This window comes from Coenobita brevimanus, chromosome 41 (genome assembly GCF_032717465.1).
Source record: "Coenobita brevimanus isolate Jiangsu-jjx chromosome 41, ASM3271746v2, whole genome shotgun sequence".
Lineage (NCBI taxonomy): Eukaryota > Metazoa > Arthropoda > Malacostraca > Decapoda > Coenobitidae > Coenobita > Coenobita brevimanus.
In genome coordinates this window covers 6,701,228-6,766,227 of record NC_136994.1, presented here as the reverse complement: position 1 = coordinate 6,766,227, position 65,000 = coordinate 6,701,228, and the positions used below count along the sequence as shown (strand labels likewise).

At 42.2% G+C, this 65,000-nt stretch overlaps 1 protein-coding gene across 1 annotated transcript; it reads right to left on the bottom strand.

Annotated features, from left to right (window-relative positions):
• Positions 1 to 22,241: 22,241 nt before the first annotated feature.
• Positions 22,242 to 53,109, bottom strand: LOC145397473 (cytochrome P450 2L1-like). The gene is made up of 6 exons (XM_080270527.1): positions 53,106 to 53,109; positions 52,065 to 52,283; positions 51,164 to 51,363; positions 44,769 to 44,976; positions 43,839 to 43,964; positions 22,242 to 22,348 (listed from the first exon to the last, which is right to left on the bottom strand). Exons 1-6 carry the CDS (start codon positions 53,107 to 53,109, stop codon positions 22,242 to 22,244), a joined length of 864 nt encoding a protein of 287 aa, XP_080126653.1.
• Between the last annotated feature and the right edge of the window lie 11,891 nt (positions 53,110 to 65,000).

The following is a 65,000-nucleotide window of genomic DNA, read 5'->3' as shown; positions in this document are numbered from 1 at the left end:
TTCTTCTGAAAACAGCTTGAATTTAAGTAATGTTTTCTTGCGGCTGGGCAGCTTCCACTTGTTAATGTCATTTATGGGCTCCATTGGGTACATCATGGCAGGTAGTGGATTATGCTCCTAAATCCACTGAAAAAATGATGACAGGACATAGCTTTGCCAGAACTGTTCGAGCACACCAGACAACACATGTTTAACTGGACCAACTCCTTTTAGATGACGTGACAACAATCTCCAGTGAGGATAAAAGAGAAGTACAAACCATGCTGCAGCAGTACGAAAATCATACTTTGGCAGCAGCATCAATAAAAGAATTACCTGCAGTATGACTGCAAAGGAATTTAACATTCGTCTGCAAGAAGTTGCCACAAGAGGCAAAACGGCGATGCTTTGGATACAGTATTTTGAGGTGGTAACTGTGATGCTACACTACATCAAGGCTGAAAGACTAGGAAACTGGGGTCTACACCTAATGTGTGTTCAGAAGTTCATACCTTACTTGCATGCAGCCGGTCATTTAGTTTATTCAAAATCATGTCACCTTTACCTGCAAGACATGCATAATTTACATCAACGTATGCCTGAGGAAGAGTTTGTCAAGTTCACAGAGAAAGGATTTTTTACAATTAGACGCTCAAACAAGAAATGGGCTGGTCTATGGACAGATCTGACAGTGGAACAAACACTAATGAGGACCATGAAGACCTCAGGTTGCTTGACACATGGGCGAGGGATAACTGACAGTGTGTTGAGTCGGTGGATACTTGGAATGCCAGCTTCACGTGAAACATGCACTAAAGTTGAAGAGATTTGTGGATTAAGAATTTCATACAGTGAGCAGCACATTGAACTTCGACCTTCGAGAATTGTGAAAGACATTGAAGATACAGAAAAGTTTCGGGAATGGTTTCTATCTCATCCACCTTTCTCAGAAATCATGCAGATTATGTCAGCTGCAACAGGAATGATTGGTGATGGTAATGTAAACTGCTACAAAAGTTATGAAATTGGATTGAATTCTATTAATCCAATTATTAAAAGATTATATCCTTTTCCTTCATGCTGCAAGTGGCTGTGACACAGTTTCCACTTGCTTCGGACAAGGAAAGCATAAGTTTTTCAGACTTTTACAGAATCGAGAAGAATTAAGAAAACATGCAGCAGTATTTAATAGCAGGTCATCAACACATCAAGCAATAGCTGAAGCAGGAGAAAGTTACTCATTGCCCTTTACGGAGGTACCAAAGGGGAAAAAGGTCTGAATTCTTTTCGATTGAAGTGTTTTCGGAAAGTAACAGTTCGCTATAAAAAAACAAATAAAACTTGAAAGACTTCCCCTGACAGCAGCACCTTCAAAACAATATTTTCTTCGAGTACATCACCGGGTTCAACTTTGGCAAAGCATTCCATTACCCCCTGAGCAGTGGGGATGAACACTAGAAACCGATGGTTTGGTTCCTGTTGCCACAACTTTACCACCAGCGCCTGACAAGTTACTTCAATTAACATTTTGCACATGAACAAAGAATTGTGTTCGGATGTGCAGCTGTGTGAAAGGTGGTCTTAAATGGTCTATTCTATGTGTATCTTGTCAAGGAATTTCCTGTTCAAACTTTGGAACACAGTCTGATGAAGAAGAAATAGTGAATGATTCAGAATTTCCAGCTATCGGTACGGATGACAGAGACACTGAAGATCCTGATGAACATATCGAGGGTAACCAGCACATAATTGGCTATGAATTAGAGGAAAGTCGTCATGAGAAACCACAGGTCATTAGCTATGACAACCGCAGTGATTCAGATGCAAATGAAGTAAGTATTTTGCCACCTACCTCTACTGTAATGGAGCGTCCAAGGAAAGCAGCAAGAATATTAAATTTTTAGTGAAAGAACTACACATGTGACTGAGAAGCAAGCAGAAATATTGTGGATTAAGCCTCAAGGGGATACCACATAAAAAAAAATAAATAAATAAAGCGCCTATGTACCCTACCTCGTCGGTGTTGTGGAAAGAAGCACTCTGAGAAATATAATGTACCGACGAAACAATCACTCATAGAGAAAAAAAAAAATGCTTAGAACCCTTTTTGTAGAGAATTTAATGCTCTTTAATTATGTATTCACAGTTTTTTTCAACAGACCAACCCTTTTCACGAAAATAGCGAAAAACGAAAAATATGAAGGCAATTTTCCAAGATGGCGGACGAAACTCAAGGAGGATTAATGGGGACTTCTGATATGCTATTTCTAGAGGTCTAAAAAAGTTATATACCAATTTTCAGCTTCTTATAAATTTTTGGATTTATTTCGCTAAAATACGCCTAATTTGACAGGACAATTAATTTATTTACATAGAGCTAACACCATACTCTAGATATCCTCTACACCTTTCTCACTCTAACTTGGCCCAGATTTTCGTCCTTTTGCAGGTTGCTTCAGGTAGCTCTGTGGCGGAGACAATAATACCGCTCTACAAGCTTTCCACAGCACATCTTCGTGACTAGCATCTTAATCTAGCGTCAATCTACGAGATGAAGATGGGCAGATGGGAATTTTAAGCCAAGTTTGAGTAAAAAGAATATAGGAGTCCCGTTCCCCGAGGCTCGCCAGTGACCTTCCTACGTCGCAATTTGCTCACAATACTCTCCACCATGTTGTTGTTTTTCTAGGGGAAGAATGTGGCCTTGAAGAAGCCAGCTCTCCACACCGTGCAGTGACGCCATCCTTCCTGCATTTATCTGATGGTCGGAATCGGTAATTTTTATTCTAGTTAAATTTTTAGAAGTGATGGAGCGTTGCTGTGTGAATATGAATGTAATAGAAAACTTTAGGAAAAATACATTGAGGTGATTTGGCCACGTGGAGAGGATGGAGAGCGAGAAACTGACGAGGAGAGTGTATGTGAATGCGGTGGAGGGGGGGAGAGGGAAGGGGAGACCAAGGATGAGGTGGAGAGGGGAAGAGGGAGTGGGAGATCGAGGATGAGAGGCAGGGATGGAGTGATGGGGTATATGAGAAGGGTGTGTGAGTTGGGGGGAAAATAGTGTAGTGGAAGGGAACAGGGTGATATGAAGGCGATTTGTTTGTTGCCACCCCTCACCTGATTGATGCGTCTGGCTATAGATAGATGAATAGATAGTTAGATTATTGTCTTCTGCTACGTGAGTCATAGAAGCCTGTAGTGGGTTGGGATCGTGTTATTGTAAGGAAGCACCCTAACACCTTTCTTTAAGTGATTTATTTTGTTTATAACACTTTACAGTCCATCTAATATCGCCAAACTCTACATTAAAAACGTATAAAAGGATACTAACCAGACATATTCAGAAATAAATCGCTAAGGAAGAGGTGTTAGGGAACCTCCTTACCCGACGAGAATACATGCCTTGGTTATCAGCTGAGGGAAGTTTGATAGGTCTTAGTTATGGGGTAAGAATCAGCCTCCTTGGTTTCTAGTCAAATTAACCCTCCAGTCTGACACATTTGGTTATTAATGGGAATGAAAGAGGTTATGAGGTGGGAATGAGTCTCCTTGGTTATTAGTCAAATTTACCTTCCTTTCTGACAACATTTGGCCATTAACGTAGCTGGCTAATATTCCTACACTGAGAGAGGCTTGGTATGTTTCTCTGTCCTAATATTTCACCTCTTCCACTTGTCTCTTTCCTCTGCTGGGTAATGTTTCTGAGGTGAGAGAGGCTTTGTATGTTTCTCCGCCCTAATATTTCACCTCTTCTACTTGTCACTTTCTTCTGCTGGCTAATATTCCTAAGCTGAGAGAGGCTTGGTAGGTTTCTCTGCTCACTGATACAAAAGTTAGCCTAATATTTCACCTTCTCTACTTCTCACTTTCCTCTGCTGCCCTAATATTGCACCTCTCCTACTTGTCACCTTCCTCTGCTGGCTAATATTCCTGAACTGAGAGAGGCTTGGTATGTTTCTTTGGCCATAGATGAAAGTGATTGACAATCCCTAAGTGTTAAGTATATGTAGTGAGATAATAAGCAGTTTTATCTCTGACTTACTGTACGTATGTATGTATACAGTATATGTAAAATGGTTGGGCATTATAGTGAAGGCAGAGAAATACAATGACAGTTGGAAAGTAAAGTGAAAGTTGCGAAGCACAGTGAAGATAGGGAAAGACAATAGTATAGTGAAGATAGGGAAAGACAATAGTATAGTGATGATAGGGAAACAACGAAGAAAGGAAAGCAGAATGATGATAGAGAAAACAAATGAGAAGGATAGCTGAAGGAAGGTATAGAAGCGCGATGGAGATCTATCAAGATTATAAACAAGTGTAGGGAAATTAGAATCGCAAAGGAAGGAACACATTGAAATTAAAGTTACAAAACAAACCACAGAACACGTAAGGCAGCATCAAAGACTTCGAGATGCAGGGAACTCTGAGAAATTTGAGTCCTATGCTGATGTAAAGAGAGTCAGGCCTTGAATATAAACATGACTAATACTCCGTTAATGGATACGATATGATACTGCCGGTATTACCATTCTGTACACGGAAATTTGTAGATTAAGTGATGGTAGGGAGATAAATGGTCATCGTGTGTCAACCATAATTTTGCCTGCGTCCTGTGCCCGATTTCTCACCACATAAAACCAAAATGGCTAGGCAAAAAACAAAACAAAAAACGCAACCAAAATAGGACAGCAAATTTAAAAAAAAAAAAAACAAGCAAAATTATCTAAATAACACCAAGTTAAAAAAACACACACACAACAAATCAGCTCCGCAAGACAAAAAACGCAACCATAACAGCTCAGTTAATCTAAAAGACAGAATAAACAGTTCAGCAAGAAAAAAAAAAACGCCTCAGCAAGTAAAAAAACACAACCAAAGCAGCTCATTATATATATATAAAAAAAAAAAAAAGGGTCAGCAAAAAAAGAACACAAGAAAACAGCTCAGTAAATTAAAGAAAAACAAAACAGCAAGGAAAAAAACACGCAACAAAACAGCTCAACAAATAAAAACAGAACAAATCAGTTCAGCAAATGAAAAAAACAACCAAAACAGCACAAGTCAAAAAACACAAAGAAAACAGCAGAGCAAGTAAAAAAACTTGCACGAAAAGCACCTCGGCAAACATGGAAGTGGGCAGGAAACATATCCGTTCCTGGATCTTTTCCTAATGAAAGAGAACTGGGGAAATTTTTTATCCCTTCCTCCCCCCCCCCCCGCTCAGAAAAAATGAAAAAATAAACATCCTAGAATGGCCACTGCTTACCTGGGGGCAGGCTCGATGGTTTCTTAAAGGCAAGGTGAAGGAAAACGAAAACTAACACGAACAGGATGAACTCGGTCACCATCTTGCCTCTTCTGTCTCCGTCTCCCTCTATGTGTGCCTCGCCTCTGTGCCTCTCTCTCTCTCTCTCTCTCTCTCTCGTGCAGTGTGTCTCCTCGCGGCTGTACTTAAGAGTGCTGTATGCTGTGCATGGGACGCAGGACCATCCCTTCCACGCATGCGCAATCATTCTTTCAGGCCAGAGGGAAGCATGGGAGGGGGCAGCTGGGGATAACCCCGGGCCGGACCTGAGCGGGAGGGGAGGGTTCCGCACCTTCCAAGATGGTGTTAAGAAGATGGAAAATACAACATAGCGTAGTTGACTGTATAATAAATCACTGGATTTCTAATTATAATATGTAAAAGGAATTGGGAATAATTATATTAAAACACATTAAAGCAAGGCAGTGTATAACATTTACAGTATAGAAATAACAGTATAGAAATAATTTTAAAATCTTAACAAACCTAACTTAAAACATCTCTCCTTTCACAACCTGCTTCCTGATCGTCAGTATGGATTCCGTCAGGGACGCTCCACTGGCGATCTTCTCCCTACCTTTCAGACTCCTGGTCATCCTCCTCTCGGAATTTCGGCGAAAGCTTTGCCATTGCACTTCACATATCTCGATCGAGTCCGGCATAAATCTTTAATTTCCAAACTGCCCTCTTACGATTTCTATCCCTCTGTCTGTGCCTTCATCTATAGCTTCCTTTCTGGTCCTTGTTAAAATTCTTTTTAGATTATTGGGTTGCCGCTTTGCTTTAATTAAGGAGACATCTTTATATATTTCTTGTGTTTCAGGTGCTTTTTGAAGAACATTAATTGTACATGAGACTTCTTTAAAGTGATCATCATAATTTGGGTTATAGGTTGTTATATATGGTATTGTGTGTGTAGCACTGGCTGTTTCTTCATTACTGGAGCTCCGAAGGTTGCCTATAGGTATTTGTTTTGCTCTTTCTATGCCATTTTTTATTATACTTTTGGGATATCCACGTTGTTGAAGAAAATCTTTCAGTTCACTTAATCTTATTTCTTTTAACTTAGGTTCTGAAACAATTGTGCATATCCTCCGTGCTAAATTAAATGGTATGTTATTTTTTATGTGTCTGGGGTGATTAGAACTATATATTAGATACTGTTTTGTATCAGTTGCCTTGTAATGAATGTCAGTAATTATTTTCTTATCTTGCTTAATGAGTTTTATGTCTAGGAAAGTGACTGTGTCTCCACTTGTGTCACATGGAAATGTTAGTTTGGGGTCCAGGTTATAAGTGTTGAGAAATGTCCATCTCTCTCGTCCCAAATCATAAAGATATCGTCTAGGTACCGCATATAGTTCTTTTTTCATTTTATCTGCTATTGTTTTACCAAAATGTGCTGACACCTGAGAATATTAGGTATTCTCTAAGTAACCCAATACAAGATTGGCATAATTTGGCACAAATTTTGTCCCCATTGCTGTTCCTGACACTTGTAAGTAATTTTGCCCATTAAATTCGAATGAGTTATTTTCCAAAATTAAACTGCATCCTTCTTTTATTAGATCTGCAGGTATACGATTTGTATTATCATATTGTTCATCAATCCAATAAGTGATAGCTTCATATCCAAATTCATGGCGAATATTGCTATATAGGTTTACCACATCAAGAGTTACGAAAATTTCATTATCATCTAATTTAGTAGGAATCTTGTTTAAAAAGTCTAGATTGTTTTTGATATATGAAGGTATGTATTTCAGAAAAGGTTGCAGTACTATATCTAAGAAGTGACTGAGACGGTGGGTAGGGCAAGCTGGTCCCGCAATAATTGGTCTCATTTTAAGGTCTACAGGGTTTGTTACGGAAATCACTTCTGTACTACAAACATTAATTTGATCAATTATCATTTTGGACTTATGAACTTTTGGTAAACCGTAAAATAGGCTTGTCTTATATTCAAAGTTGGTTAAGTAATTAACTTCATCTTTAGTTAGTCTATCCTTATAATTTTTAATTACCCTTTTTATTTTATTCATAGTTTTTTGGTCTATATTTTTTGGTATCTTTTCATATGTATCCTGATATTTTAACATATCCATCACCTATTGTTCATAGAATGATGTATCCATTAGTACAACAGCTGACCCTTTATCAGCTTCTTTAATAACAACATCAGTGCAGTTCTTAAGGACTTTTATAGCTTTTTGTTCACCAGGTGTTAAATTATACTTAGGTTTACTGTTTTGTCTGGTGATAGTAGATCGACTCAGTCTTAGGAAATCAATTGCGGCATCGAGGGTGGAATTTCTACCAGTATTTGGTTCCCATGTAGATTTAGATTTTACCAATGATTCATCATATAACACACTGTTGTGGAAAAATTCCTTTAATCTTAATTTTCGACATAATTCATCAATATCACTATTAAGTTCCTCGTGATTGAGTTGATATGGTGTGGGACAATATTTTAGTCCCTTTTCCCAGTGTCAACTACACATTCCAAATTAACGAAAACATGGGATGCTCGACACAAAACTGCATTTACGTAATTCGCTGAGGTGGATGCAAAGAGATTTATATAGGCGAGACCTCAAATCTCAGGCTTCGTACTAACCTACATAGGGATCATGTTAATCACGGTAAAGGTTTATATGTTAATACCCACATAGCTAAATGTGCAAAACAATGTTCTCCAAACTTCAATATTATGCCCTTCTATAAAGTAAAAAAGGATTATCCAATATTAAGAAAATCAAAGGAAAAATATTTCATAAGCAAATTTAAACCATTACTGAACAGAGATCTATGAGACACCGACCCAATTACAGCTTCAAAAAACAAACCTTTTTCCGAATTACGAAAATGGGGCAACTGAAGCTTCACACAACTCGAAATGAAACAAACAACAGTGGACAACTCATACCAAATATCAGTGGCTATCAATCACTTGTAGGAAGCACACCTCTTCCTGGGCCACTATTTTTAACTGAGGATCTATGAAAATAGAGAAATGCATTTTAATTAAACTTTGATTTTAGTTTACAATATACAATTTTAGTACATGTCTCCTGTTTGTGTGCATGCTGTCGATATTCTAATAAAAGGCATCAGTGTATATACATATTTATACAGATATTTCCCCACAAGAAGATTTTCATACCTTTTAAGCCTCTCTCTCTCTCTCTCTCTCTCTCTCTCTCTCTCTCTCTCTCTCTCTCTATATATATATATATATATATATATATATATATATATATATATATACAGTATATATATATATAATTTTAGTATTCTCACTTGAAGTGTTCATTATCTCTCTCTGTTTACATATATATATATATATATATATATATATATATATATATATATATATATATATATATATATATATTAATATTAATGTTACGGAACAGAGAGAGATAATGAACACTTCACGTGAGAATACTAAAATCCCTACTGTCCCGCAAAGTTCCAGGTTCAAAACAAAAGAGTTAGGTAAAATTACAAGTTAAAGTTTAATGCTCAAACTAACAACTAAACATTCAGGACTCATAAGGATAATGTAATGGCAAAACAGGTTACATATATGGTTAACTGCAATAGCCTCTATTAACACGAATTTAGCAAGAACAAATTTATCTAAGTCAGCCCTGATAAATGAGAGAACCGAATAATGCTCAGTTAAAGTGAGATATAATATTATTACAGATACAAAACATTCATACACACCACAAAGCCAGTCAGGAGACAGGACGTGTGTGCTGGGCAATCCCCAGGTCCTGTTCTCCCCACTTACTGTTTTTTAATCAGCCCATACACCACTGACCGGGCTAATGTATGGCCCGGCCTGCACTATATGTGCAGGGAATCTTTCAACAACAACAAAACATTATTATTACTGACTGACATTATAAACTCTACATGAATCACAAAAACCTTACCAGACCTACGAATTAACGCCTTAGCCCATACAGTACAAGAAAAATGGTAACAACACTTATACTCAAATTATACAGCAGCTAGATGGTTGGAGACTTCCTGAGCACTCACAAAGATAATAATATACTATACAGGGGAGGACAGAGATGTGAACAAAATGAGGAGTAGATCGAAGTGGCAATTAATGCACAGACTGAGCTCATTATATAGGGCCCGGGAGAGCTTGATTCAACTTGTAAGAAGGACGCGCAGATGAAGCCATAGGGGACAAAGAGTTGACAATCCTGCTCTGAACAACAGAAAGAACGACTCACTCTACTATAAGGGGGAGAAGGGGGGAGTGAGGTAGAACACGCAAACCTGGTCACTATGGAAGCCACGAGGCGAATCGTGATCAAATATGAAGCATACTGTACGTTAGAATTATACAAAGGATGATGAAATCATAGGCTATGTAACACCTCCCCACAAAGAAAAAGAAATTTACAAAGGAAATTTCTTATTACTCTAAAACAATCTGTCTAAAGTCTAGATAAGCAATCTGCAATAACATTTTCTTTCCCCTTGACATGTTGCATGTATAATGAATACTCCTGAAGAAGTAGACTCCATCTTTTCAATCTCTGATTTTTATCTTTAAACTTACTAAGGAATTTCAGTGAGTTATGATCGGTATAAATGACTATGGGGTCAAAACCAGAACACAAATAAAATGAAAAATGCTGTAAACTCAAAATCAAGGCCAAAAGCTCTTTCTCAATAGTTGAGTAGTTCTTTTGAGGTGGAGTGAACTTCTTACTGTAATAAGATACAGGGTGTTCAATACCCTGATCATCCTCTTGCAGCAAAACAGCCCCAGCTCCTGTATCACTTGCGTCAACAGCCATCTTAAAAGGCTTAGCAAAATTTGGAGTAACGAACACTGGCTGACTTACTAGGATAGCTTTAAGTTTACTGAAAGAGGATTCACAGTTATCGGTCCAGACAAATTTAACTCCCTTTTTCAGTAGGTCTGTAAGTGGTGATACAAGAATTGAAAAGTTAAGAACAAATCTCCTGTAATAACCTACCATTCCCAAAAATCTTTGTAGCTCTTTCCTACTTTCAGGTCTGGGAAGATCACTTATAACCTGAACCTTAGCTCCTGGTGGTGCAACGTGTCCATCACCAATTACGTACCCAAGGTACTGAAATTTAGCTTGACCAAACTCACACTTTGATAAATTAGCTACAAGATTAGCCTGAACCAAACGCTCAAGAACTTTACTGACATGGCATAGGTGATCTTTCCAGTTGTCACTGAAGATTAATACATCATCAATACAAACAACACACCCTGCCAAACCCTCTGTTACAACATTCATGAGCTTCTGAAAAGTGGCTGGTGCATTCTTCATACCATACGGCATTACAGAACATGCAAAAGTCTTTCCTAGTGTTACAAAACATGAGATCTCCCTAGCACGTTCACTCATAGGTACTTGCCAGTATCCCTTTAACAAATCAAATTTACTTATATACCTAGCCTTTCCGATCTTGTCTATGCAATCTTCCACGCGAGGGAGAGGGTAAGTGTCTGTTGTTCTGATTAACACGTCTGTAGTCGATGCAAAGCCGCTGTGACCCACCTGGCTTAGGGACTAGAGTGACAGGAGAGCTCCACTCGCTCTGACAGGGCTCAATCATCTTGTGGTCCAACAGGTAGCCAAGCTCCTTCTGGATGAGAAGAACTTTCACTGGGTTCACACGGTAAGGAGGCAGTTTAATTGGCTCTGCGTCTCCGACATCGACATCATGCATCAACACAGTGCTTCTTCCTGGAGTGGCACGGAACACTTCCGGGTATTCCTGCAGTAATGCCGAAAACTCCTGCCTTTCCTCGGGAGCTAGATGAGAAAGCTTAGTCTGGAGATCATTCATGATATCAGGATTCTTCCCCAAACTATCACTCAGGCTCATACTGCATGGGAGAACTTCACTTGCAGACTCGGGTGGAACAGCTGCAGTGCAGACTGGGTTATTTTCGTCCCGCCTGTGATATAACTTTAGCATGTTGATGTGACAAAGTTGCTTGTTCTTTCTACGATCTGGTGTGGCGGTGACATAGTTGACATCACTGAGTTTCTTCTCCACGAAATAAGGACCACTAAACTTGGCTTGAAGAGGTTGCCCATGCACCGGTAGCAGAATCAAAACCTGATCTCCTGGCTGAAAGTGGCGTAACCTGGACTTCTTATCATACCAAGTCTTCATCTTCTCCTGAGCAGCTCCTAAATTCTCTCTCGCCAGCTGTAAAGCAGTGGACAGCCGTTCTTTGAACTTCATCACATACTTCAGCGGGTTGACGTCATCTTCCTCCGACAGCCAGCATTCCTTGAGTAGCTTAAGGGGTCCTCTTACTTCATGGCCAAACAGTAGTTCAAAGGGTGAGAAGCCCAGTGATTCATTTGGAGATTCTCTTGCGGCAAATACAACGAATGGAAGACCTTTATCCCAGTCTTTCTGATGTTCCAAACAGTATTTCCTGAGCATCGATTTGAGTGTTTGATGATATCTCTCCAACGCTCCTTGGGTCTGGGGATGGTAAGCTGAAAACGTGATCTGGGTGATGCCCAACTCTTTCAGAGACTGCTTGAAAACATTTGACATGAAATTACTTGCCCGATCTGACTGTACCTCCTTGGGCCGACCAAACTTGGTGAAGAACCCTATCATTTCCTTAACCACGTTCTTTGCTGAGATATTTCTAAGTGGAATGGCTTCAGGATAACGAGTAGCCATATCAATCAGGGTCAACACATAAGAAAATCCTGAAGAAGTCTTAGGAAGAGGGCCCACAATATCCACCAACACACAGGTGAATGGCGCCTCAAATGGAAGAATGGGAACTAGAGGTGCAACCTTTTCGGTCTGATTACACTTCCCCACAACTTGACAGGTGTGACAAGACTTACAATACCAGGAAACATCTCTGAAGATACCTGGCCAGTAGAAGTGTTTCAAAATGCGTGCCACAGTCTTCCTCACTCCAAGGTGTCCTGCCAAACCGGAATCATGAGCCACTCTAATGATATCCTGCCTACAAACACGAGGGATAACAACTTGATGTACAACCTCCCATTCACAGTCGGCTGATGCTGTTGGGGGTCTCCACTTCCTCATAAGTACTCCTGACTTTATATAATAACAAGTAGAAGCACCAGCTGACTCTTCCTCACTGCAAGCAGAGTTAGCTAGACCTTTCAACTCAGGGTCAGCAACCTGCAACTCAACCAACTCTTGACTAGACAAATTATCAACACTATGGGGTACTGCCTCATCTGGTGAGTGGTCCAAATTAGAAAGAAAATTGTCAGCTAGGATAACATCATCATCATCATTATCCTCTAAGTCATTAGTAACTTTAGACTTAGCCCTAGTGACAGCACATGCAGAGAACACATCAGGGATATCACAATCCTGGGTCGCAGTCACTGGTTCACTAGACAAATGAGGAGCTGGACACACTTGACTTCCACCAATATCATTTCCAAGTAAGAAAGTTACACCTGACATTGGGAGTGTCTCAACCAACCCAACCATAACGGAACCATTAACAAAACCAGACTCTAAATTCACTCTGCACAGAGGGACAGAGAAGTAATTATTCCCTACACCTTGTAAGATTACAGTTTCATCAGAGGAATTAACATTAGAGCCTAGAACACTGGTCAGCATAAGGGATTGGCAAGCACCTGTATCACGATATATTTTAACTGATTTCCTGTCATTATTGTACAGAGGACTGACAAAACCATCAGACTGGAAATTAGCACATGAACTCTTGAGAGTGTCACCCACGTTACTGCTCAAAAGAGGAGCTTCATCATGAGAATTTAATTTACCCCTCAAAGCAGGTTCAGTTAACTCGGTTAAAGAATTCTGGGAACTCTCAAGGGTGGACACTAGACCAATTGACTGAATATTTAAAGACTCCTTTTTGTTCACATCACGCTGTCTCCTGAAACATTTCTCCGTAGTATGACCAAGCTTACTACAATAAGTACATTTATTTTTCTGAAATCTAGAGGTGGAGCTGGCATTTACTTCCTGAGAAACATCATCTTTATTCTCTTTCCTGTTACCTGTACTCTGAGTAGAGGCAACGTACTTACTCTCAGCTTTCCTTTTTTCTCTAGAATATCTCTTGTGAGTGAGAACATATTCATCAGCTAAAACTGTGCATCAGTCAAATTATCTATTCTTTTCTCATCAAGATATAGGCTTACATCTTTATTAATACACCTTTTGAAGTCCTCCAGCAAAATCTGCTTAAATTTATCAAAATCAGAATTTACATTCTTAGAATTTAACCACTGCTCTAACAGATCTTCTTTGATTTTTGCATACTCAACATGGGATTGCTTATCTTGCTTAAAAGTTGTCCTAAATTTTACTCTACAGGCTTCAGGAACAAGCTCATAGGCCTTAAGAATCAAGCTCTTAACTACATCATAATTATCAGATTGATCCTGAGGCAAAGATGCATAAGTTAGTGTTACTTTTTACCGGTGAGAACACTCTGTAGGAGTACTGGCCAATACTTTTTGGGCCAATTAAAACCTGTAGCTACCCTCTCAAACAACTGAAAATACTTTGTTAAATCAGATTCATTAAAAGGAGGGACAAGTTTAACATTTTTAGCCACATCAGAATCATCAGAGCTAGATGATTCAGTTCCACCTTGTTTCATGCGATACTCATGGTCTGCCTGAATCCTAGCAAGTTCAATTTGTGCCTGAGCCTGTGCCTGTGCCTCCTGAATACGAGCCTGAGACTCAGCCTCCTTAGCACAAGCCTGAAACTCAGCCTCCTTAGCACGAGCCTGAAACTCAGCCTCCTTAGCACGAGCCTCCTGCAGGGCTAGCTGTAACTTAGCTATTTCAATCTGCGTTTGCTCATCTGGAGGAGTTACATTAAACAAGCTTTTATTAATCATGTCAACAATTTGATCTTTAGAATGATGAGAGCGAACAGCAATTCCCAATTGTTGAGCAACAAGCTTAAGTTCATTCTTTGTTCTGTTTTCTACATTACACACTGTTTGCACATTTGACAAAAAATCTTTGGCTTCATCAAGAGTAGTAATAGTAGACATCATGAATAAATCACGGTCACAAAATATCGAGCAATATCCTTATGATAATATCCTGAATATCCTGAGAAGAGGTCGCCAAATTTATGTTACGGAACAGAGAGAGATAATGAACACTTCAAGTGAGAATACTAAAATCACTACTGTCCCGCAAAGTTCCAGGTTTAAAACAAAAGAGTTAGGTAAAATTACAAGTTAAAGTTTAATGCTCAAACTAACAATTAAACATTCAGGACTCATAAGAATAATGTAATGGCAAAACAGGTTACATATATGGTTAACTGCAATAGCCTCTATTAACACGAATTTAGCAAGAACAAATTTATCTAAGTCAGCCCTGATAAATGAGAGAACCGAATAATGCTCACTTAAAGTAAGATATAACATTATTACAGATACAAAATATTACTAATACTGGCTGACATTAAAAACTCTACATGAATCACAAAAACCATACCAGGCCTACGAATTAATGCCTTAGGCCATACAGTACAAGAAAAATGGTAACAACACTTATACTCAAATTATACAGCAGCTAGATAGTTGGAGACTTCCTGAGCACTCACAAAGATAATAATATACTATACAGGGGAGGACAGAGATGTGAACAAAATGAGGAGATCTAAGTGGCAATTAATGCACAGACTGAGCTCATTATATAGGGGCCGGCAGAGCTTGATTCAGCTTGTAAGAAGGACGCGCAAATGAAGCCGTAGGGGACAAAGAGTTGACAATCCTGCTCTGAACAACAGAAAGAACGACTTACTCTACTATAAGGGGGAGAAGGGGGGAGTGAGGTAGAACACGCAAGCCTGGTCACTATGGAAGCCACGAGGCGAATCGTGATCAAACATTCAGCATATTGTACGTTCTCCCCTTTGGGGCTAAGATGCAAATGAATGTGTTTGAATGGATGAGTAAATGGAGAGTGAGTCGTCCTGTCTCGGCTACCTCCCTTTCCTTGGGGGAAGCAGCCTAGGTATATAGATAGATAGATAGAATTATACAAAGGATGATGAAATCATAGGCTATGTAACAATATATATATATATATATATATATATATATATATATATATATATATATATATATATATATATATATATATATATATAATATTTGCATGAGTAAATTCCTTTTTCTAGTTACATAGATCGCAATAAAATCCACATGAAACCAAATCCACTGTACAAAATGGTGCTAAATTGAGCAGATTTTTAAATGCTTCTTCCCTCATTGGATGTAGTGCTGACTTTAGGTGACTCTACACTATGTGTAGATGAAAAAAAAAAAGTTCAGAGAATAAAAAAGTACAGGGAATAAAAAAAGTACAGAGGGGTACAAAGGACACCAAGCAGCAACAGACATACTGGTCCTTTTGAGGCTATTTATTACAGGGTTGACAATAAGTAACGTAACGATCTTTGAGTCAGAGACAAGATTTTTTAAATAACGAGAAACTGATCATTGACAGTCGAAAGCCAATAGTACGGTCATCAGAGCCCAACAAACTTCAAGAAATGTTGCTTAATATATTGCATAATTTACTGCTTTGCCAAAAACTAATCATTGTTACTGACCACTGTTTAAAAGTCACGGACATAATTATCTCATTATCGACTCAGAATTCTTTTATTCCCCGAACTTCATCTCCCTGGAACTCGCTTCCCGAGAGTTGTTTCCCCCCAGACTTCAACCTACAGCCGTTCAAGACAACTGTTACAGATTTTTTTTTATGAACGGAGGAGACCAGTAATCTGGTGTATGGATTATTTTTTAAATCATTTGTTATTCCTTCCTCTGTTTTGTTCTAAAAAAAAAAAAATCATTACCATACACAGCGAGAGAGTGAACGTCTTTCAAAACTGGGTGATTTGATTTCGAGAGTCCTGCAGATTTCCTGGAACTCTGAGAGAGTTCCATAATTTCTCGATTACAGTATAGATCGATAATTCTGACCACAGTTATTGTAACTCAGACTAAGGGACTTAAAACAGATGCAGTAATCGGAACACAGCCATAACGGCTTTACTGATCTACCAGAAGACCCGCCGACATGTCGTAAAAATACCCCCGCTAATACCAATACACCAGTCCTGTATGAGACAGCCCTAGCATGTATTCAATATGGACGGTGGGTGTTAGCGCCGAAGTGGTGACATGTAGAGGTGTATGGTATGTAGGAGGACTGCTGGGCCTTGATAGCAGGCTGTGAAGCCTATGCCCAGAGTCGGACACATAAAAAAAAAAAATAATAAAAATAAAAAAAAAAAACTGAAATGATCAGTCATAATTTTTCTTTTTTGACAAGTTTGTGTAAAGTGTGAAACTAGGCGTCATGATCTACGGTAATTTCATAGTAACTTTTTTTTTTTTTTTTATGCGAGGAAGAAGAAATCAAAGGCCATGAGCCCGCAGTAACAATTCCCTCCAAGAGAAAAACAAAATACAATAGAGAGCCAAATTCAAGATCCGATCATTTTCAGATGCCTGGACACACTGCGTTTGAAAGACTGGAGATCATAGGCAGCAGGAAATACAGACAGAGGGAGACAGTTCCAGAGCTGACCTGTTGCATAAATGAAAGACTGGGAGTAACGGTTAACTCTTGCATTAGAGAGTTGGACAGAAAAGGGATGAGAGTTTGCTGCCAGACGGGTGCTACGCACCCGTCTTAGAGGTGGAGGAATGCAAGCAGACAGTTCAGAGGAGCAGTGACCATTAAAGTAACGACAGAAAAGAGATAAAGATGCAACAGTGTGGCGAAGAGACAGAGGTTGAAGGGAGTCAGTAAGAGGAGGAGACTTAATGAGACGAAAAGCCTTTGACTCCACCCTATTGAGAAGAGCTGTATGTGGGGAGCCTCCCAACACATGAGAGTTGTACTCCACACAGGGGTGGATAAAACCCCTGTATAGAGTCAACAATTGTGCAGGGGTAAAGAAAGAGCAGAGTCAGCTTAGCACACCCAATCTCTTGGAAGCAGATTTTACAAGAGATGTAATATGATCTTTCCAAGATAAGTCCCAAGTAAATGAAACCCCAAGCATGTTCAAGGATGATGCAGGATTAAGCTGAATATTATTAAACATTAGAGGGTATACCTGTGGAAGATTTTGACGGGTTGATAGGTGTAAGAACTAAGTTTTAGGTGCATTAAAAACAACCATATTATTTTTACCCCAGTCAGAGATACGAGCCAAGTCAGACTTTAGGTGTACCATAGCCTCATCCCTTGTTTGTTGAAGTAACTGTTGAGATGGGCGTTGCGGGAACCAAATGGAAAGGTGAAGGGTGGAGTCATCAGCGTATGAGTGGATAGGGTTAGATGTACAGCTTAGAAGATCATTGATGAATAAAAGGAAGAGAGTTGGTGATAGGACAGAGCCCTGAGGAACACCACTGTTGATAGATCTAGGAGAAGAACGATGGCCGTCTACAACAGCGGCTATAGAACGACCAGAAAGGAAGCTAGCGATGAAGGCACAGATAGAAGGATAGAAACCGTAGGAGGGCAGTTTGGAAATTAAAGATTTATGCCAGACTCGATCGAAAGCCTTTGAGATGTCAAGTGCAATGGCAAAGCTTTCGCCAAAGTCCTGAAAGAAGGATGACCAGGAGTCTGAAAGGTAAGTGAGAAGATCGCCAGTGGAGCGTCCCTGATGGAACCCGTACTGACAATCAGAAAGAAGGTTGTGATAGGAAAGATGCCTTAAAATTTTTCTATTGAGAATTGACTCGAAAACTTTTGAAATACAGGACGTTAAAGCAATTGGACGATAGTTAAAGGGTTGGGAGTGGTCTCCCTTCTTTGGGACTGGCTGAATGAGAGCAAACTTCCAGCAAGAAGGAAAGGTACAAGTTGACAGACAAAGGCGAAAGAGTTTGCCTAGGCAGGGTGTAAGCACAGAAGCACAGTTCTTGAGAACAACAGGAGGGACCCCATCAGGCCCATATGCCTTGTTAGTACTGAGGCCAGTGGTGGCAGAAAATACATCAACAGAAGAAATTTTAATGTCAGCCATGAGAAAGTCAGAGGGGGGAAGTGATGGAGGAACAGCACCGGAATCGTCTAAGGTGGAATTGGAGAAAGTCTGTGCGAAGAGATCTGCTTTATCAGTAGAAGAAATAGCTACAGAACCATCAGAGTAGAAAAGAGGAGGGAAGGATGATGAGGTAAAGTTGTTAGAAAGATTTTTGGCAAGGTGCCAGAAGGAGCGGGAAGAATTCGAGTTGGAGAGTTGAGAGCATTTAGTATGGATGAAATTATTTTTAGTAGAGCGAAGAGCAGACTTGGCACGATTCCGGGCAGAAACGTAAAGATGATGTGATTCAGGGGTGGGTTGGCTCCGGTACCTTTTGTAGGCCCTCTCCTTGTTGCGAACAGCATTAGAACAAGCGTGATTAAACCAAGGCTTTCTTGCATTAGACAAAGGATATGAGAAAGGAATGTATGCTTCCATGCCTGAGAGAATAACCTCCGTAATGCACAAGGCATACGCAGATGGCTCCCGGCCATGGAAGCAATAATCATTCCAGGGAAAATCAAAGAAGTACTGCCTGAGGGCCTCCCAGTCCGCGGCACCAAAATGCCACAGACGACGTTTCCCTGGAGGGTCCACAGGCCGTACCGGAGTGATAGGACAGGTTAAGGTAATAAGGTTGTGATCGGAGGAGCCCAACGGAGAGAAAAGATTAACAGAGTAAGCAGAAGGATTAGTTGTGAGGAAGAGGTCAAGTATGTTGGAGCTCTCTTCAAGGCAGTCAGGGATACGGGTAGGGTGCTGTACAAGCTGCTCTAGGTCATTAAGGATAGAAAAGATCTAGGCTTGTTCACCAGGCGGATCAGTGAAAGGAGAGGAGAGCCAAAGGTGGTGGTGAACATTGAAATCTCCTAGAATGAGATTTCTGAGAAAGGAGAAATGGATAGAATGTGTTCCATCGTAGAAGTAAGATAGTCGAAGAATTTTTGATAGTCAGTAGAATTAGGGGATAAGTAAACAGCACAGATATATTTAGTCAGAGAATGACAGGAAAGCCGAAGCCAGAGTGTAGAGAATTCAGAAGAATCGAGTTCAGGAACACGAGAGCAAGATAAGTAGTTGCATATATATACACAACAGCCACCTTTGGCTTTGAAATGAGTATAGAGAAAGTAGGAGGATACAGAAAAGGGTTTGCTGTCAGTTGCCTCAGACAGCTGAGTCTCAGCTAGAAAAAGAAGGTGAGGTTTAGAGGAGGAGAGGTGGTGCTCAACAGAGCGAAAGTTAGAGGAAAGGCCGCGAATGTTGCAGAAATGAAGAAGAGAGTCAGACAGTGGTTCCAGGCACCTCGAGTCATCACCGGGAGAGGGGTGGATGGTGGGGGCATTTATGGTGAAGAGACGCCATTTTGGTTGAATTTTAAATATGGTAATTGCCATAATTAATGAGCCGTTTTTCCCAAATGGCGAAAAATAGATGAAATCCTAAGCTGCTTATTGAACTGGGGGACTAATCGCGAGTTGCACTGGTACCATTCGATCGCTGTCGATTGTGAGTAGAGATGAAATTATTCCTACTTTTTTTTTTTTTTCATGTTTTCACGACTGCATAAACTTTTACTGTGCTACGAGTACATAATCCGTTTTCAGCATTTAATGGATGGAGTGTAAATGTAATAATGAAACAATGTATTACTTCATTAAAAAGCAGAAAAACCCAGACCCGCAAGTGATGGGGAGACAGGGACCAGGGAAAATGATGGAAATAAAACTTATGGGAAGAGAATGGGAGGGTTATAGGAGAAACCGGGGGTACAAGTGGTGACGAATGGGACGAAAATAAAGAAAAGAGAAAGTTAAAAACAATGCCAATCACCTGTAAGAGAAGGTAGGACGCAACAGGAACGAGGAAAGTAAGACAGAAGTAAGGAGGGAAGAAAAGAATGCGAGGTGTACAAGAGACGATCCGTGGTGATATAGCTGGAAACAACAGAGAATAGAATGGGATGGAAAATCGTGGAGGAGAGAGAGAGAGAGAGAGACTTGTGAAGGAAGGAGATGGTAGTGCATGAAGATGAGAAAAAGAGGTAAGACAACGATTAGGAAATACAGAAAGAGAAAAGGCTAAGGAAAACAGACTGTTGTACATGGTATCGCGTGAAGAAGGAAGGAAGGAGGGAAGAGGAGAGACATCGAGAAGGAAACACTTAGAGAGGAGGAGGAAAGAAAGAGACAGGTGTAATAAAGAATTAGAGAGGAGGAATATAGAAGGAAAGAGGAGGGAAGAGAAACTGAAGGAGGATCATGAAGAGTGTGCGACCACAGTAATCAGGTTTACCTTCTGAGTAATGAAGTTTTCAGCTTGGGATCGACAAACCAAACATGGGTCAAAGCTGAGGTTCCATATTCTTCTTCCTTCCAGGCTATTCTAGGCTTTGAGAATATTGCTGTTTTATCTAGTTATATACGATAATAAGACAGTTTTCGGGAGAAAAGAAGGCGGAGAACTGGCTATACTTCATCCTTTCCAATAAATCTGAAAAAAGAAAAACAAATCAAGATAAATTAAGATTCCTTCATTTCGAGATGCTTGGACATAATGCATGTAAAAGACGGGAGGCCATAGGCAGAGTAAAAAGCTAAGGAAGAATTCCAGAATTATTAGGAAAACGCCTGGAAAAACCTTTACTGATATCGTTCAGCGTTTCTGTTTACTAAGTTTTATCAAGTATTAGATAAAGATCTGTAAAATAGAATCACTGCTTTTCTGTCTGTTCGACATTTCATCGTTAACACAGTACCATATTTGACACACTGAATATTATGAAAGAGTGAGAGCACTGGTTGACCGTTATTTAAGAGCTGAATACTAAATGGATAAGAGTGTGTGTAACATGACGGGTGCTGCGTGCCTGCCGTAAAAAGAGGAGTGCAAGCAAATTACAAGAGACTAAACAGTAGCGATCGAACAGCGAGAGATGCAATAACAGAGAAGAGGAATAGGCTGATGGAAGCTGAGACGAGAAGCCTTCGCCTCGATTCTCTTCATCGGTACTGAATAAAATGCTCATTAAAAGCCCAAGAGAAGAGAAAAAAGCGCTTAGTAATACATAGCGTATAGTGAAAAGCAGAACTGCCCAGCTTTACTGCTTAGTCGTGTAATGAAAGACCAATTTCATCTAAGAATAACAACCCTTATGTAGTGTTTCCCTGCATCAAATATCACCATTCATCATCAGTCCTTTATTATAATATCAGGAACATTGGAGACCAGAACAAAGCAATTCACTCCAGATATGCTCCAATTTACTTCAGATACTGAAGGTGAGACTGACCAGTTTTTTGTCCCTGACTGGCATCATGCGAGCAGTTATTAAGTTCATCCACTCCCGGGCAATAATCACTATGGGCCACCTGTAGCTATAGTGCCAAAACCCACTAGAACACTAGCTGTTTTCTCGATGGCTACTTGGCTACCATTTAGCACAGTACATTGGCTTCTTGGATTAAAGGAAACCGTTTGGTTTGTCACAGTGAACATTCATCTGATGGAACCACAACATGGAGTAGAGTGTATGGCGGGCACACCCATCACTCATAATTCAATGATATTCTGTGCATACGATAAAGTAATATTCTTTGACATAATTATTTTCATTCACGATCAGCCGATTTTATGCATCTAAACTATTTTCATTTCACCTTGATATCCAATTCCCACATTTCTCGTTCCATTTTATCGCTCCATCTAAATGTCTGTCTTCCTAATGCATTCACTCCCACAATAACACCTCTCGTACCAAATTTAACTGTTTCGTCAGCATTCACTACAAGTTCACACTAACGCTAAGAAAAAATAGATAAAAGAGAATTTCAGTTAACTTCATGTTTTAAATATAATGTTCCATCTGTTGTTCTTGTCGATAAAGCAGGCCTGTCAGACTCTGGGCAATTGTTTCTCCATTGTCTTTTGTCACCCAGCAGTAGAGTGGGGGACCTAGACGTAAATACGATTGTAACACAGTCATAGTCTAGAGGACTGGAGCTTAGCAACCAGTTACTATCTGCCTTAATGACTCGTGCAGTCGGTAGGCATTCATCCTAAGCCTTCTCTTTCCCTAGCTGCATTTTTACTTGTAACGAAAACAGAAAAATGTTGAGCATATCATATTGACATAATTAAACAACGGAATGAAGCCACACACCCACATTTCACCGTAGTTGCATTTTTCCATTAAGTGTCCTGGAAGCACACTGGGTAACGACGAATTAACGAAGAAGTTAATGATACTCATATGCAAAACAATTGCGGAATAATGTTGCAGCGGAAAGGGTGGTAATGACGTGATTATTAATACAAATTTTTTACTGAAGTGTTTGGGTTAATATTTTAGTGCTGGATTGTGATTTATCGACACATAACGAGAATTTCTATTGAACGGGAGGGGAGAATCATCACTGTCATAACAGTCAGCTAATAAAGGTAAACACTGGCATATTTCTGTCTCTGTTTCACCCCTTTCATAGTCTGTATAGCTTTAGTTTTCTCTTCCACTTAACACACGAGGAAATTTATTGAGAGTCAACTGATCCTGTGACCACAAATTCTCTCGTGGTCAGCTAATGCCAGGTGAATGTGTATGGGAGTATGAAACTAGGGGACTAGTTACACTGTACCATTCATTATTTAGGTGAACAGCTTGATTTTATTTTGATAGGTACTTGCAGAGTTTCTATAATAATGGGTGTGGTAAGAGACTCTGTATCAGTACGGGTTCTCCTTATTGTCAGAGATTTTTGTCCTTTGCAGCCTAATTCCCATTGCTTGGTGACAGGTTAGGGTAATAATGCAAATCTACATACTTTCCATTGTCATGAATTCGCGCGAGTGTATTTATATAAATTCGTGACATTGTACTTTGATGAGTGTCACGGGGTTTTTTTAATATCACTGTGATTTTGAAATAAATGCTTAAATATTATTTAAATTGATAATAATATTCAATAATACTGAAGAGCAGGGACAATGATTGTCTTGCTAAATCGTGCAACGATTCTCTAAGAACGAGAATTCAAAAACTTTCTCAACAGTACACAGCAGAGACTAATTACTCACAATTGCTGAATTACTGTACTGTTAGCCTCTGGAGAAAGTTACTTCACCCCTGACAATAAATAACTAATACTAATAATAATATCAGGCTCTTGCTGATGCTTTAACTCCTATCTGGCACAACGGATTTTAAGTTAATACAACAAGACTGGTCTAAGTACCAGTTATGAAAGCAAACGTTTATGCAAGCTAGGAGCTATATGGAAAATAAGCTTAATTATGGAGAAATGAAACAAGATTTTACTTTACATTAAGCTCAAGAAAAGGAACTGTTAAATTTATTGATTACAAAAAAATAAATTTAACGTTACATTTCAAATCAAATCAATGAGACGCACTCACTCACACAAAAGCTAAATACTTACACCTAGGAAAAACACCTTAACTAAGCTCTTAAAACTAGGATTATACAAAAGGATATACCGGTCGATGAATGCTATGTATCACCCGGGGGTTGGGAGGACTGGATTAACTGTCTCAGTGGAGCTTGGGTGCTAGCGACCTCTCACACTTCTGGAGCGCAGGACCCTCTTCCGTCACAACAAACACTCGACTGCCTTCAAATACATTGTATGGGCAGGACGCACAAGCCACCGGAAGAAGGCGTGGCTAACGATTTAGGCAAGCAGAGGCGAACGATAAAGAAACAATTGTATCGCTCAGTAGAGCACTTAGTGACGTGCATTAAATCGGTCACTTTTGAAAACGGTGACGAATGTTTTGAAAAGTATACTCCGAAATGGAGAGAGAAACGGTTAACTGAGCGATACACAGTGAGTTTTCCACTAATAGTTCGTGGCTTCTCACAAAAGGGAAATGTCGCGAATTGATTCGTGACATTACACCCCTACAAAATTAAATTTTTTCCTTATGGGAAAAAATTTGTGGATATATATATATATATATATATATGTACACATCCTAAGTCATTCACACAAGATTCACACTGTGGTGTGTGTGCTATCCTGCTACAGGAGAAAGTCACAGTCGCCAGTGAGCGAAAAAAAAACTCGTATTTACGTTAATAGAAGCAAGCTTGAGGGAAAAACTCTGTGACGACGGTGAAAATTCTGTACTCAGGTCAAACTGAGCGAAAATTCACTACATTTACACTGACAACTAACTGTTGTGTAGCGTGGTGTATGTAATACACGGTGTAAGTGTGACAGTTGTAGTGTAACTGTACCTACGTGTAAAATGACACAGTAAATAATATGACGACGACGAAGGCAGAGGAGAAGAGGCGGCAGCGTGCGGCAGACGATCAGCTGGGCCGCACAGCAAAACTGCTACACCCATTGCTGAACCTGCAAAACCAATTAAGGTGGAGCATCAAAAGTGTCAATGAGACAAAATTCTTATTAAGTTACAATTACTCTCTCTGCCTAGCAATCAGTACATGCTACGAAAAGTACACTCGAGGTCGCCATTAATTTTAGCACACGATTAGTGTCGGCAAGTTGAGAATCCTTGTGCAAACTCGGGTCTTCCATAGCCTCGAACTGCACACGGGTCCTCAACCTGTGCCTTAACCTACAGTACTTATATTAATATCGGGGAGCTGAGAATCCTTGTGCAAACTCGGGTCTTCCATAGCCTCAAGTCGCCTCTGCGGAGTTCTCACCCCCCCCCCTTAACCTACAGGACTTATATTAATATCGGGGAGCTGAGAACCCTTGTGCAAACTTGGGTCTTCCATAGCCTCAAGTCACCTCTGCGGAGTTCTCTCTCGAACTTCCCCCTTAACCTACAGTACTTATATTAGTACCGGGAAGCTGAGAATCCTTGTGCAAACTTGGGTCTTCCATAGCCTCGAGTCGCCTCTGCGGAGTTCTCTCTCAAACTTCCCCCTTAACCTACAGTGCTTATATTAGTATCGGGAAGCTGAGAATCCTTGTGCAAACTCGGGTCTTCCATAGCCTCAAGTCACCTCTGCGGAGTTCTCTCTCACTTCCCCCTTAACCTACAGTACTTATATTAGTATTGGGGAGCTGAGAATCCTTGTGCAAACTTGGGTCTTCCATAGCCTCAAGTCGCCTCTGCGGAGTTCTCTCTCGAACTTCCCCCTTAACCTACAGTACTTCTATTAGTACCGGGAAGCCGAGAATCCTTATAGCCTCAAGTCGCCTCTCAACTTCCCCCTTAACTTACGGTACATAATATGTATGTACAGGCCCTGGACATAATGTGTCCTGTGGGGCCAATAGGCGAGACGTCAGGTCTGCACCCACTTCACCACTACCCTGTCTCTCAACTGACTCAGAGATTACAGGTGTGGTTATGAATGGCACAGGAAGGGCATGTCCCTGATTAGTGGTGATACTTTGGCACACACTGCAGGAACGGACAAAACTATCTATGTCTCGTCCCATCCCTGGCCAGAAAAAGTCAGCTCGGATATGGCCCTGGGTCTTCCTTTTGCCCATGTGACCTCCTGAGGCTGAGCAATGACCCCATTGTAACACTGCTAGGCGGTACTTGGCGGGAACGACAAACTGCAGTCGAACCTCGCCCTCGGGTGTTCGTGACTCACGGTAGAGCCGTCCTTCTTTACGAAGGAACTTGGCTTGACCTCCCCGTGAATACTTTATCACTCGACCCTTTTGTCTGTTCCGCACGGCAGCAAGTGTCGGGTCAGAATGTTGTTCTTGCACAACAAGTTGACTACACATCAGATCTTGCGGCGATTCAATGATCACTGGGGTGACACAGTCTAGAGCCTCAGCCATGGCTCGTGTTACCGCAGCAGCCAAAGTCTGAGTAGCGTCATCGGAGCAACTATCCTTGACTCCATTAATATTTCCAATGATGAGGTCAAATAAAGGTTCTGGCATGACAACTGCAAGTGTCGTACCAGTATAAAATGGAGATGTCACCTGGATACATGCCTCAGGGAACAATCTCACTGATCCATCAATAAGGCTTGCATGGATCTGTCGACCTGTATACTGCTCAGGCCGAACTAAACTCTGTTTAACAGAGCAACCTGAGGAACCATTGTCTCTCAGGACCTTCACAGGAATGCCTCCCACAAACCCTGGCTGAACAAGGAAGGTACTGTCACCTGTGGGAGGGCCTGTGGAGGAAGCAGCTAGCCACTCATGAGGCTGCTGAATTGATGCGGCGAACATTGTGCCTTGTGGATTATATTGGGAAGATGGAACATTGGCCATCTGTGGAGGGGGGTTCACTGTCACTGTGGGACTAGTGAACTGTGGGGAAGTACCCACACTGGTAGGGACGTGACCACCGTGCTGCTGCTGAGGAATGAAGGCTGCATTCGCTTCCTGCCTCTTTTGAGCTGGTGGTGAAAAAGTTTGTCCCGAAGGTCAGTTGCGTGGCTGATACTGCTGTTGGTTAGGGTACTTGTACCTCTTCCACTCAGGTTTCTGAGTGTTTTGCCCCTGGTCCTTCCACTGCGGTTTTGGACCTTGGCCATTACTCTGAGAATGGCCTTGGTGCTGGGATTCAGTCTGAGACGGCTTCCCAGACTTGGCAGTATCTTTTCTGCTCCAGGTGTTTTGCTTACGAGTTTGATACCCGTATGCAGTAAAGAATGCGTCAGCCTTTTCTGCCATTTGGCTGGCATCTTTCACCTGGCAGATCTTAAGCTGTGCTATGAGCTCAGCAGGCCACGGCCTCTCTAGCTGTGTACGCAGCATAAGGTCAATTATCCCCTCACGCGTGGAAGGAGTTTCATCTTTCTCCATCCACTCATTTAAGTAAGCTGTGAGACGATCAAGGAACTGAACAGCTGTCTCCTTGTCTTGGAGACGAGCTCGCATGAACTGAACTTTGGCGTCGTCTACTGTGAGACCATACGCCTTAATGAGTGCAGCTTTCATCATCTCATATGTGAGATTGTCTCCACGAATTCTGTGGAGAATATCGAGGGCAGGGCCCTCAAATAGGCTAAGAAACTGAAGCCGCTTAGCTGCCTCATCCAGTTGATATAAGTCTGCCATGTCCTCAAAACGAGCTATGTACGGCTCGATTCACTCGCTTTCCTTGTATGAAGGAAGCTTGATGCGTGGGGTCGCCAGGACATGTGCAGGGAGAACGCTCGTGGAGCTTGGACCATCTGCACCAGACGTGTCTGTAGCCAAGGAATCTCGCTTGAGCTTCAGCACTTCAAGTTCATGTTCTCGTTCTTTCTCTCGTTCCTCACGCTGTTCTCACTCGTGTTCCAAGTCGAGTTCGCGCTGTTTTTGCTCGTGTTCACGCTGTTCTTGCTCGTGTTCCAAGTCGAGTTCGCGCTGTTTTTGCTCGTGTTCACACTGTTCTCGCTCGTATTCGCGCTGAATTCTACGCTCTTCACGAGCATCTTTCTCACGTTCTTGCTCGTAATTGAACCGTGAGAGTATGTATTCTTTAATTTCAGTTGGGTCCGTAAGACCCATATCTTTGGCTTCCTGTAAAAATACAGCTGTAGCCATGATGCTAGCTCAATTTACTAAGTAACCGAAACTGAGTACTGACTGCTTAGCGACGAATACTAATCAACACAAGTAAAGAATACAGACACAAGCTAGTGGTGACCAGTCTTATCTAGTTAACTGGCAAAGATTAAAGCAAAAATGCAAATAACTGAGAACTCAATAATTAACACAGTGGGTACAGCGACTACCCAGGAGCGAATAAAATCGTCTGCCGTTACCAAAAATAAAGTACTAAATAGAGTTAAGTACTCTACGGATTAATAAAGCAAAAATTCACTTGCTAAATTAACGGTAAACACCAGTAAACTTGTGCCTATAAACTTTAATTATAAATACCTAAATATGAATGAGTGAGCACTATCTCGTGAATAGCTTTAGGGCTAGGAGTTAATATCCTGGAATGAGGTCGCCAATTGTCACGGGGCTTTTTTAATATCACTGTGATTTTGAAATAAATGCTTAAATATTATTTAAATTGATAATAATATTCAATAATACTGAAGAGCAGGGACAATGATTGTCTTGCTAAATCGTGCAACGATTCTCTAAGAACGAGAATTCAAAAACTTTCTCAACAGTACACAGCAGAGACTAATTACTCACAATTGCTGAATTACTGTACTGTTAGCCTCTGGAGAAAGTTACTTCACCCCTGACAATAAATAACTAATACTAATAATAATATCAGGCTCTTGCTGATGCTTTAACTCCTATCTGGCACAACGGATTTTAAGTGAATACAACAAGACTGGTCTAAGTACCAGTTATGAAAGCAAACGTTTATGCAAGCTAGGAGCTATATGGAAAATAAGCTTAATTATGGAGAAATGAAACAAGATTTTACTTTACATTAAGCTCAAGAAAAAGAACTGTTAAATTTATTGATTACAAAAAAATAAATTTAACGTTACATTTCAAATCAAATCAATGAGACGCACTCACTCACACAAAAGCTAAATACTTACGCCTAGGAAAAACACCTTAACTAAGCTCTTAAAACTAGGATTATACAAAAGGATATACCGGTCGATGAATGCTATGTATCACCCGGGGGTTGGGAGGACTGGATTAACTGTCTCAGTGGAGCTTGGGTGCTAGCGACCTCTCACACTTCTGGAGCGCAGGACCCTCTTCCGTCACAACAAACACTCGACTGCCTTCAAATACATTGTATGGGCAGGACGCACAAGCCACCGGAAGAAGGCGTGGCTAACGATTTAGGCAAGCAGAGGCGAACGATAAAGAAACAATTGTATCGCTCAGTAGAGCACTTAGTGACGTGCATTAAACCAGTCACTTTTGAAAACGGTGACGAATGTTTTGAAAAGTATACTCCGAAATGGAGAGAGAAACGGTTAACTGAGCGATACACAGTGAGTTTTCCACTAATAGTTCGTGGCTTCTCACAAAAGGGAAATGTCGCGAATTGATTCGTGACAATGAGAAAACCACGAACTCTAGTGAAATTCCCACTGGGCATCACTCAGTTCAACCTTCCTTGTATTCACTTTGATCAGGATGGTTTTCAGAACACTTGTCACTGTTTCACAAGTGACCATTCTTATCCACGACATTAGTGCTTTCACTGAGTGATTTATTGTGAGCCTATATCGTTCGCCCTCTTTCCGAAAATATCGTTCGCCCTCGTTTTGTTGACCGTTGAAGTTAGGCCACGCCTACTTCCGGTTAACACAGCCATCTCTTGTCCCCATTCCTAGTTTGAACTCAGTCAGCTTTGAGTTGCCTCAAGCATAGGACGATTTGTGCCCAGCATAGAGCAGTGCCTCCGTTGTACAGCGAGTTCCTGAATCTCCTCCTAGATGGTGAATTGGCAATGTGGGCTTACAGCGAATAGCAGTGTTTTGATGTTCATCACAGGCGCCCAGACTTTCGTTTTGGCTCCCCTTCACTGACCAGTATTTCTGTTCGATTTTCTAGGCTTAAGTTTAGCTTCTGAATGAGTGAGTGGTGTATTCTCTTGTTATTTGAATTCATGAGTCCCGTAGTGACCGTGAAATTCCCCTTTTGAATTTATTTTGAGATTCATATAACGTAAATTTATTTTATTCTAATCAATAAATTTACAGTTCTTTTCTTTGAACTTTATGTAATTAGACTCGTGTTTTATTTCTCCACATTATGCTTAATTTAGTTGCCACTCCTAGTTTGCACAAACTACAATACAAACTACAAACTACAATATTCATAACTGGCATTGAGAAGAAACAGACAGAAATGATGATTAAGTTTGTACCAAACTTAAATCTGTTTTGCCAGCCAGGTGTTAAGCACCGGCAAGAACCTGTTTATTACTATTAGCATTAGTTATTGATTGTCAGGGATGGAGTCATGTTCTCAAGAGGCTAACAGTACTAACAAATAGCACACATGTGCAATTAGTCTCTGCTGTGTACTGTTGAGAAAGTTTATAAATTCTCGACCTTAGAGAATCGGCGAAGCAAGCCGGCATAAAGTAAAACTTACTACTTGATTTTCACAAGTCAGTCTCTTGTTTCTATTTACAAGTAATATCAAGCATTCTTAATTCATAATTTCACATCCCTCCCATGACATCTGGTGACCTCGCCAGGATATTAACTCCTAGTTCTAAAGTTATTAATGAGATAATACTCACTCACTCACACCTAGGTATTTGTTATCATTAAAGTCTATTGGCACTATCTTACTGGTGGTTATTGATTCATTTCTATTTTTTTTAAGTAATAGTTTCCCAGTCAGTTGCATTTTTTTTTCTAATTTTCTTTACAAGTTTAACTAAATAAAACTGGTCACCACCAACCTGTACCTATACTCTTTACTTTTGATTATTAGCATTTCTCTGCAAAATAGCAGTCAGTACTCAGTCTTCAGTCCACTCAGCCTTAGTTGAGTTTGCATCATGACCACTAATATATACCTGTATGTACAGGAAGCCAAGGATATGGGGCTTACCGATCCTCAACAAATTAAAGAATATGTGCTCTCATGGTTTAGTTATGAACAACAGCGTGAGAGTGATGCCCGTGAGGAGCGAAGAATTCAACATGAACATGAGCAAAAACAATGCGAACAACGCGAGAGAGAACGTGAATACGAGCGAGAACAACGAGAGAGAGAACGAGAACCCGAACATGCCGAGCGCAAGGCACGTGAGAAACATGAACTTGAGATGCTGATGCTCAAATGAGACTCCTTGGCTTCAGACACATCTGGTGCAGCTAACCCAATTCCACGGGGGCTCTCCCTGCACATGTTCTGGCAACCCATGCATCAAGCTTCCTTCATACAAGGAAGGCGAGCGAATCGAGCCATTCATAGCTCGTTTCGAAGACATGGCACAGATGTTCCAGCTGGATGAGGCAGCTAAGTGGCTCCAGTTTCTTAGCTTGTTTAAGGGCCCTGCCCTCGATATTCTCCACAAAATTCATGGAGACAATTTCACATATGAGATGATGAAGGCCGCACTCATCAAAGCGTACGGTCTCACAGTTGACAACGCCAGGAGTCAGTTTATTAGGGGGTGTCTACAGGAAAAGGAGACTGCTGTTCAGTTCCTTGATCGGCTTACTGCTTGCTTAGATGAGTGGATGGAGAAAGCTGAAACCCATAGCACATAAGAGAGGATAATTGACCTTATGCTGCGCATGCAGCTAGAAAAGTCGTGGCCTGCTGATCTTATGGCTTTGCTTAAGATCTGCCAGGTAAGGGATGGCAGCCAAATGGTGGAGAAAGCTGAAACCCATAGCACATAAGAGAGGATAATTGACCTTATGCTGCGCATGCAGCTAGAAAAGTCGTGGCCTGCTGATCTTATGGCTTTGCTTAAGATCTGCCAGGTAAGGGATGGCAGCCAAATGGTGGAGAAGGCTGATGCATTCTTCACTGCGTATGGGTATCAATCTTGTAAGCAACACACCTGGAACAGGAAAGCTGACTTATCTGGGAAACCATCTCAGACTGAACCCGAACATCAAGGCCGTTCTCAGAATAATGGCCAAGGTCCAAACAAACCACAGAAGAAGGACCAGGGGCAAAACACCCAGAAACCTGAGTGGAAGCAGTATGACAAGCAGAACCCTAACCAGCAGCAGTACCGGTATTTCATGCAGCAGCAGAGCAAGGACAAACCACGTAAACCTCAGCCAGGACAATTGACTTTAGTGTATTGGAGGCAGGATGCAATTGCAGCCTTCATTCTATAACAAGCGCACAGTGATGCCAACCCCACCAGTACAGGTACTTCTCCACAGTTCATCAGTCTCCCAGCGACAGTGAACCCTCCTTCACAGGTGGTCAATGCTCCAACTCGTCAGATGGTTAGCACGACACCTCAGGCATCTATTTCTCAGGGCGCCACATTTGATGCATCGTTCGTTCCACAGACTCATCAATGATTGGCTGCTACCTCCTCAGACCCTTCCACCAGCAACACTGCCTTTCTTGTTCAGCCAGGGTTTGTGGTAGGTGTTTCCTTAACCCGAGGCATCCCATCGATGTATGTATACATCGCAACATTTTGTCACAGCTAGACCCGTTGATGTGTTGGTATGTCGAGCAATTGCAAGGTTCATAATTTGCACAATTTTCAATTCTTGTGTGTGATTTTTGGTACATATACATGGGACACCTTCCTCTATTCCTGTACAAGATGCCAGACAGGGATAATGCCTTATCCCGCATGACCTCTCCCCGTCGCGTGCCATTGTCTTGGCAATTCACCTGTTACCAATGACCTGGCCAATAAAGACATTCAGGGCCAGAGTGATTCCCCAATCGATCACAATGCGGAGGACAAAGTTTACATAGCATTAGAAGAAGAAACAGACAGAAATGATGATCAGGTAATGTCACCAAAAAAGGTCAGGTATGTTGATGTGGTAGTGAGTGAAACAATGCTTATATTGCCTATATTACTGTTTGAAAACCAATATACTCTCGTACTACATATAAATTCGTACCAAATAAATAAATAAATGCCGTTTATGAGTGGTGTGGAATAGTTACCCTCCCGCAGAACTCGTTTTCTTTGGAGCCAACTTGATAGAAAACACAGTAAGGTAAGGAGGTATTGCTACCTGTATCGAGTATTTTAAACCTCAGGTGAGCAATTTCTCTATGAATTTTCGATGTTTCTCACCAAAAGCGGAAGTTTGAGCCAAAAAAAATTTTTCCCAAAATTGGTCGGGACTGGGGGGAGTCAGTGGTGGAAAATCGGTCGGGACGTGACGGGTTAAATGTTCTGAGAGATAATGGTTCCTCAGGTTGCTCCATCAAGCAAAGGTTAGTTCAGCCCAACGAGTACACATGTAAAAAGATCCAAGTCAGACTTATTGATGGATCAGTGAGATTGTTCCCTGAGGCACATATCTAGGTGGCATCTCCTTTCTACACTGGCTTGACAGCTGCTGTTGTCATGCCAGAACTTTTGTTTGACCTCATTCTTGGCAACATACCAGGCGTAAAAAATAGTTGTGCCATAGATGTTGTTACTCAGACTTTGTCTGTTGCAGTAACACGAGCCATGGCCAAGGCTCCAAACCGTGTCACCCCCTTGACTGTCTCAACGTCGCAAGATCTGATTTGTAGTCAAGATGTTTTCCAAGGACAACAGTCTGACACAACACTTGCCTCAGTGCGCAAGAAGCTGGAGGATAATGTGATTAAGTATTCATGGGGAGGTCAAGCCAGGTTTCTTCGTAAGTGAGGATGGCTGTACCGTGAGTCACAAACACCCCAGGGATAGGTTGGATTGCAGTTCGTCGTTCCTGCGAAGTATCACCAAGCAGTGTTCGAATTAGGTCATTGTTCAGTGATGGAAGGTCACATGGGCCAAAAGAAAACCTCTGACCGCATCCATGCTGACTTTTTCTGGCCAGGAATGGGACAGGAAATAACTAGGCTTGTGTGTTCCTGTTATGTGTGTCAGCATACCACTGACTGGGGACGTGTCCGTCCTGCGCCATTGAAACCAATGCCTATAATCTCTGAACCGTTCGAGAGAGTAGCAGTTGACATTGTTGGGCCAATCTCTCCTAGGGCAAGTGATGGATCAAAGTATATCCTCACTATCATTGATTTTAGCTCACGGTGGCCTGAAGCCGTGGTCCTTAAGAATATAGAGGCCGTCACTATTGCTGAGGCATTGATTGAAGTGTTCTGTTGTGCAGGTATCCCCAGGGAGGTTTTCAGCAACTGGGGTTCTAAGTTCACCTCTGCAATGATCAACGAAGCATTCAGGTTGTTGTCCATCCAAGGCTTGCGAACTGCGCCCTATCATCCCATGTGTAACTGGTTGTGTGAGAGGTTCAATGGGACTCTATAGACGATGTTAAAGCATATGGCCACCGAACAGCCAAAGGAATGGCCGCGGTTCATTGCTTCTCTTATACATGCTTATCGAGAAGCCCCACAGCATTCCTTGAAGTTCTCACCTTTTGAACTGGTGTATGGAAGGTCGGTCCGTGGACCACTTCAAGTCCTTTGCAAGTTATGGGACAATGAAGAATCCAACCCTGAAGTCAAGACCACCTACACCTACATCCTTGATCTGGCTGATCGCCTCCAGTCGACGTGCAAGTTAGCTAGGGAAGAATTGATCAAGGTGTGCAAAGTTCAGAAAGTATATTATTATAAGAAAGCAAAGCTTCGGAAGTTCAGTCCAGGCAATAAGTGCTTCATGTTACTCCCCACTGCCCAGAGCAAGTTGTTGGCACAATGGAAGTGTTCTTATGATGTAGTAGAACGCATTTCGGACCTCAAATACATAATTCAGATGGGGAATCTTTGTGAAAGGTTCCACATTAACATGTTGAAGGCTTATTATGAGTCAAACCCCGAGGAGACTGGCCCACAAGTAGCCGATGACAGTGACCAATCACTGGAAGAAAACGAGGCAGCTGCGTTAATCCCAGCTGATGACCATGATGATGAGCCTTAACCGTTCAGTCCCGTCAGGAGGAGACTGTCGGAGATGTCTTACTTAACACTGACTTAGCATTAGGTGACCAGAATGTCATAAGGTCACTACTCTGTCAGTATGCTGATGTCTTCTCTGACCAACCTAGACTCACAAAGGTTGATTGTCACAAAACTGAGTTGACCAGGAATACTCCCGTAAAGGTTAAGTCATAACCGATTCCCGTCCAACTACTGGACACAGTAGACAACGAAATTACCGACATGGAGACAGCGGGTACTATTGAAAAGTCCTCCTCTCCTTACTGTAGTCCAATGGTAGTACCCTGCAAGATGGATGGTGGAGTCAGGATTTTCGGCGACTATAGGAGGCTAAATGCAATCACCAAAGTGGATGGTAAGCCAATGGGTGACCACATTGCCATCTTCTCCAAGTTGGCAGGGTCACGATACTTCACAAAGCTTGGTTTGGCGAAGGGATTCTTTCAGATTCCCCTTCACCCCGAGAGCCGTCAGTTCACTGCCGTTGCTACTCCCAGGGGGATGTATCAGTATTAAGTCCCCCCATTTGGACTTACCAAGTCCCCAGCAGTATTCAATCCATGAGACAAGTGCTTCATGGTATTGTAGGAGTAGAAATGTTCGTTGACGATGTCCTTGTTCATTCTGCCATGTTGGAGGAGCACCTCAGACTCTTGGAAATTGTCTTCAGTAGACTTCAGAGTTTCAACATGACTGTAAAGCCCAGCAAGTGTAAAATTGCTCACAGTGAGGTGGAGTTACTCGGACATGTTGTTGACAACAATCGCTGCAAGTGTCAGGGCGACAAGATCAGAAAGGTTAGAGAAGCCCTGAGACCCATGACCAAGAAACAGATTAGGGCATTCCTTGGCCTAATGGGGTATTATAGGAGTTTTATCCCTAATTTTGCTCTGATTGCCCAACCGTTGTACAAGGTGCTTCGGAAACAAGCTCCAAACACCATTGAATGGGGAGAAGCGCAAGAGAGGTCTTTTGCTACCCTTAAGAATATGCTGTGTAAGGAGCCTATCTTGCAGTTGCCTGATTCCAACAAACCTTTCATACTGCGCACTGATGCTTCACAAGATGGAGTAGGTGCCATATTAATGCAAGAAACAGAAGATGGAATTTTTGCAGTGGCATACCACAACCGTAAGCTAAAACCTGCCGAGAGGAATTACAGTACTGTTGAGAAGGAACTCTTGGCCGTGGTTGATGGTGTTAAGAAATATTACTATTATTTATATGGAGCACCATTCACTCTGGAAACTGATCATATGCCACTCTCTAGTCTCAGCACGACTAAGACGGCTAATGGAAGAATGACACGCTGGACACCGTATTTGCAGCAGTTTAACTTTGTTGTGAGATACATCAAGGGAAGTGACAATGTAGGCGCAGACCTGATGTCACGCCTGCAAACTAATGACTAACACGAGCAACTGTTGTATGCTGGGTTCCATAAGACAAGCGTCCTTAGAGATTTGTGCAATCCAAGGACTAGCTTGGTTCCCAGTAATTAGTGTACTAGTAAGACCTGAAGTCTCGCCCGTTGGTTCCACAGGACACATTACGTCCAGGACTGTATATACATGTATACAGTAGGTTAAGGGGAAGTTCAAGACCCCCATAAGGACAATCTAAGGCTGTGTTTGAATTACCTTGTGGTGTCTCGAGCTGTGGGCCTCTCTGAGGATTCCCTGAGAATGCACATTATCCACATAAGTGTTCACACCCACGTTGGGTGTTAAAATGTGACCTGCCCAAGACTGTGGAGATTCTCAGCTTGCCAATATTAATCGTAAATGTAGAGTTAGGCTTAACCAGTTAACTATAATGATCCTTTGAGATTCTGTCCTGGAACCACGTTTCCTTGTTAATAATAATGTAGGTTTAACCAGTAAACTATAAAGGTCCTTTGAGATTCAGTCCTGGGATCCATTTCGTGGTTAATAATAATGTAAGTTTAGCCCATAAACTATAAGGGTCCTCTGAGATTCTGTCCTGGGACCAAGTTTCCTGGTTAATAATGTATCCATTAAGATGATAGTGTACTTTTTGTAACTTAAGTACTGACTACTAGGCAAAGAGAGAAATTGCAATTTAATTAAAACTATTTGTTGCACTGACACTTGATTGATTTTGCAGGTACAGTTGGGTTAGTAGTTTTGTCGTGCAGATCAGCTGATCGTCTCTGCAACATGATGCTGCCTCTTCTCTGCCTTGTCGTCTCTATTTACTATTGATTTGCATTATATAATTTTACACGTAGGCACAGTTACACCACAACTATCACACCTACACCATGTATTACATACATCACGCTACATAACAATTAGTTGTTAATGTAAGTGTAGCGAACTTTCCGCTCAGTTTGACCTGAGTACAGGATTTTTCACCGTCGTCACAGAGTTTTTTCCTCAAGCTTGCTTCTATTAACGTAAATACGAGTTTTTTACGCTCATGGGCGACTGTGATTTTCTCCTGTAGCAGGATAGTACACACACTACAGTGTGAATCTTGTGTGCCTGAGTTTGGACTTATATGTATGTATGTCATAAAATTTTCCTGAAGAAAAATCTGATTTTGATGGTGTGTAACGTCACGAATTCGCGCGAGTGTATTTATATAAATTCGTGACATTGTACTTTGATGAGAAAACCGCGAACTCTAGTAGAATTCCCACTGTGTATCACTCGGTTCAACCGTCCTCGTACTCACTTCTATCGGGATGGTTTTCAGAACATTTGTCACTGTTTCACAAGTGATCATTCTTATCCACGACATTAGTGCTTTCACTGAGTGATTTTTGGTGAGCCTACGTCGTTCGCCTTCTTTTCGCTGACCGTTGAAGTTAGGCCACGCCTACTTCCGGTGAACACTGCCATCTTTTGTCCCCTTTCCTAGTTTGAACTCAGTAAGCTTTGAGTCACCTCGAGGATAGGACCGTTTGTGCCCAGCATAGAGCACTGCCTCCATTGTAGTGAGTTCCTTAATCTCCTCCTAGATGGTTAATTGGCGAAGTGGGCTTACAGCGAATAACAGTGTTTTGATGTTCATCACAGGCGCCCAGACTTTCGTTTTGGGTCCTCTTCACTGACCAGTATTTCTGTTCGATTTTCTAGGCTTAAGTTTAATTACCTTTTGAATGAGTGAGTGCGTGTATTCTCTTGTTATCTGAATTCATGAGTCCCCTAGTGATCGTGAAATTCCCCTTTTGAATTCATTTTGAGATTCATATAACGTAAATTTCTTTTATTGTTATCAATAAATTTACAGTTCTTTTCTTTGAGCTTAATGTAATTAGACTCGTGTTTTATTTCTCCACATTAAGCTTATTTTAGTTGCCACTGCTAGTTTGCACAAACTCTTTACAATATTCATAACTGGTCCTTAGGCCAGTTCTTTCATATCAAACTTAAATCCGTTGTGCCAGCCAGGAGTTAAGCACCAACAAGAACCTGATTATTACTATTAGCATTGGTTATTGATTGTCAAGGGTAGAGTCACTTTCTCAAGAGGCTAACAGTATTAACAAACACCACGCCTGAGTAATTAGTCTCTGCTGTATACTGTTAAGAAAGTTTATAAATTCTCGTCCTTAGAGAATCGGTGAAGTAAGCCGGCATAAAGTAAAACTAAACTACTTGATTTTCACAAGTCAGTCTCTTGATAATATTTTCATGCAATATCAAGCATTCTTAATTCATAAATTCACAACCCCCCGTGACATCCATACCATTGTTTCGTGACTATGACTATGCCATAGTATTGATCAGCAGTGACAGATCAACATTTAAGATACTGAGATCTCAATTTCAGACCAAGTTAAAGAGAAGGATATAGTATGAAGCGTGAGTAGAAAGAATGGAGTGTGTATTGCATGAAAAGAAAGTATGTATAGTAAGGTGCATATTGAAATTCGTTGTCATTATTGCAGGAGTGAATTCATTGTAGATTGCCTAACGGCTCAGTGGTTAACGCGTTCCTCCTCCTGTCTGCACTGCTCTAAATCTAGGCCCAAGTCTTGCCGTACCATATAGTTTTATTCTTCAGACAGAGAATGATATTTTTCTTTCATTTCTTCCTGCCAACAATCGATTGTATTCCGTATAGGAGACTTATTCAGTAAACGAAAAATATAATGAGAGGCATATCTATCTTCTTCAATTCCAAAAGTCCAAGATAAGATGAATGAAAGCATTCCGAGAATACAAGAATAACATAGCAAACACATCATCTGATGGGTGCTGGTAGTTTGTCCTTTCATATAGTAGCCTGTGTTCACATCATGTTACTTCTTACCCATGATATATACAATATCGAACACACACACACACACACACACACACACACACACACACACTATATCTTGACATACAATACCATCTCCACATTTTCATTGCTGAGCTCTTAAAAGAGATTTATACTAGGATATGATTCTAGTAACGAGTATATGTTATGAAAATAACGTAGCATCGCAGTATTGTCTTAATTTGCCATTTAGCTATGGGAAATAAGCTGCAAAACGTCAAAAGTTTTCTCAGGTTAATATGGGAGAATTATAACACTTGTGTTTTGACATGCATCACTGTCTTTTCAACCACCTGGCAAAGTCACCCATTCCTACAAAGTCAGTAGCCTATGAGGAAGAGAAACTTCGGGCTATTGGTCTCCCTCCAAGGGCGTGGTCCGGTCTTACTATAGGATCTAATTATGGGCTGATACAGATGGTCCGGGTTTATGTAACACACGGGCTCGCATGATTCGCCTGCAACTGAAACAAGAGTAGAATTGCTTTGGGATTTACGGCGAGGCTCTTGTTTCCGTCATTTTGCACTAAAAGCAACTATCCATGTCAGATACCCTTATCTGGGACCGCTTTTGTGTCTCATTGAGCTTAAATGCAGAAAATTTACTAAAGTTGCTGCTACAGGGCGCCACCACAGGTATCAACTGAGAGCAAATTTTGATTTTCCAAGGCAAATAACGTATCATGTGACCATTTTTATGTCTCAATAGACTTAAATTAAGCACTTTTACTAAAGTTGTAGTTAGATGGCGCCACCTCAGCTGTCAGCCGATGGCAGATTTGGATTCTCCATGTCAAATTATCATATCTGGCACCACTTTTATGTCTCGAAAGGCCTTTTAACAAATCTTTCAGAAGCAGAAGGAGAAATAGAAGAAGAATAACGCTGGCCATTCTTTATCGTGCTGACTATCGCCGCAGGTAAAAGTAGCCTATTGTTAGCCCAAATTAAATACTCGAACTGACGGATCAATGAAACAATAATGAAACTATTAGAGATTCCAAGGTTACCGGGACCATTCACCTCAATTCAATCATCCGCTATAAACTTAATTATAGTGCTACAGTTGATGCATCCGTGGGTGTTAATTTCAGTACACTTCATTTCAGAACGGTGATTTTTTTCCTTTTTACTAATTCTTTCTACCATTGGATTATTTTATTTAGCTCGGAGGAGACCTGAAAGGGTGAAGGAGGCATAAATCTGATCTCTTCAGTTCGTTGAGTTCCTTCTATGCTAAGTATTATCATTGGTTGCTTGCAAGGCTAAACTTTAACACTTTCATGTTAGTCATTTCAGGTATTTTCTTGCAACTAATGACGGACGATTCATTCAGCTGAGTGTGAATCGTAGGAGCCTTAATTAAGGACGCCATCGTACTGATGGGGTTTAATAAGAGTATCATTAACGTTAAGTAGAATAAACATACAGTTCGGGTGAGGAGGAGAATAAACAAATGATGAAAATTAGTGACCTTCTTGCATTTCTCTCGTTGGTACACAGTTTTGTTGATGTAATAATACTCACAGCAGTATTATTAGAACTCTGTGTGTGTGTGTGTGTGTGTGTGTGTGTGTGTGTGTGTGTTTTTTTTTTTTTTTTTTTGCACTTGCCACTTTTAGGTGTACTTAGCGTGCATATAATATTACAGAATTTAGTCATCAGCGTTACAAGGAAACCAATAATGTTCATGTATCATCATGTGTTTCAGAAACTTCGTCAGATGTTTGTGAGTCATCAGCAGTATCATAGTCTCGTTTTACCGCTTACACTAATATGATCTTTTTATTTTTTTTCTTTAACTCAAAACACCACTAGGCAACTAAATCCAAATATGGAAGGACCTATAGTTGTGAAGGGATTAGTAAAGGTTATATGAAAATCTCTCAGAAGTTAATAATATGGCAGTAAGAGATAAACACCGCCATGGATATCAGAACCTTTACTGTATAAATTGTGTTCGCTTCTGTCACAAGAGGGCCCGAAATCAAATATATTTACGACCAATTCCCTGCCATAACTATACTCATTTTTAAAATCAAGACGACGATGCACTTGACAATTAATCTGTGATGATTGGCTGAATGCAACATGTCCTAATAACATAGTTGTATTTCAAATAATTGCCGGTAATGTGAATCGAAACTTATTTACTAACCCAAATACAAAGATGCTATTCGGACATGTTGCATTCAGCCGATCATCACCAACTTGTCGAGTCGCATCGATAAAAAGAAGAAAGAAATGAGTATAGGATCTTTTTTAAGGGAAGAATGAGAGAAACAAGATGATTCAGCATTTTCCTTTCCCTGTCCATCCTATCAAAGCAGGTATAACGTACGATAAGTATTTTTCATCATAAAAGAAATTGCACACTTTTCTTTAACAATCTACCTGCAAAAATAAATCCTTGTGTCAAATGGTCATTTCCTTTAACTTTCCTGCCCGCAAACACAAATCCTAGTGTCAAAAGGAAAATGACCTTGAACACAGCACCACATATCATCTAAAATCGTGGGGTAAATATGGGTATTGATCTACCAAATGCAATACTCTCAAACGCAATATGAGCACGTTAATGCTAATCCGCTAGTCATTTAAAGTTCGTTGTATCGCAGAGCGTCATTTATCAAATGCTGGTGGGGCTAGTTCAGCTAAAGTGCCTCGTCCGTTTATCGATCACCATACTCTCCACTCCATCCCTCACCTCATTCTTGGTCCCCCCTCCACCTCACTCACATACACTCTCCTACTCTCCTTGTCAGTCACATTCCCCCCCTTCTCCACCCCATCCTCCTCTATCTCATCCTCAGTGTCCCCCTCTCCCTTCCCCTTAACCTCACTAACATACACTCTCCTAGTCAGTCTCTCAGTCATCATCCTCTTCACAAGGCCAACATATGTCAGAGTATTTTTCCGCACTTTTTCAATCACATCCAATAATTTATCATATTTTTTCTGACCTTGAATTTTGTCTCCATTTTTCTCTGATGCTTCTTGATTATTAAGCGAAATTTGGAGCCGTTTCCTCTACTAGTTTTTCCATAAGGTACAAAAAAAAAAAATGACCTAAACTGTAACACCATTATGGTACTGCATGAGTGTAATAATAATGATATTTCTACTACTACTACTACTACTACTACAATTACTACTACTGCTACTACTACCACCACTACTACTACTACTACTACTACTACTACTACTACTACTAATTATTATTATTATTATTATTATTATTATTATAATAATAGGAAGAAGAAGGAAAGGAAACAGAAGACGAAATAGAACCAACAGACGAAGAAGAAGAAGAAGATGAACAACAACAACAACAACAATAACAACAACAACAACGGCAACAGCAACAACAACAGGTACAATAAAGAGGAATAACAACAGACACAATAACAACAACAAGAACAGTGTGGTCAAGGCGGACATGCAATTGTGTTACGTCTTCACCTGATGATTTGGATGTCACGTGATAATGGGTTGGCATGGCAACGGGATTACCTGACCATTGTGTTACTTCCCCTCCCTCCCTCTCTCTCTCTCACACACACACACACACACACACACACACACACACACACACACACACATACACATACACACATGCTAGAAAGACTTACAAATAAAATCCACTGGAAACATATTCTCTCTTATCCCCCCCCCCCCAGTGCGTGGTGATAGGGAGCAGTCCCGTGGGTCTCTCAGTAGCTTCATGTCTCAGTGTTTTTTTTTTTTTTTTTTTTTTTTATGTGTCCGACTCTGGGCATAGGCTTCACAGCCTGCTCTCAAGGCCCAGTAGTCCTCCAACATACCATACACCTCTCTACATGTCACCACTTCGGCGCTAACACCCACCGTCCATATTGAATACATGCTAGGGCTGTCTCATACAGGACTGGTGTATTGGTATTAGCGGGGGTACTTTTATGACATGTCGGAGGGTCATATGGTAGATCAGGAAAGTCTGCTTTTTATGAAGTTCAAATCCTAAACTGTTCCCTGCCCCAGCCGGGATTAGAACCTGGGTCCATCAGGACTGCAGGCCGCCTCTCTACCGATTCAGCAGTGTACTCTGGTAGGGGAAGGTAGTGTCGCGCTGCTTCCTCGCACGTGGTGCAGTGTAGGGGGGGGGAGTAGGTAAATTGTACCCAAGAAGAATAACCAAAGATTGAATAAATAACGTAAGTTACAATGGCAAATAACAGTAAAACCTATTTTTAGAGCAAATATATATATTCTCTTTTATTTCAGTCAAAATTATCGCTCATTTACAGTAAAAAAAAAATGTAAAAAAAAAGGTTAAAAAATTAAGGATTTTTGGCTTTTTTTTTTAGTAGCCCCTAAGGAACCTAATATACCTCATTATTAACTGATTATACACAAAACTGAATCGATTTATTATTGCCATACCCTCAACCCGTCGATAAAGTTTGGTCTATATAGAATAAAAATTATTTAGGTTCACCTCTCCCGGTGACCTTGACCTTTGATGTATCGTTACAGGATTATATATGTACCACCTTTTATATCGTGCAGGAACAGGCCTAGATACCCCCTAAGCCACGTAGAATACTGTCTTTAATCTGACTTGTGTAGTGGGCATCCATGGTCTCACCCTTAAATAAATCACTTAGGGAAAGGTGTCACGACGCCTCCAGTGGTACTTAAACTCACCTGTGTATGGAGCGTCCGTTGCCTCTCCCTTGGTGTGGTCCATCGCTATCAGGTACTGGTCTATGAGGTCCCTGGGGTGAGACGGGTCCAGTGTGTCCTTGTGATCCTTCAACACCTCCTGCCCCGCTGAGGGGGGTCACCTTGACGTGGTGGCAGGGCTTGAAGCGTGGTTGGTGGTGCCACCTACCTTGGAGGCATGCCTACCTTTGTAGGGTTTGGCATATGTCAGTGACGTGGACGAAGCACCCCCTACATCACTGGTGGAGGAGGCCTGCTGGTGATGCTATTCCCTGCCCTTTTGCCATCTAGGGCGGGACTGTTGCCTCCCCACGTGTTTGCCGTGCGTGGCGTCCCGTAATGCTGGGAGATGGGAGTCCTGGAGGTTGAGCGATGCTGTACGATGCGCCCTGCAGCTAGCAATACACCTCTTTGGTCCCTTATTCTGGCTAGACGGGTGGCCTGGTTGGGCCCGACCAGGTCAATCGGCTGGTCATGCGTTGGCTAGGGTCAAGTGGGCACTGGGGGGCCTGGTGGCTCCTATCGTCCTGGAGTCACCCTTGCCCAGGTCCCCTGGTGGTTACCCGCGTATACTCTCCTGCTACCTCTGGGGTCGCCAGTGGTGTTATCCCTGGGATATGACCTCCCCTTGTTGGGCTCCATGGTGGGTGGAGGGGTGGGGGAATGAAGTTTCTGTTGTATATTAATGGATAATTTACCTAAAAATACTGTTGACGACACATCATCTGTCCCTGGTAATTCTGCAAGCATCCTCTTCGATTGCCACGTTAGAGCCTTTCCAGGCCCCAAAGGACTATTCTCTTCTGACCCAGTGTTCAACTGGGAATAGGAGGAGGTCACGTCGGGTTGGTTTGGCTCCGGGGTTCAATCCGGAAGAGAGTGAGCCTGAGACCTTCAATAAGTATCTAGTACTGAAACCCTCTGCTGGTGGTTCCGTGCTGGATATAGATATTTTTGAACTACACCGAGCCATTGTTTCTGCTTGTGGCCGTGAACCGGCGATCTCAACCCAGGGGAATGGTAGCCTACTTATTGAGGTGTCCTCTCCAGCAGAAAGCTCCCGTCTCCGGAATTTGACCTCCATAGCTGGCAATAGTATGTCCTGTGTACCCCATGGCACCTTCAACCAAAGTAAGGGGGTTATTTACTCTCGAGACCTCCTGCGGTACCCTGAGTCACAGTTGTTAGAAAAACTACACTCTTATGGTGTTATAAAGGTTGACCGGGTACAGAAGAAGATCGATGGTGTTCTGACCCCGACTCCGACACTGTTTCTGACCTTTGACCGCTTGACGTTGCCTGCTTCCGTGAAACTTGCCTGGCTCTCTCTGCCTGTGAAGCCTTATGTTCCAAACCCAAAGCGGTGTTTTCACTGTCAGGGGTATGGGCATGTTAGTAAATTTTGCCGACGTGCACTGGCTGGCCTTCCTGGTGTTTGTGTTTCCTGTGGCGATATGAGTCATACCAGTGATTGTCCAGGACCCCTTAAATGCTATCACTGTGGGGGTCCTCATGCTGTATTTTCCAAAAACTGTCCTTGCTACTGCCTCGAAAAGGAAGTTTTGAGCATTCGTGCACGTGAGAAGGTTTCCTTTCCAGAAGCAAAGAGGAGGGCCCAGACTCTCTTCTTTCGGCCTGGAGTTACTTATGCTTCTGTCCTTTCTGGGGCACCTGTACGTTGTTCTGTGTCCCAGAAGTTGCCACGACCCTTTACAGTGACCACTTCCCCAACTACTGATTTGACGGATGTTGTTAACCCTGGAATTACTGATAAGTGTGTGACTGATGCTCATCCACCCACTGCTCCAACTGTCTCTGCCTCCACCTCAGTGGCTGACGGTTCGCGTACTTCTGTGGTAGTGGCAGATGTACACACTGACGAGACTCATCCCCCCTTGTCCAGTATGAACGAGGCTCCTTCTGTATCCGGCAAACGTCATCGTAATTCGTCAGAGTCCTCAGAGCCTGAAAGCCGGCCACCTAAGGTTTCTGTTGTCGAACCTTGTATCAACCTCTCTACTGTTCCCTCTGCCTCAGAGGCTGAGAGGTCTAGCCAAATGGAAGCTGCTGCTGGTGGTTCACCTGTAGTCAGGTCCCCACCTGGGGATGGTGTTGGACAGACTGCTGATGCGTCCGTTCTGAAAAGTACAATGTCAACCTTGCAGGGTTCTAATCCTGTCAACTCTGTTTCCACTTCTGGAGCTTCAAATGGTAGCACTGGCCGTCCCACATTACCCAAGGCGGCCTCCAAGCATCTATCCAAACCGAATGTTATTCCACCTCAAAGGAAGAGTGTTGTAAAACTTTCCTCTTCCACGTCCTCACGTTTGCCTACGGATGTTCGACATAAAGCGCGGGTTCCTGGTGCTGGACAGTCTCTTACCAAGGCCCTTCCTAAGCATCATTCCGAACCCACTCGCATGTCAGGAGGTGTACAGTCACGCACTTAATCATTTTCCCCTCCACTATGGGTTCTATCATCCAGTGGAATTGTCGGGGTTTATGTGCTAACTATGAGGAACTGTGTCATCTAGTTTCTCAATTTACTCCGCTATGCATGTGTATCCAGGAGACCATGGTTGGTGATACTGCTCCTGCTGGTCCTTCTGGCTACAATGCTTTTTATTCTGATCCTGTGCTGGGCCAAGGTCGTCATGGAGGTGCTGCTATCTTCCTTCGCCAGGATATTCCATGTAGTCATCTGGATATTTCCAGTCCCTTGCAGGCAGTTGCTGTCCGGATGTTTTTACGTCGGCAGTATACAGTTTGCAGTCTTTATCTACCTCCTAGTGCAACTGTTGAAAGGGCGGATCTGGAACGCCTTATTCATGGCCTTCCTTCTCCCTTTCTGTTACTAGGCGATATGAATGGTCACCATCCACTATGGGGAAACAGTGAGGCCAACCCTCGGGGTGTTATGCTGGCCTCTTTAGTGGAAGATGAGGAGTTAGGCATTTTAAACTCCAATATAATGACTTATTTCCATAGCCAGACAGGAACTTTTACTGCCATTGATTTGTCCTTATGTTCAGCTGATGCTCTTTTAGATTTTAACTGGGATATGTTGCCAGACCTGTATGGCAGCGACCATTTTCCGTTACTCTTAACTGCTAGTGCAGGTGGACCTCAGCCACGTCTTCCTCGCTGGCTTCTGGATAAGGCTGACTGGCCATATTTCAGGGAATTAAGTTCCATTTCCCTTTCTGTCAATGAGTTTGGCTGTCTTACGGAGGCTGTGTCATATTTCAATACCGTGCTGCACTCAGCAGCCCTATTATCTATTCCAAAAACAAAGGGTCAGTTTCCTAAACGTCCAGTTCCTTGGTGGAACTCGGAGTGTAGTTCCGCAGTGAGAGCCAAACGAATCGCCTTCTCACGACTTCGTCGTCACCGTGGGGATCCTCAGTATTTGGTGGCGTATCAGAGGGCACGAGCTCATACGAGGCGAGTCTTAAAGGAGGCTAGGCGTTCGTCCTGGAAGGGTTATGTTTCCTCCATCAATTCGAGGACTTCCATCACCCAGGTGTGGAACCGGGTAAAGAAAATTTCAGGTAAATTTACTGTTCCATCCCCTCCTGTTTTATCTGCACCAGGTGGAACTGTGGCTGATCCATTTGCTGTTGCAGAATTGCTTGCTGACCATTTTGCCAGTGTGTCAAAGAAGGATGCAGATACACCTTTGGCTTGCCGCCGTCGGCGCCTAGAATCTCGTGGTCTCAGTTTTGCCTCTGTTGGGGGAGAGCCTTACATATGTTCCATTTTCAATTTTTGAACTCCAGTCAGCTCTGTCGCAGTGCCATGATTCCTCTCCTGGTTTTGATGATATTCCTTATGCCTTTTTACGCCACCTGTCTGATGAGTCCCTGTTGTTTTTGCTTTCACTGTTTAATAAGATCTGGTGTTCTAGGGAGTTTCCGGCTTGTTGGGGTGTTGCTGTAGTTATCCCCATCCCCAAACCAGGTAAGGATCACCTACAGGCGACGAATTATCGGCCTATTTCTTTGACGTCTTGTATATGTAAAGTTTTGGAAAAGATGGTCAATGTTAGGCTTGTGTGGTTTTTAGAGAGAGGTGACTTCTTATCCCCTGCCCAGTATGGTTTTCGAAAAATGCGATCTACCTCTGATGCATTACTGTCCTTGGAATCTTCTGTCTGTGAGGCTTTTTCCACTAACCAACACCAGGTCACGGTCTTCTTTGATCTGGAAAAGGCATATGACACTGCATGGCGTCATGGTATTTTACTCTCTCTTCATGAGTTTGGTCTTCGTGGGCGCTTACCTGCTTTTATTCAACAGTTTTTATCTAACCGAATTTTAAGGGTGCGAGTGGGAGGAGTGCTTTCTAATGCCCGAGCACTAGAAGATGGAGTACCACAAGGGAGTATCCTTAGTGTTACTCTGTTCGCTGTAGCCATTAACAGCGTCATCAGTGTACTTCCTGATGGTGTACGAGGATCACTATATGTTGATGACCTCTCGATTTCCTTCACTGCGTCTAGAATGTCTCTGATAGAGAGGAAGTTGCAGCTGGCTCTCAATAGAATTTCTGACTGGGCAGAAGCACGCGGTTTCCATTTTTCTGCAGCAAAGACAGTGGCTATACATTTTTTTCGTCTTCGAGGAGTCCACCCAGACCCTGACTTGTATCTCTATGGTAGAAGAATATCCTGTGTGGAAGAGACGCGGTTTCTGGGTCTTCTGTTTGATAGAAGATTAACCTGGGTTCCTCATATTCGTTCTGTTAAGGTGGCTTGTCTTAAAGCTTTGAGTCTTTTGAAGGTTTTAGCTCATACCTCTTGGGGTGCTGACCATCAGACCCTCCTCCTCTTGCATAGGTCTCTTATTCTTCCTAAAGTTGAATATGGGTGTGAGGTCTACTCCTCTGCAACAGATGCCCGCCTCCGGTTGTTAAATTCTGTGCATCATGCTGGTGTTCGTCTGGCAACCGGGGCATTCAAATCATCCCCAATTCCAAGTTTGTTGGTAGATGCTTGTGTACTCCCCTTGGACTTGCGGCGCCAGTTGCTAATGATGTGGTGTTGGTATCGTCTTCACCGCATTCCAGACTCAATTTCTTGTGCCATTGTCTCACAGGATTCCCGATCTTCTGTTTTTGAGACCCGTCCCAATTTCCCAAAGCCATTTGGTTACAGGGGTCCGGTCTGTTATGCTAGCCCTCTCTCTCCCGAGACTGGCAATTTGTCCACATCGGATCCCAAGGGTGGGTTCTTGGCTACTCCCTCGCGTGACATTCTGTAGGTCCGTTGTTGGAAAAAAGGGCTCGCTTCCCTCTCAGGTGTCCCTCTCTCTCTTTTTAGAACATGCCTCCATTATTGAGGGTTCTGTCCCCGTCTATACTGACGGGTCTAAGACTGATACTGGAGTAGGATTTGGTGTTGTCTTCCCTTCCTTTAGTAGGGGCGGTAGCCTTCCTGGCGTTACTTCAGTGTATACAGCAGAACTGACTGCAATTTTGTATGCTCTTAAAATCATTCTTACTCTCCGCCAATCCGTTTTTGTGATTTATAGTGACTCACGTAGTGCTTTGTCTGCACTGGAGTCTTTTAATGCATCCCATCCATTGGTTTTATCAATTTTAGAGTGGCTTTTTCTTCTTGGCCGCCGTGGCCGCCGTGTAGACTTCTGTTGGGTTCCTGCACATGTTGGTGTGGTGGGCAATGAGAGGGCAGATACTTTAGCTAAAGCTGCGTCTTCTCAACAGCCCCCAGCTAACTACTCACTACCTGTTTCTGATGTAACACCTTACTTGCGGTATGCAATTCGTACGTGTTGGCAGAGACACTGGGATGGTGTGTCTCAAAATAAACTAAAAGAAATCTTTCAGAGAGTGGTTGTGCCAAGGGTTCTTCCCTCTATGTCTCGGTGACTGGAGGTGGCTCTTGCTAGGCTTCGCATTGGGCATTCTCGGCTTACACATGGGTTCCTCATGTGTGGTGAAACTCAACCGTACTGTGATGACTGCCTCGTTCCCCTTACTGTCCGTCACTTGCTGGTCGAGTGTCCGAGTCTGGAGGGCCTGCGTCAGAGGTTCCTTCATAGGCATGGGGGAGCAGATGGTGCCTACTGTTTATCCTCGATGCTTGGTGAGGCCTCTAACGATTTTACTGATGTTTTTAGTTTTCTTCAGGAGGCGGGCCTCCTTCCACTTTTATAAGTAATTATTTTATAAATTATTCTTTTATTATTTTTAGTGTTTTATTCCTACTAACAGATATTAACTTTATTTTGAATAGACACTTTTTATTTTGCCGTGTCTTCTACTTTGTCATCCGGCGGCATATGACCCTGGCAGTTGCGCCGCCAGATTGTAATTATTTTCAATCAATCAATCAATCAACACCTCCTGCAACGCCAAACTATGCCTCGAGTTGCGTGTTCTCGTTAATACGGTATGTCCTTGACTTGCCTTTCCTTGTTAATATGGCCATGAGTTGCTTGTCCTTGTTATGGCTTTGAGTTGCTTGTCCTTGTTATGGCCATGAGTTGCCTGTCCTTGTTAATATGGCCATGAGTTGCCTGTCCTTGTTAAAATGTCCTTGAGTTGCCTGTCTTTGTTAATCTCTCCATCCACCATTATCCAGTTCGATATTGTACTATTTGTTTATCTCTGTTTCTAACTTGGTCCAGAGTTTCATCCTTTTGCAACTTATTTCACGTAGCTCAGTAGCAGAAAAATACATTGTTGCACCTCCACATCCTGTCCACATCATGTCTTTGTGACAAGACGACGAATAAGAGGAGGAGGAGGACGAGGAATAGGAGGAGGAGGAGGAGGAGGAGGAAGAGGAGGAGGACGACGACGACGACGACGACGACGAGGCGGAAGAAGAAACGAATAGTTGAAGAAAATAAAAAAGAACAAGAAGAAAGAAGAATGCTTATCACTGCTACTTTTATTACAAGTAAACGTAACCTATAACTAGGTGTGGCATTTCATTGTGCTTAGATAACCCAATCCCACACCCACTTCAGCAGACTGAGCCATTCTCACAACGTAAAAGAATTGACAAGGGAGATTTAACATATATATGATCCAATACAAGTGAAAATGCTGGATGGGAGGTAGACACGGAGTTTCAAATCTTTATGTTCTTTTACGTTCTAGGCTACACTCTCTGAAGATGGGTGTGTAGCCCGAAACGTTCATTTCCCTAACGTTTTGGGCTAAACTCTCTGTGTTCTGTGTAGTCCAGAACGTTGAGAGAATAAAGAGTTCAAGCTTTAACCTATATCTCCCACCAAGAGACTCAATATACTGTATAGCCGACCCTCATGTGTACTCACAGAAACTTTATCCAGGGTTCGCTCCACAAATCGCTGAAGTTCATCGTAGCCTAGTTTTTTCTTGAGGAAGGGAGGGGCTACTTTAAGAAGCCAAGGGAAGAGGCTGAAGAGGAAGACCGGACCTAGAAGAGATTCGTGGCCAGAGACGACTAACTCGATGGCTTCCTGTCCTCGAGGGTCGTCCATTTCGTAACGCATGTCTGAGGAAGAAGCAGAGGAAGGACAAAAAACAGGAAAGAAATGTATGTGGGAATGTCAAAGATGAAGTGGAGCACGAGCAAAGCAGAAGGGAAGTTGAAGGAATAAAAACAGTGTGGATGCAAAGTTTGATGAGAGAATGGTGGACAGAGAATATGGAAGCTGCTGTATCCCAACAGAGAACTGGTCCAGAGCAGAACACCCTGAACAGCTCCAGCATTCGTCTCTGTGTCTAACAATGTGCTAGGCGAAGATAACCTGATCATACCTTTGTTTAGGGTCCTTTTGGAGACCTTTTTAGGTCTTGTTTATGTATCCTGCACTAGTTAGCCACTGCTTGTCAACCAGATCCTGTCTGTATTATCATACTGTAGGACTAGAACTCTTACGTGAATCGTGCTCAGAGCTTCCAGGAGTATAGTTTATGTTACATACAAATATTGCATACATGTCACAAAAAGATATGACTAAAAAAGACACGTAACCCAACAGAAGCAAATGCGACTAGATTTCAGCTTAGAGACGACCGGGCCTCTCCATGACTACGTTCAGTCTCCTTATGGACTTGAGGGGGGGTTTATGTGGCCACGTCCTCCCTTAGTCCTTACCCAAATTTCTCATATTTCCGGTTGACATGTAGTTTACTCATACCTTTTAGAGGGTCCAGCAAATAGAGTGAACGTTGTTCTAGTGTTAAACTCACCAGCAACCATCTTCCACACCACATTCATTATGGCCACCCCAAGTGAGAGAGGGAGTGGTTGTTCCTTGCCCGTGTACTTCTTATAGTCTTGCACCAGATACCCTGCCTCCCTGTGCATCACCTCCTCCAACCATGTCTTCCCCATGCCCAGGTCCCGAAGCTGACGAAGGGCAAAGCGACGATTTTTCTGCCACAGGGCCCCGTTGCTGAAGACTATGCCTGCAGTAGAGGATGTAAGTTTAGTTGTATATATTCAGCTGTGGTATTTTGTGATGATTGATTCCTATTTATTTATGCAGTAGAGAGGAAGTATGTGCAGTCCCAGGCCCAAGTCTTGAAACTAGCAGAGGACCAAACAAAAATTTTTCTCTCACATGATCCTGCTTTTGAAGATGATGCTTAGGGTAGAGGATGTTACTGCTCTATGTACAGTTTACACTAACTTGACCTAAAACTGATACTGTCCATCTTGAATGTTGAATCGTAACAATAGACTAACACTGATATGTGAGGCTAGTCACGGAGAGGTGTTATAGATGAGGATCAGACAGACGAGAGTGTTGTAAATCAGGTGGAGATAAAGGTCCGTGTTCTCGTCAGTTTAAAAAGCTCCAAAACACCTCTTTCATTGAAATTTATTTTTGCATACTGCTGGTTATAACCGTTTGGACGATATCTGTGCAAAGTATGGGGATATTAGAATGAGTTATGGAACACGGGGACCGACAGTAAGGTGTAATAAGAAAAATAAGCCGCTTAGGAATAGGTGTTTGGGAGCTTCTTTAAACATAGATGGAGTCCGTATGCAATGCTGTGGACACTTCTCAATCAACTATGAATGTCTATCATGCATCAGTTATTCATTTCCTACTTCTGCTGCCACACCCACGCCCACACCAGCAGACTGTTATCAATCTCTATCCTGCACCATTTATTCATTTCTTACTCCCGCTGCCACACCCACGCACACACCAACAGATTATTACCAATGTCTGTCCTGCATCATCTATTCATACACAAGTACTACTCTTGCCGCCTCACCCATGCCTACACCAGAACTCTGTTATTAATATCTATCCAGCATCATTTATTCATTTCTTATCCCTACTGCCACACCCACGCCCACACCAACACCAACAGATTGTTATCAATGTCTGTTCTCCATCATTAGTCCGTTTAGTACCCCCATTGCCACACCCACGCCCACACCATGTCACGGGGTTTTTATAATATCACGGTGTTTTTTTAAAATAAATGGTTAAATGTTATTTAAATTGATAATAATATTCAATAATATTGAAGAGCAGGGACAATGATTGTCTTACTAAATCAAACAACGATTACTTTACGCTGGCCTGCTTCGCACGATTCTCTCAGAACGAGAATTTACAAACTTTCTCAACAGTACACAGCAGAGACTAATTACTCACAATTGCTGAATTACTGTACTGTTAGCCTCTGGAGAAAGTTACATCACCCCTGACAATAAATAATTAATACTAATAATAATAATATCAGGTTCTTGCTGATGCATTAACTCCTGGCACAACGGATTTTAAGTTAATACAACAAGACTGGTCTAAGTACCAGTTATGAAAGCAAACGTTTATGCAAGCTAGGAGCTATATGGGAAATAAGCTTAATTATGGAGAAATGAAACAAGAGTTTACTTACATTAAGCTCAAGAAAGGAACTGTTAAATTTATTAATCACAAAAAATAAATTTAACGTTACAATTCAAATCAATTAAATGAGACGCACTCGCTCACTCACACAGAAGCTAAATACTTACGCCTAGGAAAAACACCTTAACTAAGCTCTTAAAACTAGGAAATACACAAAAGAAATACCAGTCGATGAATGCTATGTATCACCACTAAGGTGGGAGTACTGGGATTAACTGTACTAGTAGTGCTTGGGGTGCTAGCTGACCTCTCCACTTCTGAGCACAGAACCTTTCTCCGTCACAGCAAACACAAGACTGAATTCAAATACATTGTATGGGCAGGATGCAAGGCGTGGCTAACGGTTGAGGGAAGCAGAGGCGAACGATAAAGAAACAATTGTATCACTCAGTAGCGCACTTAGTGACGTGCATTAAATCGGTCACTCTTGAAAGTGACGAATGTTTTGAAAAGTATACTCCGAAAGGGAGGGAGAAACGGTTAGCTGAGCGATACACAGTGAGTTTTCCACTAATAGTTCGTGGCTTCTCACAAAAGGGAAATGTCGCGAATTGATTCGTGACATTACACCCTTACAAAGTTAAATTTTTTCCTTATGGGAAAAAATTTGTGGATATATATATATATATATATGTACACATCCTAAGTCATTCGCACAAGATTCACACTGTGGTGTGTGTGCTATCCTGCTACAGGAAAAAGTCGCAGTCGTCAGTGAATGAAAAAACCTCGTATTTACGTTAATAGAAGCAAGCTTGAGGGAAAAACTCCATGACGACGGTGAAAATCCTGTACTCAGGTCAAACTGAGCGAAAATTCGCTACATTTACACTGACAACTAATTGTTGTGTAGCGTGGTGTATGTAATACACGGTGTAGGTGTGACAGTTGTAGTGTAACTGTACCTACGTGTAAAATGACACAGTAAATAATATGGCGACGACGAAGGCAGAGGAGAAGAGGCGGCAGCGTGCGGCAGACGATCAGCTGGTCCGCACAGCAAAACTGCTACACCCATTGCTGAACCTGCAAAACCAATTGAGGTGGAGCATCAAAAGTGTCAATGAGACAAAATTTTATCATGTTACAATTACTCTCTCTGCCTAGCAGTCAGTGCTACGACGTACATTCGAGGTCGCCATTAATTATAGCACACGATTATTGTCGGCAAGTTGAGAATCCCTGTGCAAACTCGGGTCTTCCATAGCCTCGAACTGCACACGGGTCCTCAACCTGTGCCTTACCCTACAGTACTTATATTAATATCGAGAAGCTGAGAATCCTTGTGCAAACTTGGGTCTTCCATAGCCTCAAGTCGCCTCTGCGGAGTTCTCACTTCCCCCTTAACCTACAGTACTTATATTAGTATCGGAGAGCTGAGAATCCTTGTGCAAACTTGGGTCTTCCATAGCCTCAAGTTGCCTTTGCGGAATTCTCACTTCCCCCTTAACCTACGGTTCTTATATTAGTATCGGGGAGCTAAGAATCCTTATGCAAACTTGGGTCTTCCATAGCCTCAAGTCGCCTCTGCGGAGTTCTCACTTCTGACTTCCCCCTTAACCTACAGTACAATGCTTATATTAGTACCGGGAAGTTGAGAATCCTTGTGCAAACTTGGGTCTTCCATAGCCTCAAGTCGCCTCTGCGGAGTTCTCTCTCGAACTTCCCCCTTAACCTACAGTACAATACTTATATTAGTACCGGGAAGCTGAGAATCCTTGTGCAAACTTGGGTCTTCCATAGCCTCAAGTCGCCTCTACGGAGTTCTCTCTGAACTTCCCCCTTAACCTACGGTACATATATTAGTACCGGGAAGCTGAGAATCCTTGTGCAAACTTGGGTCTTCCATAGCCTCAAGTCGCCTCTACGGAGTTCTCTCTGAACTTCCCCCTTAACCTACGGTACATATATTAGTACCGGGAAGCTGAGAATCCTTGTGCAAACTTGGGTCTTCCATAGCCTCAAGTCGCCTCTCAACTTCCCCCTTAACTTACGGTACATAATATGTATGTACAGGCCCCGGACATAATGTGTCCTGTGGGGCCAATGGGCGAGACGTCAGGTCTGCACCCACTTCACCACTACCCTGTCTCTCAACTGTCTCAGAGATTATGGGTGTGGTTACAAATGGCACAGGAAGGGCATGTCCCTGATTAGTGGTGATACTTTGGCACACACTACAGGAACGGACAAAACTATCTATGTCCCGTCCCATCCCTGGCCAGAAAAAGTCACCTCGGATACGGCCCTGGGTCTTCCTTTTGCCCATGTGACCTCCTGAGACTGAACAATGACCCCATTGTAACACTGCTAGGCGGTACTTGGCGGGAACGACAAACTGCAGTCGAACCTCGCCCTCGGATGTTCGTGACTCACGGTAGAGCCGTCCTTGTTTACGATGGAACTTGGCTCGACCTCCCCGTGAATACTTTATCACTCGACCCTTTTGTTTGTTCCGCACGGTAGCAAGTGTCGGGTCAGAATGTTGTTCTTGCACAACAAGTTGACTACACATCAGATCTTGCGGCGATTCAATGATCACTGGGGTGACACAGTCTGGAGCCTCAGTCATGGCTCGTGTTACCGCAGCAGCCGAAGTCTGAGTAGCGTCATCGGAGTAACTATCCTTGACTCCAATAATATTGCCTACTATAAGGTCAAATAGAGGCTCTGGCATGACAACCGCAAGTGTCGTACCAGTATAAAATGGAGATGCCACCTGGATACATGCCTCAGGGAACAATCTCACTGATCCATCAATAAGCTTTGCATGGATCTGTCGACCTGTATACTGCTCAGGCCGAACTAAACTCTGCTTAACAGAGCAACCTGAGGAACCATTGTCTCTCAGGACCTTCACAGGAATGTCTCCCACAAACCCTGGCTGTACAAGGAAGGTACTGTCACCTGTGGGAGGGCCTGTGGAGGAAGCAGCTAGCCACTCATGAGGCTGCTGAATTGATATGGCAAACATTGTGCCTTGAGAAGATGGAACATTGGCCATCTGGGGAGGGGGGTTCACTGTCACTGTGGGACTAGTGAACTGTGGGGGAGTACCCACGCTGGTAGGGACGTGACCACCAGGCTGCTGCTGAGGAATGAAGGCTGCGTTCGCTTCCTGCCTCTTTTGAGCTGGTGGTGAAAAAGTTTGTCCCGACGGTCGGTTGCGTGGCTGATACTGCTGCTGGTTAGGGTACTTGTTGTACCGCTTCCACTCAGGTTTCTGAGTGTTTTGTCCCTGGTCCTTCCACTGCGGTTTTGGACCTTGGCCATTATTCTGAGAATGGCCTTGTTGCTGGGGTTCAGTCTGAGACGGCTTCCCAGACTTATCAGGTTTTCTGTTCCAGGTGTTTTGCTGCTTGCGAGTTTGATACCCGTATGCAGTAAAGAATGCGTCAGCCTTTTCTGCCATTTGGCTGGCATCTTTCACCTGGCAGATCTTAAGCTGTGCTATGAGCTCAGCAGGCCACGACCTCTCTAGCTGTGTACGCAGCATAAGGTCAATTATCCCCTCACGCGTGGAAGGAGTTTCATCTTTCTCCATCCACTCATATAAGTAAGCTGTGAGACGATCAAGGAACTGAACAGCTGTCTCCTTGTCTTGGAGACGAGCTCGCATGAACTGAACTTTGGCGTCGTCTACTGTGAGACCATACGCCTTAATGAGTGCAGCTTTCATCATCTCATATGTGAGATTGTCTCCACGAATTCTGTGGAGAATATCGAGGGCAGGGCCCTCAAATAGGCTAAGAAACTGAAGCCGCTTAGCTGCCTCATCCAGTTGATATAAGTCTGCCATGTCCTCAAAACGAGCTATGTACGGCTCGATTCGCTCGCTTTCCTTGTATGAAGGAAGCTTGATGCGTGGGGTCGCCAGGACATGTGCAGGGAGAACGCTCGTGGAGCTTGGACCAACTGCAGCAGACGTGTCTGAAGCCAAGGAATCTCACTTGAGCTTCAGCACTTCAAGTTCATGTTTTTCGCGTGCCTCACGTTCGGCACGTTCGTGCTCTCGTTCTCTGTCTCGTTGTTCACGCTCGTATTCGCGCTGTTCTCGCTCGTATTCGCGCTGTTCTCGCTCGCATTCGCGCTGAATCTTACTCTCTTCACGGGCATCATTCTCGCGCTGCTGCTCCTGATTATGCCGTGAGAGTATATACTCTTTAATTTCGGTTGGGTCCGAAAGACCCATTTCTTTGGCTTCCTGTAAAAATACAGTAGTAGCCATGGCGCTAATTTATTAAGCAAAACCGAAATTGAGTACTGACTGCTTAGCGACGAATACTAATAAACACAAGTAAAGAGTACAGACACAAGCTAGTGGTGACCAGTCTAATCCAGTTAACTGGCAAAGAATAAATAAAAAATGTAAATGACTAAGAACTCTCGATAATTAACACAATGGGTACGGCGGCTACCCAGGAGCGAATAAAATCGTGTGGCGTTACCAAGAATAAACTAGAGTTAAGTACTCTATTGATTAATAAAGCAAAAATTCACTTGCTAAATCAACGGTAACCACCAGTAAACTTGTGCCTATAAACTTTAATAATAAATACCTAAATATGAATGAGTGAGCACTATCTCGTGAATAGCTTTAGAGCTAGGAGTTAATATCCTGGAATGAGGTCGCCAATTGTCACGGAGTTTTTATAATATCACGGTGTTTTTTTTAAATAAATGGTTAAATGTTATTTAAATTGATAATAATATTCAATAATATTGAAGAGCAGGGACAATGATTGTCTTACTAAATCAAACAACGATTACTTTACGCTGGCCTGCTTCGCACGATTCTCTCAGAACGAGAATTTACAAACTTTCTCAAAAGTACACAGCAGAGACTAATTACTCACAATTGCTGAATTACTGTACTGTTAGCCTCTGGAGAAAGTTACATCACCCCTGACAATAAATAATTAATACTAATAATAATAATATCAGGTTCTTGCTGATGCATTAACTCCTGGCACAACGGATTTTAAGTTAATACAACAAGACTGGTCTAAGTACCAGTTATGAAAGCAAACGTTTATGCAAGCTAGGAGCTATATGGGAAATAAGCTTAATTATGGAGAAATGAAACAAGAGTTTACTTACATTAAGCTCAAGAAAGGAACTGTTAAATTTATTAATCACAAAAAATAAATTTAACGTTACAATTCAAATCAATTAAATGAGACGCACTCGCTCACTCACACAGAAGCTAAATACTTACGCCTAGGAAAAACACCTTAACTAAGCTCTTAAAACTAGGAAATACACAAAAGAAATACCAGTCGATGAATGCTAAGGTGGGAGTACTGGGATTAACTGTACTAGTAGAGCTTGGGGTGCTAGCTGACCTCTCCACTTCTGAGCACAGAACCTTTCTCCGTCACAGCAAACACAAGACTGAATTCAAATACATTGTATGGGCAGGACGCAAGGCGTGGCTAACGGTTGAGGGAAGCAGAGGCGAACGATAAAGAAACAATTGTATCGCTCAGTAGCGCACTTAGTGACGTGCATTAAATCGGTCACTCTTGAAAGTGACGAATGTTTTGAAAAGTATACTCCGAAAGGGAGGGAGAAACGGTTAGCTGAGCGATACACAGTGAGTTTTCCACTAATAGTTCGTGGCTTCTCACAAAAGGGAAATGTCGCGAATTGATTCGTGACACACCAGCAGACTGTTATCAATGTCTATCCTGCATCACTTATTCATTTCCTATTCCCAGCGCCACATCCTCGCTCTTAGAAGGATATTAAGCCGTCCACGCAACACACAATAACCCGACAAGTAAGTTTGTAGTGGAGAGGTATTCTTGGACCATCCTGTAGTGAATTAGATATGAGTGAAAAGAAGTGTCTAATGAGATGAATAAAAACACACTCTCTCTCTCTCTCTCTCTCTCTCTCTCTCTCTCTCTCTCTCTCTCTCTCTCTCTCTCTCTCTCTCACCCAACATGGAGCCACTGCCGAGTACACTGTAGGTATACAAGTCTGGCCTGTCTGACAACTCCAGCTTTGCCATCGCTCTCTTGATGACCTCATAGTTGCACAAGAAGACGTTGACCCGACTGCCCATGCGCCATCTGCAGGAGAGAGAGTGAGTGACCAGCTGTGAGGAGAGGAAACTACTGACCAGCTGTGTGAAGACAAAACTACTGAATGACCAGCTGTGTGGAGAGAAAACTTTTAAGTGAACAGCTGTGTAGAGAGGAAACTATTGAATGACCAGCTGTTTGTGTTGATGAAGCTACTGAATGACCAGCTGTGCGGAGAAGAAACTAATGAATGACCAGCTGTGTGGAGAGGAAACTATTGAATGACCAGCTGTGTGGAGAGGAAACTATTGAATGACCAGCTGTGTGGAGAGGAAACTATTGAATGACCAGCTGTGTGGAGAGGAAACTATTGAATGACCAGCTGTGTGGAGAGGAAACTATTGAATGACCAGCTGTGTGGAGAGGAAACTATTGAATGACCAGCTGTGTGGAGAGGAAACTATTGAATGACCAGCTGTGTGGAGAGGAAACTATTGAATGACCAGCTGTGTGGAGAGGAAACTGTTAATTGACCAGCTGTGTGGAGAGGAAACTATTGAATGACCAGCTGTGTGCACATATTAAATTGTATTGTTCTTCTTTATTATATTTTTCTGTTTTTATTGATTTACCCATTTTCGTTCTTTCCTTCTGTCATGCAGACGCTTGTTAACATGTATGTAGATAGACTGATTGATAGGTAAACAGATAAATAAAAGGAAGAGCAGAACGAGGACGAGGCCGAGGAGGGGCAGAATGAGGAGGAAGAGGTAGATGAAGAGGAGGTGGAGGAGGAGGAGGAAGAGGACGATGTCGAGGAAGAGGAAGAGGAAGAAGGCGAGGAGGAAGAAGACGATGGTGTATAGCGACTCACGTAATTATATCTCCGTAAATTGGCCTCAGCTTCTTCACCTGCTCGGCCAAAGACGTCGAGGTGTCTGGCAGCTTCCCCAGTATAGGAAGACCCCAGATGCCTGTGTGCGAGAGACGTTCAGTAGTAGTAGTTGTAGTAGCAGTAGTAGTAGTAATAGTAGAAATAGTGGTAGTAGTGGTGGTTGTAGTAGTGGTAGTAGTAGTGGTGGTTGTAGTAGTGGTGGTGGTGGTGGTGATAACAATTAATGGTGTTGGTAGTAGTAGTTGTGGTAGTAGTTTGTGTTGTTGTTGTTGTTGTTCATCTGTAGCATAAACGAAAGATTTTTAATAGTTGGTACTGTCATCATCATCATCATCATCATCATCGTCATCATCACAAAGATCATCGTCATCATCATCATCATCATCATCAATGTTCATTTATAAAGGCTCCTACATACCTCCGTGAGTCGACCTTCGTCACCTAATGGCCGCTCTCCACGCTTCTCGATCTCTAGCAGCCTCTCTATTCAGTCTCGTATCCCTGAGGTCTGCAGTATGACCTCGCCTTTTTATTTGTTTATTTATTTACTTATTTATCTATTTATTTTTCTACTCTACCTTTCACCAATTTTTAACGTGGCCTAAAACTGCCATCTCTCCATCTAGAATGCTGAGTTGTAGCAATAGATTAGCACAAGAGTATGATTCTAGTCACGATGAAGTGCCCTGGAAAGGAAGTAGAGTCGTAATAGTGCCCTGCTCTCCCAACGAACTATGTGAAATAATCCGCAAAAGGACGAAAAATCACCAAGTTAATATAAAGAAACTTCCTGTATTTACTGAGGACTGCTGGACGTTAGAAAGAACATTTGAAAGTAGAATATTAAACAAAGCAAGCACATTCAGAAAGCGCATACCTTCTCCGATGCTTATACCACAACACTCAGATCATCTCAAAAACGCAATCAACTCTTCCTTGGTTCACGACCCACATATCCACGAATCTTGCACACAGGCAGACAAACAGGGGGTGAACACATAATATACTCCAGCTTTCGTCGGCGGAGGTAACAACAACATATACTGGTTGCACTCCGTAATACCACACGAGTAAATTTTATTCTAAACTATTGTAATATATGTCAATGAGTGTATAAGCTGTTCATTTATAATTTCATTAGAGGATGTGGCAGGTCAGTGTGGTGGCATTAATTACTTACAAATGTTAAACACATTTACAGATATAACTAACATTTTTTTATGCAAGGAAGAAGGAACCAAAGGCCAGGAGCCCGCAAACCGTTCCTTCCAAGAAAAAAACAGAAACAATACAAAAGAGAGCCAACTTCAAGACCCGTTCATTTCGAGATGCCTGGACACACTGTGTTTGAAAGACTGGAGATCATAGGAAGCAGAAAAAAAAGACAGAAGGAGACAGTTCCAGAATTGACCTGTTGCATAAATGAAGGACTGGGAGTAACGGTTAACTCTTGCATTAGAGTTGGACAGAAAAGGGATGAGAGTTTGTTGCTAGACGGGTGCTACGCGCCCGTCATAGAGGTGGAGGGATGAAAGCAGACAGTTCAGAGGAGCAGTGACCATTGAAGTAGTGATAGAAAAGAGATAAAGATGCAACAGTGTGGCGAAGAGACAGAGGTTGAAAGGAGCCAGTAGGAGAAGGAGAGTTGGTGAGACGATAGGCATTTGACTCCACCCTATTGAGAAGAGCTGTACGTGGGGAGCTTCCCCACACAAGGGAGTTGTACTCTAAACTGGGGCGAATAAAATCCGTGTATAAAGTCAACAACTGTGCAGGGCAAAGAAGGTACGGAGTTGGCTTAGCACACCTAATCTCTTGGATGCAGATTTTACAAGAGATGAAATATGATCTTTCCAAGATAAGTCCCGAGTGAATGAAACCCCAAGCATGTTCAAGGATGATGCAGGATTGAGCTGGATATTATTAAACGTTAGTGGGTATATCAGGACTCCATATTATAATAATACGAATCATAATAGATGGCATGATAGATAAATATAGGAATTTATATTATCATTATGCAACTCATAATAGATAGCAAAATATATAGGAACACCACTCAAGCTAGGTGTGGGGAAAGGAAATGAGCTTGCAAGATTTTAGTGAAAGAATTCTAGAAGAGCACCAGAAACGCTACATACACACAGACACACACAAGCTTCTAGAACCCAGACCTATGTGTTGTACACGTGACACTAGCTCTCCTGTAATAGAAGGAAGGGATTAGAGAGTCAGAAAGGGGCTAGCCATAGAAGCTAAAGGTTGTGGAGAGAGGAAATAAGAAGAGAAGTCAACGAGACTTAGCTAGTAAATTACGCCCCTGTGTAATACATACACTGCTCAACTTAAACTCTTCTTTGAAAATAATAAATCAACTCCCTGTATCCATCTTTAACTTCTCCTACCTTCGACTACACGATAACTAGAACCAAAACTCAAGATTAACATATTACAAGCTCAAGATTCACATATATAGTTCGTGGCAGTGGTGGGATACAAACTATTTATGTGAATCTTGAGGTTGTAATATGTTAATCTTGAGGTTTGATTCTAGTTTTCGTGTAGTCAAAGGTAGGAGAAGTTAAAGATGGGTACAGGAAGTTGATCTTGATTTATCATCTTCATGGAGAAGTTTAACTTGAGCAGTGTATGCATTACACAGGAACGTAATTTACTAGCTAAGTCTCGTTGAACCCCTCTTCTTATTTCTCCTTTCCACAACCTTTCTCTTCTATGGCTAGCCCCTTTCTGACGTCTAATCCCTTCCTTCTTTTACAGGAGAGCTAGTGTCACGTGTACAACACATAGGTCTGGGTTCTAGAAGCTTGTGTGTGTCTGTGTGTATGTAGCGTTTCCGGTGCACTTCTAGCATTCCTTCACAAAAATCTTGCAGGCTCATTTCCTTTTCCCTCACCTAGCTTCAGTGGTGTTCCTATCTATTATGCTATCTATTATGAGTTGTATTATGATAATGTAAACTTCTATATATATCTATCATGCTATCTGTAATGATTTGTATTATTATAATATTATGGAGTCCTGACAGATACTCCTGCAGAAGATTGTGTTGGGTTGATAGGTATAAAAACTGAGTTTTTAATGCATTAAAAACAACAAAATTGTTTCTACCGCTGTCAGAGATACGAGCCAAGTCAGACAATAGGTGTGCCATAGCCTCATCCATAGTCTGTTGAAGTAACTGCTGAGATGGACGTTGCGGGAACCGAATGGATAGGTGAAGGGTGGAATCGTCTGTGTACGAGTGGATAGGGTTAGATGTACAGCTTAGGTCACTGATGAATAGAAGGAAGAGAGTCAGTGATAGGACAGAGCCTTGAGGAACACCACTGTTGATAGATCTAGGAGAAGAACGATGGCAGTCTACAACAGCGGCTATAGAACGACCAGAAAGGAAGCTTTAGATGAAGGCACAGATAGAAAGATAGAAACCGTAAGAGGGCAGTCTGGAAATTAAAGATTCATGCCAGACTCGATCAAAAGCTTGTGAGATGTCAAGTCCGGTGGCAAAGCTTTTGTCAAAGTCCCAAAAGGAGGATGACCAGGAGTCTGAAAGGTAGGTGAGATAATCGCCAGTGAAGCGTCCCTGATGGAACCCATACTGACGATCAGGAAGGTTGTGATAGGAAAGATGCTTTAAGTTTTTCTGTTAAGATTTGACTCAAAACCCTTTGAGACACAGGATGTTAAAGCAATTGGATGATAGTTAGAGGGTTGGGAATGGTCACCCTTCTTTGGAACTGGCTGAATGAGAGCAAACTTCCAGCAAGAAGGAAAGGTACAAGTTGACAGACAAAGGTGAAAGAGTTTACCTAGGCAGGGTGTAAGCACAGAAGCACAGTTCTTGAGGACAACATGAGGGACTCCATCAGGCCCATATGCCTTGTTACTATTAAGTCTAGTGATAGCAGAAAATACATCAGCCGAAGAATTTATAATGTCAACCATGAGGAAGTCAAAGGGGGGAAGAGATGGAGTAACAGCAGTGGAATCGTCTAACGTGTCATTGGAGGTGAAAGTCTGACCAAAGAGATCTGCTTTATCAGTAGAAGAAATAGCTACAGAGTCATTAGAATAGAAAAGAGGAAAGAAGGATGATGAGGTAAAGTTGTTACAAAGGTTTTTGGCATGGTGCCAGAAGGAGCACGAAGAATTTGAGTTGGAGAGTTGAGAGCATTTAGTATGGATGAAATTATTTTTAGCAAAGCGAAGAACAGACTTAGAATGATTCAGGGCAGAAACATAAGCAAGATGTGATTTAGGGGTGTGGTTGGTTCTGGTACCTTTTCTAGGCCCTCTCCTTTGTGTG

Bases quoted from the DNA above. Each gene is read 5' to 3' on its own strand.
- LOC145397473 (XM_080270527.1), bottom strand. The intron at 43,965-44,768 runs GTACTAGATACT...GACCCCCCTCAG, and splicing joins ACCACCAGCAGAGGGTTTCA to CGGGGCAGGAGGTGTTGAAG. The intron at 22,349-43,838 runs GTGAGTTTAAGT...ATTTACGTCTAG, and splicing joins AACGGACGCTCCATACACAG to GTCCCCCACTCTACTGCTGG.